Source organism: Mesocricetus auratus, unplaced genomic scaffold, assembly GCF_017639785.1.
Source record: "Mesocricetus auratus isolate SY011 unplaced genomic scaffold, BCM_Maur_2.0 Super-Scaffold_100022, whole genome shotgun sequence".
NCBI classification, from domain to species: Eukaryota; Metazoa; Chordata; class Mammalia; order Rodentia; family Cricetidae; genus Mesocricetus; species Mesocricetus auratus.
Window position 1 is genome coordinate 24,933,824 of NW_024429203.1, and position 68,903 is coordinate 25,002,726.

At 47.3% G+C, this 68,903-nt stretch overlaps 4 protein-coding genes and 1 pseudogene across 12 annotated transcripts; 4 read left to right on the forward strand and 1 right to left on the reverse strand.

Moving 5' to 3' along the window:
- The first annotated feature begins 10,678 nt into the window (after positions 1–10,678).
- On the forward strand, positions 10,679–13,789 carry Apoa5 (apolipoprotein A5). 4 transcript variants are annotated; one of them, XM_040730211.1, is made up of 4 exons: positions 10,679–10,957; positions 11,420–11,476; positions 11,561–11,660; positions 12,143–13,789. In XM_040730211.1, exons 2-4 carry the CDS (start codon positions 11,428–11,430, stop codon positions 13,092–13,094), a joined length of 1,101 nt encoding a protein of 366 aa, XP_040586145.1. In that variant the 5' UTR covers positions 10,679–10,957; positions 11,420–11,427; the 3' UTR covers positions 13,095–13,789. The 4 variants fall into 4 exon arrangements, with proteins under 4 accessions (XP_040586145.1, XP_040586146.1, XP_040586148.1 ...); XM_040730212.1 differs by having other exon boundaries at positions 10,679–10,824; XM_040730213.1 differs by lacking the exon at positions 10,679–10,957 and having other exon boundaries at positions 11,033–11,476.
- A 2,089-nt stretch (positions 13,790–15,878) lies between these two features.
- Positions 15,879–24,532, forward strand: Zpr1 (ZPR1 zinc finger). The gene is made up of 14 exons (XM_005069476.4): positions 15,879–16,096; positions 16,214–16,375; positions 16,793–16,883; positions 17,124–17,194; positions 17,825–17,911; positions 18,192–18,314; positions 18,638–18,685; positions 18,816–18,882; positions 19,218–19,288; positions 20,255–20,344; positions 20,895–21,005; positions 22,192–22,278; positions 22,437–22,502; positions 23,997–24,532. Exons 1-14 carry the CDS (start codon positions 15,926–15,928, stop codon positions 24,129–24,131), a joined length of 1,380 nt encoding a protein of 459 aa, XP_005069533.1. The 5' UTR covers positions 15,879–15,925; the 3' UTR covers positions 24,132–24,532.
- Positions 24,533–25,517: 985 nt separating this feature from the next.
- On the forward strand, positions 25,518–26,656 carry LOC110340759 (annotated as a pseudogene).
- A 416-nt stretch (positions 26,657–27,072) lies between these two features.
- Positions 27,073–42,507, forward strand: Bud13 (BUD13 homolog). 3 transcript variants are annotated; one of them, XM_040730032.1, is made up of 11 exons: positions 27,073–27,246; positions 29,257–29,347; positions 31,078–31,162; positions 33,571–34,146; positions 34,228–34,491; positions 35,946–36,163; positions 37,038–37,140; positions 37,619–37,757; positions 37,931–38,115; positions 38,339–38,420; positions 42,167–42,507. In XM_040730032.1, the coding sequence occupies exons 1-11, from the start codon at positions 27,104–27,106 to the stop codon at positions 42,258–42,260; spliced, it is 1,980 nt and encodes a 659-aa protein (XP_040585966.1). In that variant the 5' UTR covers positions 27,073–27,103; the 3' UTR covers positions 42,261–42,507. The 3 variants fall into 3 exon arrangements, with proteins under 3 accessions (XP_040585966.1, XP_040585967.1, XP_040585965.1); XM_040730033.1 differs by having other exon boundaries at positions 34,258–34,491; XM_040730031.1 differs by having other exon boundaries at positions 33,571–34,491.
- Positions 42,508–54,580: 12,073 nt separating this feature from the next.
- On the reverse strand, positions 54,581–65,834 carry LOC101831837. 4 transcript variants are annotated; one of them, XM_040730268.1, is made up of 10 exons: positions 65,626–65,833; positions 60,798–60,875; positions 59,700–59,788; positions 59,023–59,108; positions 58,444–58,681; positions 57,811–57,952; positions 56,764–56,908; positions 56,198–56,371; positions 55,425–55,565; positions 54,581–55,299 (listed from the first exon to the last, which is right to left on the reverse strand). In XM_040730268.1, exons 2-10 carry the CDS (start codon positions 60,827–60,829, stop codon positions 55,234–55,236), a joined length of 1,113 nt encoding a protein of 370 aa, XP_040586202.1. In that variant the 5' UTR covers positions 60,830–60,875; positions 65,626–65,833; the 3' UTR covers positions 54,581–55,233. The 4 variants fall into 4 exon arrangements, with proteins under 4 accessions (XP_040586202.1, XP_040586203.1, XP_040586204.1 ...); XM_040730269.1 differs by having other exon boundaries at positions 58,444–58,678; positions 65,626–65,831; XM_040730270.1 differs by lacking the exon at positions 60,798–60,875 and having other exon boundaries at positions 65,626–65,834.
- Positions 65,835–68,903: the final 3,069 nt, after the last annotated feature.

The following is a 68,903-nucleotide window of genomic DNA, read 5'->3' on the forward strand; positions in this document are numbered from 1 at the left end:
ACATGGAGAAATTAAATAACTAAGGCCAAAGATCTGAGGAGTTGCAGCATTCTAACCTGCTCTGGGGTCTCGATCTACGTAATCTGGCTGCGGTTCATGGCTGACTTTTGCCAGTTCACTCTGCATTTTCTATCAGTTGTGGCATTTCTCTGCTTCTTATATTCACCAGCATGCTGTTCTCTTACAGCATTTGTGCCCGTTAGTCAGACTTTTATTATTTTTGAAATACAGTGATATATCCCAGGTTGGACTTAAATTCACTATCTAGCTGAGGAAGATCTAGAAATCCTGCCTCTACTTCCCAAGTTTGAGGACTACAGATGTGCACCAGCATGCCCATTTTGGGACTCAAATCCAAGGGCAAGCACTCGACAGCTGAGCTACATCTGTTAGTGAACTTCTGTTTTGGTTGGTGTTGGTTTAATCTTTGCGTGTCTGTGTGTGCACATATGTGTGTGTTCAAGCATGTGAGTGAGGGTGCACTTGTGTACATGTGGAAGTCAGAGAACAGCCTTCTTGCCCACCTTGTCTAGCTGCTTGCTGCTGAGGACTCCAGGCTAGCTGGCCAGTGGACTTCCGGGGACTCTCCAGTCTCTGCCTCACATCTCATTGTAGCCGTGCTGGGGTTACAGACGTGAGCTGCTGATGCAGGTTTACGACATTTCCGGGCATCCGAACTCGGGTCTTCATGTTTATCCATCTGAGTCATCTACCCAGCTGGCTTGCTTTCTCATTGCTCTGACAAAACACCCAGGAACAGTCTTGGGAAGGGAGGATTGATTTTGGATCCTGTTTCCAGAGATCTCAGTGTATGGTCAGCTGGCTCCATGTCTCTGGGCCTGGGATTAAAAAGAGTGTTATGGAGGAAGGGCAGCTGCTTACCTCAGGGCAGCCAAGACGGAGAAAGACAGTGATGGGGATATAGGACAAGGTGTACCCTTAACAGGCACACCCCAGTGACCTACTTCCCACAACTAGATCTCACATTCCAAAGATTACAACCCACCGAGGATTGATCCATTGGTTAGGACCTAGTCACTTCCCAGAAGCCCCACCTCTGCAACCTCTGTACATTGACTGGGAACAGAGCCTGCAACACATGAGTTTGGGAAAAGCATTTCACATCCGAGTTGTGACACCCACTCCTGACTTCCCAAAGGCCCACATCCACCTCATAAGGTAAAATGTATTTAGCTTACTTCCTCCCCCTCCTCCTCCTCCTCCTCCTCTTCCTCCTCTTGTTTGTTATTGAAACATGATTACTACTCTGTGTAGCCTTGGCTGTCCTGGAACTCACTCTGTAGACCAGGCTGTCCTTGAACTCAGAGATCCACCTGCTTCTGCCTCCCAGGTGCTGGGATTAAAGGAGTGCGCCACTACCACCCAGCAGCATATTTCTTATAGTCCCCAAATTCCCACCACTTCAGGCATTACTCAAAAGTCCAAGTCCAGGATGTCCCTTATACCCATAGCAAACAACTAGCAATGAGCACCTATAGGAATAAAAAAACAAAACAAAATCAAGTCATGTAGCTCCATGTGATGGTACGAGATAAACAGCCCTGTTCCAAAGGGAATAATGTAGACATAAAAAGGGGGCCTGGAGCTGGCTGTGGTGGTGCTCTCCTTTATTCCCAGCACTTGGAGGCAGAGGCAGACAAGACAGCTTCTGTGAGTTTGAGGCCAACCTAGCCTACAAAGCAAGTTCCAGGACAGTCAGGGCTGTTACACAGAGAACCCCTGTCTCAAAAAAGGGGGGGTCAAAGCAAGACCCAAACCCAGCAGGAGAATAGTGAATTCTGTACCTCCATGTCTGTACTCGGGGCATGTGGCGGTGTGATGTGAGGTTTGGGCAGTCCCACCCTGTGGCCTGGGATATGGCATCTCTGACTTCCCGGGGTGTCCACAACAGCATAGGTTTCATGGTTACTGCTTCACCCACTGCCCTCCAAGGGGGCTACAAGATTCAGGAGGATTGTCTCCTCCGTGAACCTCCAGATCCTGACCCTTGAGGCCTTGAAGTCTGTGTGGAGGAAGCCTTGGTGACCCCATAACTCTCCCATTCTGTGTGTTGCAAAACTATCATCTCATGGATGACTCCAAGGTCTGCCAAAAGCTCTAGTGGTAGCCAGGCCCACTTGGACCATGAGTGCAATGGACTCTGGGTGTCTGGGTGACTGACTGTGAGGGGGATAATTTCCTTGGCAGTCCTGTGTGAGTTGAGTTCCCTGGGGGATCCCAGCTCAAAAAAAACCTGTCTTCAACAGAGTTTATGCCTTTATATTCATGAGATACTTGGGGTAGGGTCCGGCCAATCCAGAGATGCGCTTGTGGTTTCTCTATTTTCTTTTTTGAGGACAGAGATCCACCTACCTCTGCCTCCTGAGTGCTGGGATTGAAGGTATATGTCACCATTCCTGGTCATGCTTCTCTCTCTCTCTCTCTCTCTCTCTCTCTCTCTCTCTCTCTATTTCTCTTTGTGACAGGCTCTCACTATGTAGCCCTGGCTGTCCTGGAGCTTACTGTGTAGACCAGACTGGCCTCAAACTCACAGAGATTTACCTTCCTCTGCTTCCCCAGTGCTGAGATTAAAGACATGCGCCTCTGTACCTGGCTTTGCTTGGCTCTTTTTAAATGGCACTGATCTGTCCAGCACCACACCTTCATTCTCCCCACTTTTAAATAAGCTCCTTGTCTAGCCAGAATTCAAATTTCCCATTCTTTCCACTTCTGTTGAGAGTCTCAGTATAAATCTGGCTAAAAGCCTGCATGCTGGGCTGTCTCCAAGCTTCTTGTTTCAGATTAATTGGACCATCCCCTTAAACTTGTTTTCACATTGTGTGACCCAAATTAGGCAAGTTCAGTACCAGAATGTGACACAAGTGGCCTCTGGACCAACCTCAGTGGCATCCTAGTTCCCACCTGCAACCCCAGGACTTTGTACAGTCTGTGCATCCCCCAAGGAGCTCTGTTTACACCCCCCCTAAGATTTTTCTGGCTTGTTTCTCCAAACTGTTCAAAGCTCTTCCTATAAGCAAAGGCGTCTGAGCCACATGGTCAGGAGGGGTCACAGCAAGGGTCTTTCCTTTGTTCCTCTTTGGGAACAGTTTTGTGTATTTTTAAATTGTGGGGTTTTTTTTAAACAAAATGCACATCATTTAAGGAGTCAGGTAGTTCTACACCCGCATTCATGCACACGCCCCACATTTCCACACTCATGCACCCTATACTCACCATGCACACATTCACACTCATATCACGTCACACACTTTTTTGTTTCTTTTCTTCTTCCTGCCTCTTAAGTCACAGTTCTTTAAAAAAAAAAACCAGCATATTCAGTGTTTACATTACCATAATTATGTGCACGCTCTTACAGCTTATTAGGCTGTAGCTTGGAGAGTGTGTGATATGTGTGCACATTTACATGAGTTGACAGTTTGTGTGTGTGTGTGTGTGTGTGTGTTTAGGTGCGTGCAGGCCAGAGGTTGGTAGGTATCAACCATATCTCACTTGATAGCTGTGGACTTTCTTTGCTGTAGCAGGTCTCTTGCTGAATTTGGAGTTTGCTGATTCACCAAGTCTAGTTAGCTAGCTTGTTCCCAGGATCCCTTCTTCTCCTCTTGAGGGCTGGGATTACAGGTATACTCTTACAGCTTTTACATGAGTTCTGAGAATCTGAACTCCAGTTCGCATGCCTGCATAGAATGCTCTTTATCCACCAAGTCATCATCCAACCCCTGAACTATTAATTTTTGTTGTCATTTGGAGACAGTCGCACTGTGTAGACCAGTTGTCCTGGAAGTCATAGAGATCCATCTGCCTCTGCTTCCTGAGTGTGGGAATTAAAGGCATGTGCCACACTCCTGGCCAGAATGATTTTTTAATGCTAATTTCCCCTTTTATGCCATTATTAATTGGATTTTGCTGGGGTTTGTTTGGCTTTTCTGAGATTTAATACTTCACTCATAATTCCCACACAGTTATATAACTCTGGAGTGTAGAGAAGCAAGTGAGGGAGCAGGTGCGAGTCCGGGGTGGGAGATAAACAACTTCGCCCGGCATCTGGACTTTCCCTTGATGCATTTAAGAAACCTTCAAGGAACCCTTTGCACTGGTACCCAAAGAGGAAAGCAGGCAGATTCCCTTGTCATCAGGAAACAGTGGGCTTTGTTACAATTCTGACCCAGGTTCAAAATGATGAAAGGTAAATTTGACAGCATAAAAATTAAACAATATTGGGCAGTAGTGACGCATGCCTTTTATCCCAGCACATGAGAGGCAGAGGCGGGTGAATCTCTGTGAGTTTGAGGCCAGCCTGGTCTACAGAGTGAGTTTCAGGACAACCAGGACTACACAGAGAAACCTAGTCTTGAAAAACCAAACCAAGCCAAAACAAACTAGAACAAAAAATTAGACAATGTTCTGTATAACAAACCAAAAACATAATAAGCAAAGTCAAGTGAGTTGCCTCAGTGGGGAAGGTTCTTCCTGGCAAGCCTGACGAGCTAAGTTCATCCCTCAGGACCCGCATGGTGGAAGGAGAGGACTGACTCTCCCAAATTATTCTCTAATGTCCACACTATGTCATGTACACACACACACACACACACACACACACACACACACACACACACACGATAAATAGAGAAAAAAGAGAAAAACTAAAAGGTAAATTTGCAATTTAAACCATTGTGGTGGTTATTCTTGTTTGTCAATTTGACTACATCTGGAATTGACTAACCCAATTGGCTGGGTTCATTTGTGAGGAATTCTTATTAATTAAATAATTTGAGGTGGGGAGACATAGTCTGGGCCACACCTTCTGGTGGCAGCCTATGTAAAGGACTTGGAAGAAGGGGGCTTTTGCTCTTTGCCTGCTTGCCCTTGATGGCAAATCCATCCCTTTCCTGGCATTAGAGCCTACTTCTTCAGGATTCTGGAGGATAGCAGAGACCAACTGAGACACCCAGCTACTGGATTCTTGGCCTTTCCATTGGTAGACAGTCATTGTTAGATATCACACACAGCCTGTAGTAAATCCCACATATACTCAGTCTATCGGTTCTGTTCCTCTAAAGAACCCCGACCGATACAATCACTAATAAGAGACAGATCATCATTATGCAAGTGTTGCAAATAGAAAAAGACAAGATTTCCAGTAGGAAATAAGGGTAAGATAAAAGCAAAGCAGTCACAGAAAGGTCAGATAACCATTGAGATAGGAACATATGCCCACTTTGCCCATAGTGAAGGAAATTACAGAAGTACATGAAGATAGATTTTCTCATGAGTCAGATTGTCAGGCATGCTTTTGTTTTCATTTTAAATTTTGTTATTACATTCATTTAGTGTGTGTGTGTGTTTATGTGTGTGTATGTGTGGTGTGTCGTGTGTAATGGGTATGTATGTATGTATGTGTATGTATGTGTGGTGTGTGTGTTTATGTGTGTGTATGTGTTGGGTGTATGTGTGGTTGTGTGTATATATGTGTATATGTGTATATGTGTAGTGTGTGTGGTGTGGTGTGTGTGTGTATAAGTGTGTATGTGTGGTTATGCATATATGTGTGGTTGTATATATACATATGTGTATGTGTGGTGTATGTGTGTGTGATGTGTATGTATGTATATATGTATGTGTGGTGTATGCTGTGTGGTGTATGTGATGTGTATGCATGTATGTGTGTGTGTGTGGTGCATGTTTGTGTGTGTACACGTGATCGGGGACATGTCAGGGACAACTTTTAGGGGTTGGTTTTCTTCTTCCACAGTGTGGGTCCTGAGGGTCAAATTCAGGTAGCTGGGTTCAGCAGAAGCAGGAGCACCTTTACCCACAGAGACAGCTTGCCAGCCCAGTTTTGGTTTTTTTATTGTTTATTGTCTTTTTGAGGCAGAGTCTCACATAGCCCAGACCTCACACTGGTTTTGTAGTTGAGGATGACCTGAATTTCTAATCCTCCTGCCTCAGCCTCTCCAGAGCTGGGATTACAGCCATGTGCTGCCTCTCCAGGCACTGTCATACATGTTTGGCAAAAACAAAACAAACAAAAGATACTTTTATGCACTGTTTGTAACTACACAAAACAGAACAATTCCTTTAGTGAGAAGTATCAAACAATATAACACATTTATGCTTGATCCAACAATCCCACTTCTGGGCAACTATCCAAAATTAACATCTCCAAAAATGAGTGAAACAATATACACCGAAAAGCACTCATCGTGGTATTGTACGTAATATACCCCTCATTGTGGTATATTACGTCACTATAATGTGGACTTGAAAGCAATATACTCCCAGAAGCCCATGTGTTGATGGCTTGGTCCCTGTTCATGTTATGTTTCTCCCACTATGAGCAAGTGTAGATTGCCTTACCACAGGGTAAAGCAATCACTACTAGATTGTTTTTTGCTTGGAAAGGTATTTTATTTCTTTTTGTCTTTTAATTTTTTTTTCAGTTATAAGCCAGGTGTGGTGGCACATGCCTTTAATCCCCGTACTTGGAAGGCAGAGGCAGGCAGATCTCTATGAATTCATGGATAGCCTGGTCTACACAGTGAGCTCCAGGACATCCAGGACTGTGTAGAGAGACCCTGTCTCACCTCCTAAATTAAAAAAAAATATTATTTTATTCTATGCCTAGGGTTGTTTGCCTGCATGTATATGCGGCAGATGCCTGGGGGCTGTAGTTACAGACAGTTGTGAGCTACAGTGTGGGTGCTGGATATTGAAGCTGGACCCGTCTGGAAGAGCAGTGTTCTTAACCACTGAGACATCCCTTCAGCTCTACCTTTTGTCTCTAATAGGAGACAGAGTCATCATCTAGTATCCCAAGATCCTTGGTAGCTGGTGAATTTGGGATATGGAAAGGTATGCGTAGGTTGGCAAGGTGGCTCAGCAGGTAAAGGCATTTGCTGTTGAGCCCAAGGACCTGAGTTTGATCCCACATATGGAAAGGGAGAACCAACTTCTGTAAATTTTTAGCATCTGCAGCATGGCATGCAAACTCTGACATACACACCCCCAACCCCTCTCCCTCTCAAAATTTTTCTTACAAAGGTGTTTGCATGGAAGCCTCACTTGCATTCTCAAACCTGTCTCTGTGTTCCCCTTAGAAACAGGAAAGCAAGAAGATGCCATGATGTGCCTCCCAGTGTGGTGTGATGTGAAGTCCCCACCTCCCCCGACAATATTCCTACCTGAAACACTTCACACATAACTTGATCTGGGAAGATTGAGGCTAGGGGACTGTGAGTTCCAGAATGGTTAGGGCTACATACAGAGACCTTGTCTCAGAAACAATCCGATGGAGAGAAGCAGAGAAAGGCTGAGACTGATATTTGACTATAGTATAAGATAGGGAATTCTCTTACGTGATAATGGTGTCATGGGTTTACAGAAAGCTCCCTCCTTGGTTTTTAACAATCTGAGAACAATAGCTGTGGAGAAAATTAAATGCTGTCTATAACCAATGGTTAAGCATACACACAAAATTTTAAATGGGGAATGTAAGCCTGACAATTAACCATCATCAAACCAAGGCTTTGTGCATATGAAGCATACACTCTACCAACTGAAACACATCCAGCCATATAACTTTAATATATAAAGCTTTCATTTGTGTATAAGAACCTGGCTTCCTCTAATACCTTGTCTTTGTCTCTTTTTCTTTCTTTCTTTCTTTTTTGAAACAGGATTTCTCTGACTGTCCTGGAACTCCTTTCATAGACTAGACTGGCCTTGAACTTCAGAGATCTGCCTGCCTCTGCCTCCTGAGTGCTGGGATTAAAGATGTAGCCACCACCATCTGTCACACCTTCTCTTCTATAGATGAGGCATCCAGAAAACAAACCTCTAGTTGTCTGTTGCCCCAGAGGAGGGACAGGGACCTAGTAGTTAGAGACAGCTGTTTCTCCAACATTTTTTGAGCCAGTTGCTGCATTTTTTGTGCCATTGCCACCTATACTTCAGAAGAGTCTGTTCCGGCCGGGCGTTGGTGGCACACACCTTTAATCCCAGCACTCGGGAGGCAGAGGCAGGCGGATCTCTGTGAGTTTGAGGTCAGGTTGGACCGACAGCCTCCAAAACAATACAGAGAAACCCTGTCTCGTAAAAACCAAAAAAAAAAAAAATGTAGAAGAGTCTGTTCCTGCTGTCTCTAAACTTTGGGAGGAATTTGAATAGGCAAAACTTGACTTTCTGGATTGCTGCTTCAAAATCCATCATTTCAGGTGTTCCAGTAACTCCTGCTTGACTGTCTAGAAGTTTTACAGTTTCCAAAATGTTTTTTGTCTCCTTTTCTATCCTCTTGTGGATTTATGCATTTTTAACAAGAGCTTTCTAATGACATTTTATTGGGTTTTCAGGAAACAGTTTGCAGTGAGTGCATGCAATCAATCCGTCATCCTTTACTAGAGGTCAACCCGATGCTCTTTAGTCTCTTTTCCCCATCTCCCAGTTTGAAAGTTATTCTTTCTTTCTACTCGTATAATGGATTTTCTTTAAAAGTTTAATAATGTTGCCTGGCATAAAAAGTGAGAGATGATCAATACTCTCATCCTCTCTCTGGATAATGCAAGACTGGAGAATGCCTTAGTTTTGACCTGTCCTTTCCTATTTTTTACATTACTTTGGTCTAATATTTTAGTTCCCCACTGTTCGAAGTAGTCCATCCCATCCTCATTTTAGTAACCCTGCTTTTGTGATATGTACTGATCCCTGTACTAAGAATATTGTAGTGAATTAGACATACTAAATTACAAATGAATATACCTTGTTGCATAGGATGACATGAAACTGGCAATATTTGATAATTTTTAGTCATAAAAACACATCACAAAAGGAATACACACATACCTCCAACCATCCTAAGCATGTCCACACTAAAGTCATGAGTTGCTGGTGAACAAGGCAGCGTGGCTGTATGCCTTGCCTTTACCCTTCCTATCTGTGTAGGTTCAGACAGAAAGGCAGAAGCTACACCATGTGTTTCAAGCATGAAAGTCTTCAGTGCAGAGATGAAGCACTGGAACACTTAGGGGTTAGAGAGATGGCTCAGCAGGTCAGAGCATTTGCTGCTCTTGCTGAGGACCTGGGTTCGGGACTCAGCTCCTCCAGTGGGCAGCATGGAACTGCCTTTAACTCCAGTTCCAGGGTATCTAATACCCTCTTTTGGCCTCCTGTGGCATCTCCCCCACCCCACAGACATAGATAATAAAAAAAACTCTTAAAAATTTCAAGACTAGCTGATACAGTAAAGTAGAACTGGACTGGAAGTTTATAAAAGACATTATAATACAGGCTAAAGCATGCCTGTTAGGGGAAAGAGAAGTATTCAGAAAAAAAGGAAGACACACTTAAGTGTGGGTTTGGACTCCTCAAGAGAGAGGCATGGCTCATTGTTTTTACAGTAGTCATATACAGGATTTTGGTGAGGTTCAAAGTTACTGTCTTATCACTGGGTAGTTCCTGAGGGGTACCTGATAGTATTGCAACCAATGACTTAAGAAGTCTAGCCCATGGGGATACAGGAAGGTAGGATGCCTTTATAGTGAATGGTGTTGCTTGAGGTTTTCAGGTAGTGTCTGGGGGAAGCAATGAGGCCCTGCTCAAGACTCCATATTCGCATCTATTGTAACATGAAGCATCTAGGTGTGAAAGGAACACCAGCTATGTCCGCAGCCTTTACAGCAAATGCTAATTGTGCAGGTATTCCTGCTTCTCAGCTGAGGGGCTTCACTCAGACTCTGGAACGAGTCCTGTCCCTCTCATGTCCTTTCAATGTCCCCGTCTCAGAACTGCACACTCGGAAGTGCTGGAGAGCAATCTCTGGTCTTCATGCCTGCTGTGTGAGTCCTCTATCAACCGACTTACATCCCTTCTTCAGTGGCTGGAGTGCTGGGCTGTGGAGACTTCTGCAGCTTCTTCTTTTCTTTAGTTTAGTTTTTTGAGATAGGACCTTGCATTGCAGCCCAGGCTGGCCTCCCCAGTTCTGTGATTATAGGCATGCTTCCCAGTGCCTGCTACAGGGGCCTGAGAAGTAAGGAGCTCAGGGAATGGCCAACGCTTTGTGTGGGGAGAAGGGGCATGGGCTGAACTGGGTGGCAGTGGAGGATGGAGGGAAGAGTGGAACTGTGACTGAATGCACTCAGGGAGAGAAACCCCTGGGGCTGTGGCGCTGTGTGGGTGGAGGCAGGGGACTAATAGAAGGGTTAACAGTAAGGATGAAGCGCTCAGGTATGTGTGTGCAAGAGAGTGGAGGAAGTTTGTCATAAGAGAAACAAATCTGTGCTTCTAGGCTTCCCCTCCTCAGAAGCACAGAGGGGTGGCGCCCAGCCTTCCCTGTGGGGGAGAATCCTTCCTCTGTGGATTCTGAGGCCCAAAGTCTCTGACCCAGGTGCAGCTCACCCACCCACCTGCGGCTGGATCTGGCTCCTCCTGCTCCATCCAGGGTTATTTTCCAGATGGAGAGACAGGAGGGTCTGTAGCCTTATAAATGCTGGCTCTTCCCTGGCTGTCACAGTGGCCATGGTGGAGCAGGTAGGGCCTGCCCCAGTTCTAGTAAATCCTGAACACTATTCCTCTGTCTGGCTGTCTAGGGCAGAGTGCCCTGAGGAGTTGAGTAAGAAAGGCCCTCAGTAGATAAACAAGTAGTGCTTATTAGCAGGCCAGTCAACAAGCAAGTGGGGAGGCTGGAGATCCCAGGATTTGGGGCATGAGTTCGCCCACTCTTACTGAAGGCTCCAGGAAGCTACTTCCCTACTGGGAAAGCCTCCTGAGGCTGGGGAGCTTATTAACCCTCAGAGTGCCAGGAGAAGGGGAAAGGTGAGTGCTAGGAGCCAGCTGGGGTCATCCTTTGAACCTCCACGTGGTGTTTGCTCAGAGCAATTGTTGTCAGAGTCCCAGGTTCCTGGAGTATAAAGCAGAATGTCTGCTCTCTGTGCCCAGAACTGAGCAGGTGAGCCTGCGTGGTAGAACCACGGTGGGGGTGGCGTGGGTGGTGGTGGTGGCTGCCATTGGAGGAAGGAGCTGCTGCTATGGGTTAACACAGTGCCTGCCTCCTGCATGTTGGCTATGCCAGCTTCTTGGCCACAAAATGGGACTGGGGGCAGGAAGACAGATACACAAGGGAGCTAGATTGCCTGGAGGTGGGTAGGCAATCTCTGTAGTGCAGTCTGAGTTCCAGGCTCCCTTCTTTGTGACTGAGGTAAGGAGCAACCCACTTCTGTTGTCTCCTCTCCCAGCCCCATGCCCCCAAATACCTAGTTAAGTTCTCTGGAGCCTTCAACATGATGTGACCTACACACGAGGGAAGGGTTATCAGGACTTGGGGCAGGTAGCCCCTAGAGCAAGGTTCCCAGATCTAGGCCCTTCCTTTGCCTCTGCTCCTGATCAAGCCTCTGCCTACCTTCCTTCTCAGAGTACATCATGGTAAGCATGGCTGCTGTCATCACTTGGGCCCTGGCCCTCCTCTCAGGTGGGTCTTCCATCTGGCTTTAGTGTGGGATTGGGGTGGAGGTTGGCCTGAGGGGCCTGGCCTTTTAATTATCTTTCTCTGCAGTGTTGGCAACCACTCAGGCGCGGAAGGGCTTCTGGGACTACTTCAGCCAGAGCAGCGGGGACAAAGGCATGATGGGTCAGCAGCAGAAGCTGGCACAGGAGTGAGTGGCCTGGGCTAGGGTGTGGTGAGGGTATGAGGCAGGCCTGCTGTGGGATGGTTCCTTGGCTCTGGGGTTCACAGGGGAACTGAGGGAGTCAGCTATGCTTGCACTGCCAAGCATAATCCAAGCCATCTTGGTCACCCTCTGCCTAAGTCTTTCTTGCCCTGCTGCCCTCTTTCCCACTGAAGTGTGGCATCTGAGATTAGCAGGCCATAGAACGACAGGATGGTGTGGATCTTGACGTGTGTGACACCTTCTTGGATGGTGTCACAGGGCTGGATTGAATTACCTACACAATGCCATGTTTGTGCTCTCTTTGTAAGGATGTAGTAGGCTGGGATTAGGACTAAAGACCCTGGCTCTCCAGCCACTCCTCCTGTCCTGGTTTCTACAGAGTATTCCTGTCCCATGGCTCTGGGGCAAGGGAGATGTTCAGGGTTAGCAATCTAATGGCCTGGTTCTCTATCTTTCTCCTTCTCCAGGAGCATGAAAAATAGCTTCGAGCAAGACCTCTACAATATGAACAATTTCCTAGAAAAGCTAAGCCCCTCGAGTGGTCCAGGAAAAGAGCCTCCCCAGCTGGCACAGGATCCAGAAGGCATGAGGAAGCAGCTGCAGCACGAGCTGGAGGAGGTGAGAGCTCGCCTGGAGCCCTACATGGCTGCAAAGCACGAGCTGGTAGGCTGGAACTTGGAGGGCTTGAGGCAGCAGCTGAAGCCCTACACGGTGGAGCTGATGGAGCAGGTGGGCCTGAGTGTGCAGGAACTGCAAGAGCAGTTGCGTCTGGTGGGAGAAGACACCAAGGCCCAGCTGCTGGGGGGCATGGACGAGGCGCTGAGCTTGCTGCAGGAAATGCAAAGACGAGTGAAGCACCACACAGACCAGGTCAAAAAACTCTTCCACCCTTACGCAGAGCGCTTGGTGACTGGCATTGGGCACCATGTGCAGGAGCTGCACCGCAGTGTTGCTCCTCACGCGGCCGCCAGCCCCGCGCGACTCAGTCGCTGTGTGCAGACCCTGTCCCACAAACTCACACTTAAGGCAAAGGACCTGCACACCAGCATCCAGCGCAACCTGGACCAGCTGCGCGAGGGGCTCAGCGCTTTCGTCGGTGCCAGGGTAGATGGGGAAGAAGATGGAGCCTCCCCAGACCCCCAGGCTCTCTCTGAGGAGGTTCGCCAGAGACTTCAGGCTTTTCGTCACGACACCTTCATACAGATCGCTGCATTCACCCGCGCCATTGACCAGGAGACAGAAGAAGTCCAGCAGCAGTTAGCACCACCCCCGCCTGGCCACAGCGCCTTTGCTCCTGAGTTGGGACACTCAGACAGTAACAAGGCCCTGAACAGACTGCAGAGCCGATTGGATGATCTGTGGGAAGATATTAGCTATAGCCTTCATGACCAGGGCCATAGCCAGATGGGAGAGCCCTGAGGGTCTACTCACTCAGGTTCACTCCCCAGCTCATTGTCTGGGGATCCCTGAACCCTGAGCCTCTAGCAAGGCCTATTGGGCAGAGGGTGGAGGGTCCTACACTGTATAGGTGAGGCCACCAAATGGTGCTGCCCTAACCTAGCCAGCCTCCTCAACTCCCCCACTCAGGTGCATTACACTCACCAGGTTTTGCAAACCCAGCTTCTGGTGCTCATTTGGGAATCCTCACAAGTTGCAGCATTGGGGGTGAAGGGAGTGGGGAGACTGTGCGTGTGGGAGACTGTCTGCAAGCCAGTACATGACAGTGCTGGAAGCCTGTGCCACTACAACCTGGAGTTTGGCTGCCAGACGGTCACTGTTACAGCTGGTCCACAGAGAGGAGCTCTTGTCTCCCCAGGGCTGCCGTGAGAGCTTTTGTCGAAGCAGAGCAGGAGAATGTGATGGAGAGAGTATATCACGGTGTGTGTAGATCCTCACCAGCGTTGTTGCTGGTGGGTCAGTGATGCGATGGGACAGAGCCCCTATTTTCTTAGACAACTCTGCACCCACACAGGAAACTGAGCCCTCAGCACTAAGGGCTTCTAAAACCCTGCAGGGGGGCATACTGTGTGCCCTCCCCATCTTCAGTGCCCACATCCTGACTCTCAGGGTGAAACTGACTTTTGGTTCAAATGAAATAGATGCTCATGATGGAAGAAGTCTGGTGTGACTCTCATTGGACCATGTGTGAGAGCAATTGCCTTCCCACCACCCCTAGGACACACCCACCATCCACTCTTACTCCTTGTTTGCCGTTTCTTCCATTGTCCCTTTGCCATTCCTGGTCTGTCAGAGGGGCCCACCCTGGGTGAGTGACACTTGGGGGATGGAGCAGGCTGGCTTACAGGCCCTATCCCTGGACCAGTCTTGTTCCACAGTCTGCTCATCACAGGATAGTGCGCATGTGCAGCCTGTCACTGGACAAGCATGCCCTGGTTACCCGAGGGTTCTGTCACCCTTGTTCCTGGTGTTTCAGATTCCTCATGGCTTCTTGACCCTCTTCTGGAGATCCAAAAACTAACTCCCCACTTCTCTCTCTGCCTCTCCGATACAAGATCTCACTAGGTAGTCTTTGCTGGCCTGGAACTCACTATCAGCCTGAAATTCATAGACATCTGCCTGCCCCTGCCTCCCAAGTGCCACTGTGCTTCGAGACCCCCAAATTCCTAACTCCCCTCCTTCATGTCCACACTCACTCAGATATCAGAGACCAAACGGGACCAGTGAAACTGGAGGAGGTGGGGAAAGAGGAAAACATAAAAGTTTCTTTCTTGCTATACTTCTCTGCCCTGCCCTGCCTAGGATTCTTGACACCTCTCCACCACAGACCCTATGTGGAGCTGGGCGCCATGCGATCACACGCTTGTCATCACTGATGTTGTAATGTAGCCAGTTTCCGCCATGGAACTGGGCTGTGGTCAAAGACATGGAAGGAAAGTGCTAGGAAGGAAACGTGAGAGAAACAGATAAGGCAGGGACTATTGTTAGGAAATGGAGAGAGGAACCGGTGAATGCAGTGGGCATGAGAGGTAGTAAAAACAATGGCTGTGCATTAGAATTAGGGACGATGCTTATGAGAACAGAAACAGGGAGCTGGGGGAGCAGAGAGGGAAAGCGGGGAGAAGAAGCTGAGCAGCCTGGATGGGGGACTCAAGCGAAGTCTGTGTTGGGAAAAGGGTCCAGTCAAAGAAACACACCCTGAGCAGAGCCGAAGGAAACACACTTTGGCCCTGCAACCAAAAACAAAGAAATGCACCCTGACCCTGAAACCAGTGCCAAAGGAACACACTTTGTCCCTGGAATCAGAGCCAGTGAAAGAAATGCACCTTGACCCTAAAATTAGAGCCAAAAGGCTAAAAAGGACCAGAGAAAGAAACACACTTTGGCTCTGAAACCAGAGCCAGATCTGAACCCGAACCTGTGCAGAAAACCAACCAATCTCTGAGCACAAGACCTAGCCAATCTGAGTTCAGGGACTGAAATCTGACCAATCTCCACCCTGCAAATCTCCTTTCCTGGAAAAACTCCACCCCTAAGAAGTCCTATATAAACCCTGGGCCTGTTCAGCTGTCCTCTTCCACCCTGGCAGAGGCAGTCACTCTCCTGGGTTCTTCCCTCCCCCCAAAAAATCTCTCGAGTGAGGTTTGGGTGAGGCCTTCCTTTCCCGGAATGGAGCGGAGGAGAGAAGTAACAACTTTTGCCAGAGTAGAGCAGAGCAGGGCTGTAACACTTTGCAGGTGAAACCTTCACCTAGAAAAGCGCAGTTGTTACACTCTAAGGGACTGGAGCCGAACTGTAAGGAGCTGTTACACCGGGGAAGCCTTTCCCTGGGGCAGGGCTGTAATCCGCTACGTTTACTGTGACCTGGGTATTCCTTGGCTCCTGATTGCCAGAATACCTTTCTATTCGAGCCGTAACACTCAGTATTCTGTGCCAGAATCCATCCCCATCCAGTCTGAGCCCTGCGGCAATGCTTTCTCTGGCTCATTATGAAGTAAACAGAGTTTGGAGGGCACAGTCTAGAAGATTCCCAGGCAAACTGGAATCCTGTCCTCAGGCATTCTTACATAGACTTAGGGACCAACGGTTACGCTCTCTGTGTGTTGGAGCCACAACCAGGGACCCAAACACTAACTTGGCTACGAACGGCGGTACTCCAGTACATTCCGCATGATTCCGGAACCGGAAGTCTGTGGTCTCTTTAAGAAGGGGCGGGAACAACGGCTGGAGGAAGTGAGGCCACCGGAGCCCCGGAAGGCGGAAGCTGCTCACCTGAACCGCGCGTGGGGGCAATGTCTGCCAGCGGGGCTGTGCAGCCCGGCCCCCCGGGGGCTGCTGTTGGGCCTTCGCCCTCCGCGGCTGGGTCGCCAGCCACGGGGCCCCTGTTCCGACCCCTTAGCGCCGAGGATGAGGAGCAGCAGCCCACCGAGATCGAGTCCCTGTGCATGAACTGTTACCGGAACGTGAGTCAGGGGCGCGGAGTCTGAGGACCACCCAGCCGGGCACCCAGAGGCAGCCCTGACCTACGCGGGACAAATGAGTTCCATTCATTCTTCCCCTCGCTGCTTCTGCTTCCTTAGGGCACGACGCGCCTTCTGCTCACCAAGATCCCCTTCTTTAGAGAAATAATCGTGAGCTCCTTTTTCTGCGAGCACTGCGGTTGGAACAACACGGAGATCCAGTCAGCAGGCAGGATCCAGGACCAGGGAGTGCGCTACACTTTGACCGTTAGGGGCCAAGAGGTAAGTGTAGTCCAGACGAGGTACTAGCCCACGGTTTCAGAGAGAGCATCTTGGAGGCCAGAGGCAACACAACAGCTCTGGTCCTGGCCATCGGGCCCCCAGTAAATCCTCGTGGCCAAGTCTTTCGTGCCCTCTTTTGACAGTGGATTTGGTGGTGCCGCCCTCTGCTCGGCAGCTCTGTGGCTAAAGTGCTTTGAGTTGTGAGAGAGATGGAATGAGGGAGCAGGACTTTATGGGCAGTGCTCTCACCTGGGCTTTCTGGCGGCTCACGCCATATGTACTGACCTGAAGTAGTTTGGACTCCTCAGAATGGAAGGAGGGAAGACGAAACAGCTTGGTTGGCATTTGATAGAGAATCCGGGCCGGATATTTCCCAGAGAGAAATGTTTTGCTAGAACGTTTTTCCTTTCTGTCCAGGATATGAACAGAGAAGTGGTGAAGACAGACTCGGCCACCACAAGGATCCCCGAGCTGGATTTTGAAATTCCAGCCTTCAGCCAGAAGGGAGGTAAGTCTTAGGCCAAAGCTATCACACTTAATCGTAGTGGATTTTCATGCTTAAACGTGGGTAGGAAGTTGTGGCAAAACCCGAGAGGAAGCGAGGTTGGGAGTCCCCGGAAGACCATGGTGATCTTATTCTAGAACTTCACAGATGAGGGAAGCAGGGCCTGCAGAGTTCGGGTAAAGTTCGGAGGGTCATGCAGGCATGTGGTAGCCAGCTAGCACTCACTTGTGTTTCATTCACAAGCTCTGACCACGGTTGAAGGACTGATCAGCCGTGCCATCTCTGGCCTGGAACAGGACCAGCCCACGCGACGGGTGAGTGGGACTTTTCTCAAATTGCAGCAAGAAGGAGTTATTGTTTGTGTTCTGATAGAGTCAGCCTCCCATGTAGCTGAACTGTGTTTCACCACATGTGGGGGAACTTTTTGACAAAGCACATAAAGGGGCTATTTCTCCATGTACTCAGGCTTCACCTTGGACAATATAACATTACCTTGGAGGAGCCTTTCAGTTATCTGCAGCCTGCTGGGTATTTTATATCTATATTTACTGTTACAGACATAATGCAATCGTGCATGTAGTCATCTGTCTCCCTAACTTGCTAGAGAGGCATAACAAGATTTTGAATTTTTAGAGGAATTTATTTTTAATTATGGGCTATGTGCCTGTGTATGGGTATGTGTATGTGATGGCAGATGCCTTTGTAGGCCGGAAGCAGCGGATCCCAGTGGAGCTAAATGGTAGAATAAGTGAGAGAATAAGCCCAGCCTCCTACAGCAGCACCACTCATAAACTTCAGATTTGTTGTTGTGTCTCACTGTGAGATTTGGGCCCCTGTGCTGCCACGCTAAGGCTGGTGTCATGCTCATCGACGTGTTAGAGGTGAGAGAGGGCTGCAGCATGAGGTGTCCTACCAGGTTGGTGTTTCTGTTCTGTTCGTGGCAGGTAATGGAACATGCCGTAGCCGAAAGAATTGATGAGTTCATTGGCAAACTGAAGGACCTGAAGCGAATGGCTTCCCCGTTCACTCTGGTAAGTAACAAGTGACTGCACTGTTTCCAATGTGAGGAGGGAGGGGAAAGACCATTGAGACTGACAGATCCTATGAAACCAGGACTTGAGAAGTGGAGGCAAGAGGATTGAGTTCAGGGTCCTGGACTACATAGCAAGTTCTAGGCCAGGCCGGGCTATAGTGAAGCCCAACCTCAAAATACGAAACAACAGAAAACTGACTATGATTTTCCTGCTGTGGTCTAGTGGTAGATGGAGGTTATGTATGGTTTGTTTTCCTTTCTCCTCACTTATCTGTCAGATCATTGATGATCCCTCGGGAAACAGCTTTGTTGAAAACCCACATGCTCCCCAGAAAGATGATGCCTTGGTGATCACACACTACAGCCGGACCCCACAGCAAGCTGAGATGCTGGGGCTCCAGGTGAGTGGACTGAAGGCGTCAGGGGAATGCTCTGGTGCTGGCCTGCGTGCTGGGTTGCTGGAAGTCACTTTGCTGTTGTCACCACCTCGTGCACGCTGTCTCAGCTGGTTCGTGCCTCTCAGGTGGCAGACTTGGTGTGAACTTCATGAGACAGGTGGCAGTCACAGGGTCTGTCTTGATTCCTGTCCTTCCCCTTGATTGAGGGATCTGCTTTGGTTTCTCTGTCCTGTGTGTTGGTGCCTTCTCTTCCTCTTGGTGCAGGGTGGGTGTTGAGGAGGCTGAGGTCTGCCTGTCACCTTGTGCTCTGCGTTCTGTTCTTCTAGGCAGAAGCAGCAGAAGAGAAGTCAGAAGAGGAAGATCTCAGAAATGAAGTGAGTTGTGTTGACTCCTTTTGAAGACATAGCAGACTCATGGCAGCCAGTGTCTCTCACTGTCACAACTAACTGAATGTCTTTTGCTTGCATGGGTGGGAATAAGTCTGTGCCCCAAATTGTGTTCCAGGTGCTCCAGTTCAACACCAACTGCCCAGAGTGCAATGCCCCAGCTCAGACCAACATGAAGCTAGTCCGTATCCTTCAAGCAATTGGGTTGCTCTTCAGCTGACTCAGGCATGAACATTATATTAAAGATGGGAGCCTTCCCTTCAGGGAAAGCCAGTGCTTTATCCTCTGTGATGAGGAAGAACCTTTGATGAGACTACATTCCTTGGCTTCTGTGTGTGGTCTAAGCCAGGTCTTTAAATGTTTGTGAACACAGGGTCTGGAGTTAAGTTGTCTCGTGATGTGTTTACTGCAGTCTTGGGTCCAGCATCTGCTCTGTGGGATTTGGGTTTTCTTTTCCTTAGAAGAGGGGCGGGTCTTGCTCTCCAGGAAGCAGACAGACTTCTTTAACGCCATCTTCCAGAAATCCCCCACTTTAAAGAGGTTATCATCATGGCTACCAACTGTGAGAATTGTGGGCATCGGACTAATGAGGTGGGTGGGCTCTCTTGTTGGGGAAGAAGATGGGTACAAGGGAAGTGTCTTTGTGGTTACAAGCCTACCTTCTAGATGTACTTCAGGATGGGTGTGGGTGTAGTTGGTCTTTGGGGGGGCTTAGTGTGGGGAGGAGCCCCTGAGGGAGCTGAGAATTATCCTAGAGAGGAAAAGTTGGAAGTACCATGGATTATAAGATGGATGAAGAGTTTACCCTGTGGAAGAGACTTTGACTACTCAGAGGGGTGGGAGTTAGGGGATTGCAGCTCTGAGCGAAGAACTCAAGACAGCTGTCTGGAGTTGATTTGATAGCTGCTGTGGAGGGTTGTAACCCTCATTCCTCAAATATATTGAGCATAAGCTGATTAAACTTACAGGGGGTGGGGTAGGGGGGGGCAGTGGACAGCAAACCTGGGGCTTCGTGCATACTAGACAAGTGTGCTATTACAGAGCTACATCCCAGCCCGTTAGATTCTATTTATTTATTTATTTATTTATTTATTTATTTTTTACGAGACAGGGTGTCTCTGGGTTTCTCTGTATTGTTTTGGAGGCTGTCAGTCCAGCCTGGCCTTGAACTCACAGAGATCCACCTGCCTCTGCCTCCCAAGTGCTGGGATTAAAGGCGTGGGCCACCACCGCCCGGCTAATTCTTAAACTATTACATTGACTGCAGTAGATAGGGACTGAAATGCTTAGAAGTCTTTTTCAACTCCTAATAGTCAGGTTTTTTATTTTAAGGTACATTCAGTGTACTTGGCAATTTGGGCTAAATTTGGCATGCTACCAGGGCTGGGTAGTGTTCCTTCAGCCTCTTGGTGGTTTTGGTTTCGGTCACTGCTGCCCTTGCTGGATTAGAAGACTGCCATTGGGAGTTGTTAGTGTGAGCCCACATAGAGCTGAAGTCTCTCTGGCACTGGGAGAAGGAGTCTTCTCTGCTGTTGCTCCTGACCACCCTTTCTGCAGGTGAAGTCCGGAGGAGCGGTAGAGCCCTTGGGTACCAAGATCACCCTTCACATCACAGATCCCTCAGACATGACCAGAGACCTCCTCAAGGTAAAAGCCTGCTTGGAAAATAGCTGTGCTATAGCTGCTTCTGTCTAGGGGAAATTATAATTTTAGTGTCCAAGAACACAAGGAACCCCGTGAATCCCTGGGCTTGAGTGATCCTGAGTAGGGTTCCTCTGTGATTGGGACTACAGATTCAGAGGATGACTCATAATCTTTCTGAGCAATAATTTGGCTGGTTTTTAGTTTTCATTGACTATATGGGCTCTTCTCTGTCTCTAATGATAAGGTACCTGGTAGCTTGTAGCTGTGACTCAGAGTTTCAGTTTATTATGCTAGTGCCATGTTGGTTCAGATGGGGGAGTGAGTCCCTGGCTTTTACCTAGGTAGTCAGAGAAAACGAGCATGATGACTTTGTCCTCTGTCACTGGTTTATTAATTTTCAGGAGGCCTCTGGTTGGCTTTCTTTGTTCTCTCTGAATATCTGTCCATCTGTCTGGTGCTATGGGTGGAACCTGGGGCCTCTGGAATCCTAGACAAGGGTTCCTGTATGAAGCCATCCTCTGATTTAAACCTTAATTTGACTATTGTCTTATAGTCTGAAACGTGTAGTGTGGAAATCCCAGAGCTGGAGTTTGAACTGGGAATGGGTGTCCTTGGGGGCAAGTTCACCACTCTGGAAGGGCTTCTGAAAGACATCCGAGAACTGGTAAGTCTGGGGTGTGGTGTACAGCTCTCCTAGTGTCATCGGGTATGATGACAGATGCCCGTAGTTTCAGAGCTTGAGAAGCTGGGGCAGAAAGACTGCAGATTTGAGGCCAGCCTGGAGTTTGATCTAAAACACCCCTATCTCCCCCCACCAAAAAAAAAAAAAAAAAAGAACCAAATCTTATTTTGTTGCTTATAACTGGGTCTTTCTTTGCCTTAAAGGTGGTTCAAGAGATTTTAGTATTGTCGGGTATAGTGGTGCACGCTTTTAATTCCAGCACTCGTGGGAGGCAGAGGCAGGCAGATCTCTGAGTTTCAGGCCAGCCTGGTCTACAGAGCAAGTTCCAGGACAGCCAGGGCTACACAAAGAAACCCTATCTTGAAAAACAAAGAAAAGGAGGGAGAGAGAGATATTTAAGTATTGATTATGAAGAGAGGGTAGTTACAGGAAATTTTGAATGGAAATTCTCAAGGCTAACTGGGATAGTATAGTTATTTTGTGATTTTGAGTAAGTCATTTATCTTACTGCAAATTAGGAGAAAGAGGGTCTTTATGGTATTTAAACTCTATAACATATGGATGTGTGGTGGCTTAGCATATTCAGTGAACCCACTGTATTCAACCACAGATAGAAAAATTCAGGAAACAATTATATCTGTAGTGAATATGTCCAGAGTTTTGTCAGTATTTCCTAAACAGTAGTGCATAATTGTAGTAGGTAATATGTGTTTGTTCATATCTCTCTCTCTTTCCTTCATTCCTTCCTTCCTTCTTTCCTTTTTCTTTCTTTTCTTCCTTCCTTTCTGTTTGCTAGCCCCTGTAGTTGAGGCTAGCCTTGAGTTCCTACCTCTGCCTTCCACGTGCTGGGGTTACAGGCTTTTGTGCCTGGCTTCTCTTTGTAAATTGTACTCTGCATTTCTTCTCTAGACTGAGATTAGATACCGTAAGATCCCTTATAGATTTCATTTTATATTGCCAGTAACCTGCTTGGCGAAGCAATCTCATAAAACACCCTTCCCCCTGTCCTGTTCTCTGTCGCCTGCTCCCCTCACCTAACTCAGCAAGGCAGCATGGGAGGTGGAGACCAGCCTACTCTGGGCACTCACTGCTCTCCACACCTGCTTTATACTTAGCCTAATAACCCATACAGTTGGTGTTGTAGTAACTCAGCTATCACGGGCTACAGGTAACCAAGAACCCATTCACGCTGGGCGATAGCTCAAATCCTGACCAATCGGAGAAACTGCAGGAGTTTAGCCAGAAGTTGGACCAGGTAAGAGGATGTGGCCATTTTTGTACATCCTATTTTCCCTATTCTTTAAATTTTTGAGAACTCCACCTTGTAAACTTCTTTGGCTCTTGTCTGGGAACTATAGCCTCTTCCTTTCCAGATCAATGTAAGAGTTACCTGCTATGTCCTCTCTCTTGTAGATCACCGAGGGCAAGATGAAGGCCCACTTTATTATGGACGACCCAGCAGGAAACAGCTACCTGCAGGTACAGTAGGCCTTCCACCTCGTTCTGATTTTCATAGAATATGCATGGTAGCCCTTGACAAGGAAAGACTGGCTTCTACGTGGACTGCTTCGGCTGGAATTTGGGGAAGGACTTGGAAGATAGGAAGAATGGGGAAGGTGGGAGGGATTTTAAGTGTGTGTAATGAAAGGTAAATAGGTCAGACCTAGTGCAGGTCTGTAATCTGAGCTGCTCAGGAGGCTATAAAAAGTGAAAGTTCAAGACCAGCCTGTGAAATTTAGTGAGACTGTCTCAAGATTAAAAAAGGAGCTCAGAGTAAGTGCCTATGGTTGGAGAGATGACTCAGTAGTTAAGAACATTGACTGCTCTTCCAAAGGACCCAGGTTCAATTCTCAGTACCCACATGGAGGCTCACAACTGTCTGTAACTCCAGTTCCAGGGGATCCAATCCCCTCCCACAGATATAACAAGAATCCATAGAAAAAAATCAAAGTAAATAAATCATTAAAAACAGAGACGAGTGGGAGCTGGAGAGATGGCTCAGCAGGTAAGAGCGCTGGCTGCTCTTCCAGAGGACTCGTGTTCAGTTCCCAGCACCCACATAACATCTCACCACTGTCTGTAACTCCAAGATCACACAACTGTGCAATAAAACAAAACAACAACAAAAACAAAACAGAAAGAGTGAAATGATTGCCTGCCCAACTAGCATGCTCAAAACCCCAAGTTTAAAAGTAAGAAAGTAATTTCTCTTCTTCCTGTGCCTGGCTCTTACTCTTTCCTCAGCTCTGAGGTTTCCATTCTGTGTCTCTGACTGAAGTAAGGGGCAATAGAGTCCTGTCTAGAGGTCAGGACAGGAATGCTGAGAGGTGTTAAACTGACTGGGCAAGCATCTGTTAATTGATATAACTTTAGCAATATTTTGTTGTTTGTGGTGTTTGAACCCAGGGCCTCATCCTTACTTTAATATTAATTTCAATATTAATGAGTACTGATGGAGCTGGCAAAACTGGTCTGAGTTATTATCAAGACTTTTACTGTATCCTGTCTTCCTCCCTTCCTCCCTCCCTCTCTCCCTCTCTTTCCCCCTACCCTCTTTCTCTTTTGGAAACAAGACCTTGTTATGTGGCCTGACTGGCTTTAAACCTGTAATCTTTCTGCCTGTCTCCAGAGAGCCATCATTACAAGCAATCACCATCTTTGGCTACATTTATTTTTATAAAAATGTCCATATATAAAACTACCTAGAACTGGGGATGTAGGTCATTGATTGAACACTTGTATACCATGTACAGAGTCCTGGATTTGATACTAGCAATGTGTGTGTGTGGGGGGGGTTGTATGTATGTATGTATGTATGTATGTATGTATGTATGTATGTATGTATAAACTATGTGGCATGGTTACTAGAGGCCCTACAAATTCCCTGGAGTTCTTAGAAAGCTGAGAGTCAGTTGCACCTGTGGGAGGGGACAGTGGATGCAGAGCACTGATTGTCTGCCCTTGGCCTTGCAGAATGTGTATGCCCCTGAAGATGATCCGGAGATGAAGGTAGAGCGGTACAAGCGTTCCTTTGACCAAAATGAGGAGCTGGGGCTCAATGACATGAAGACGGAGGGCTATGAGGCAGGCCTGGCTCCACAGCGGTAGCAGTGCACAGCTCACAGGCCAGCTTCAGTGCCACCAGCACCACAGGCTTATTTATGACTGTCGGAAAACGATGAGCGTCCAAGCCCCTGCCTATGGTGACGAGAATATCGCTTGAGCTAGAGATCTAAACACGTGAGATGAGCAGCTGGCGACGCAGCTGCAGACCTGTGCTCCTTGACCTTCTTTCGGAGGTTTTAAGTCTGTCTGAGAAGAACCCTAGAAACACCGTGTAGTCTATCATCACCTTATATCTGTCAGCTCTCTGCCCTCCTGTGCTGCAGCTCTTAAGTACAAGTTACAGCTGTCTTTGGGCTTTCCTACCTCTCAGCAGGAAAGAACTGGGGAAGGTGGGTATGTCCACAGGTGGAGAAACTTACATTAAAGTGGTGGCTTTTAAACGACACCTGCCTCTGCAGTCACTGTGTCCTTGCCGGTTATCTTGCTGTTAGAATCCAGCTACCCCTGGGTAGTGGTGGTACACATGCCTTTATTCCCAGCAATTGGGAGGCAAAGGCAGGCCTGGTCTATAGAGCTAGTTCCAGGACAGCTAGGGCTGTTACACAGAGAAATTTGGTCTCAAAAAAAGAATCCAGCTGCCTTAGCTAGTCATGAAGACTAAGGCCAGTTTGGGCCATGTAGTGAGATTCTGTCCTCAAAAAAGGAAAAGAGGAAGAAAAAAATTAGCTCCCAAACAAGTCTTTCTTCAGGTGGTGCTGTCATGGGGCAGCCAGAGGCAGCATTTCATTCATTCCAACAGACCATGCTTGTCTACTCTGAGCCAGGACGACCTGCATGGATCCATCCATTTCATGGAGCTTAAAGTCTAACTAGGGAAGCCAGGAGTGGTGTCATCCACCTTTAATCCCAGCAGATGCAAGCTGTGAGTTCTAGGACAGCCAGGGCTACATGGAGAAACCCTGTCTCAAAAAAACAAAAAGTCTAGAGGGGGAATTGACAATGACAGATGAGGGAAAGAACATCAGAGTAAAATGGGAAGGGACGTTCATAGTTTTTGTGTTTGGGTTTTTTTGTTGTTGTTGTTGTTTTTTGAGACAGGGTTTCTCTGTAGCTTTGGAGACTGTCCTGGCACTCGCTTTGTAGACCAGGTTAGCCTTGAACTCACAGAGATTGCTTGCCTCTGCCTCCCAAGTGCTGGGATTAAAGGCATGTGCCACCAATGCCCGGAAGTGAGTGGTTTTTTTAATTAAGAGTCTGAAGTCCAGGTTAGCAAATGACTCAAACTTCAAAGTTTGTGTGTGTGTGTGTGTCTGTGTTCTCGTGTGCCCATGTAATATGTGTGCATGTGTGTAATGATCTATGTATATGTATATATCTGTGGGCACATATGTAATGATTTGTGTATTCGTGTGTATGTGTGAGCACGTATGTAATATGTGTATGCGTGTATGCAATGTGTGTGCATGTATGTAATGTATGCATGTGGAGGCTAGAGGAGGTCATTGGCTGTCCTGTATCACTCCCTACCTTTAATCCTGACACTCAGGCAGATCTCTGAGTTTCAGGCCAGCCAGGGCTATACAGAGAAACCCTGTCACAAAACAAACCCAAACTGAATAACGTCCTGCACTGTATTTGGCTGGCCTCTGCTAGAAAAATCGGAATTTGTGAGTATGAGAATGAGTTTGCTTCTATATTTGTCCAAAGTTATCACCTATAAGAAGGCTAACAAAGCTGAAGGCTTGGCCATGCTGGTATGTAGTCCAGCTACTTGGGATGCTGAGGCAGAAGGCTAACAAATTCAAGATCAGCCTGGGCAGCTTAGCAAGGTCATGTCCTCAAAATTCAGAAAGGGGTGGGGGAAGTAGTTCTGCTATAGAACTCTTGCTTATGTGCAAGGCCCTGAGTTCAATCCCCAGTGCTGGATGGAAGAAGAAACAGAATTGTGAGGGTCAAGAGAAGAATCACAAAACACCTAACCCTCTATAGGAGAAATAGAGAATCTTCCTAGCTTTCCTTTCTTTGCCACACTGACAATAAATCCATGTCATTTTAACTGGGAAGATTGTATACTATTTTCTTGAGAGACAATACCAAATGTGAAAAGGTCAATACAGGTTGGATGAAACTAATCCACTTTTCATAGTCACAATATTGGGGGTGGCATTTGTTTGACTTGCCCTAAATGGTACTTGAAGCCTGTTCCAGCAGACTGTCTACCAAAAGGTATTTATACCGATAAAAATAACTGAAATAGTTCTACCAGTGGTTTATTGTGCAGGGCAAAAGAGCTGGAGGTCATGAGTAGGTACACCAGCCGGGTCAACCCAGCTGTCTTCCCACACCGGATTGTGGTACTTCACTTCCTGGTTCTTCGTCTACAAGGTCACCTCCACCAAGTACACACAAGTATTGGTGGCCTAACTCTTCGTGGGTTTTGGAATCCTCCTCCTGCTCTGGGTTGGCATCTATGTATGAGTCCTCAAGGGTTACCCACCAGGCAGCTTCGGCAAGTCCCTGCTTTTGTAAATTAATTTTTTTCTTTACCATTGTTACCTGTGTCCCATCTGCTGTTTACAATAAAGGTGGATATGTGACAAAAAAACAAAAGGCTGAAACGAATTTGCTGGACCCTTCTAAGCATTTGGCACAGCATCCGTTATTAAATGCTGTTCAATAACTTGCCCCCCGTGGTAGTTATGACCGGTCCCATATTCAAACCGCTCTGATCTCCTGAGTTTTGGTTCTTCCCCACTCTGGGGCAGAAGTCGTCAGGGCAGGATCTAGTTAAGTCAGCCTGAGGGGGTTCACGGCCTCGTCGTCACAGGAAAGCAGACCAGGCCCTAAGATGCATGCGTGCACCTCCCTTGCCCACACCGAACCTGTAACTATCAACCCCTGTAGTTCCATACATGCCACTCCTAGGGCTTCCGCTTCTGGCTCCACCCCCATCCGTTTCCCGTAGAAGAATTTTGTCCCCCACGCCGAGCCGTTGCTCCGCCCTCGCCGCTGCCATGGCGGCAGCTCCGCCGGTCTCCAAGGCTGAGTATCTGAAGCGTTACTTGTCTGGGTCAGATGCCGGCCCAGAAGGAGGTCCAGAGTCGGTTCGGAAGCGGCGCAAAAAGCGGCCGAAGCCGGGAGGTGCCGGTGGCAAGGGGTGAGTGGACTGGTGGGGCGTCGCGCTGCCCCTTTGCGCCCTCGGCTGCTGCTCTTCCTCCTCCCCGCCCGCGCGGCGCTCCGAGCGCTGCCGACCCCGGCCCGAGCCCAGGCCTGGCTCTGCTGCTCCCGAGCCGGCTCGTCGCTGCCACCAGCAGCTCAGACCTCGTCCTCTGAGCAGTGCCTTCCATGCGTCAGAGCCAGCTAGAACTTTCCTCACTGTTTTCCCGCCTTTACTATAGTCTTGTATCGTCCCTCAAACAGATTGAAAAGTCGTGGCCCGTGAGTAGTAGAACTAATTCAAAGCCTCAGTGCTTGAATTTTTTTTTTTAATTTTAGGATTCAGAAATCTGTTTCTGGGGCCTTCAAAGTATCAGGAACTGATCTGGCACCAAAGACCCAACTCCTGTTATTCTTGCCTACCACTAACGTGAACGACTAATATGGGTACAGTTCCTATCATGTGCCTGGCCTCTCTCTAAAAACTTTGAGCATATAACTTTCAGTACATTGTGGTGAGGTAGACATTGTTTTAAATAACCTGCTTTCCAGGTTCGAAAGAGATGTACTGAGACAGATTTTGGATGACATGTCCTGTAGTGACTTGGAAAGGTTGGGATAGGAGATCCAACATCAGCCCACAGAGAAAAAGGAAATGATGTATAGACTGTTGAGCAGAGACCCTAAGTTTAGCAGCTTGCTAAGAAGGTACTATTTTGGATACAAGGTCGAGAAACTCTGGAAGCTAATCCCATTCTTACACCCTGCCCTAGGTCTGCTGCTTGCTAGGAGCTTAGCAGCTTAGAGAAGGTGCTAGATAGAATATATAGTGTGGCTCACACCCCTCTATGTGGAAGCATCGTGAGCTGACAGTGTTATTCTCACATCTCTGCTGAGAAAAATTTGTGGCCCATTGAAGTGGGTAGACTAATTCCCTCTTTGCCCAAATTTACCTTCATTTGGAACTTCAGCATGACACCTATGTTTGTGGTGTTACCAGTTGAGCCTATATATCTCTTTGCAGCATAGTTCAACTGTGTGAATCACTTCTGTTGGGTGTCATCATTCCTTCGGTAGTTGGTAGACTGGTTCCTCAAGTCCACAAGAACCTAAGTTCCTCCACACAATGATACAGTATTTGTGGAGAAACTATTCCCATCCTCTTTAAATCGTCTCTAGGTTACTTACAAAGCCCACTGCAACTTAGATGGTGTACTGGCAGGTCAACTTGACACAAGCTAGGATCATCAGAGGAAGGAGCCTCAGCTGAGGAAATGTCTCCATGAGATCCAAGCTGTTGGGCATTTTCTCAGTGAAATGAGGGAGGGCCCAGCCCATGGTGGGTGGTGCAGTCTCTGGGCTGATGGTCCTGGGTTCTATAAGAAAGTAGGCTGAGCAAGCCGTGGGGAACAAGCCAGTAAGCAGCACCTGTCATGGCCTCTGCATCAGCTCCTGTCTCCAGGTTCCTGCCCTGTTTGAGTGCCTGTCTTGACTTCCTTCAGTGATGAACAGCAATGTGAAAGTGTAAAGCCACTTGGGAGGCAGAGGCAGGTAGATCTCTGAGTTCGAGCGAGTTCCAGGATAGCCAGGGCTGTTATACAGAGAAAACCTGTCTCCAGAAACCAAAGCCAAACAAAAAGATGGACAACGATGGAGTGAACTGAAGTAGGAGTCCATGTCCACAAAGACTGAGCCGTACTTCTGAGCTTTAAAAGCCAATAGGTGAGAAGGCTCAATGCTCACCAACAAGCCTGACAACCTGAGTTCAGGCCTCTGAACCCACATGGTGCAGGGAGAGAACTGACTCCTGCAAGTTGTCCTCTGACTTCCATATGTATTCTGTGGCACACTTGCGCACACACTCGTACACACACGTGTACACACACGTGTACACACACCGTCACACATATACACACACAGGATAAATAAATGCAAAAATCTATAGGTAAGTATACGTAGGCGTGTATCCCAGAATGAGTTCTTTTTTGAGCCTTTTATTGTTCCCATCTAGAATGCGGATTGTTGATGATGATGTGGGCTGGGCAGCTATCTCTACCACTAAGCCGGAAAAGGAAGAGGAAGAAGATGGAGACTTGCCGGTGGTATGTATCTTTTGGAGTCTTGTCAGGACTTTGGAATGATCCAAGCGTGTCAGCCGTGACTCCCTCGTGTGGGTAGAGCTGTAGGGGAAAGCTGAGCAAGGGAAGAGGTGGCATGCAAAGAACTGTGCAGCACTGTTTTCATCCACGGTGCTTACACAAATGCTTTCCAAAGCAGTGACTTGACTGCGGTGGTGTTTCAGCATAAATGGTTTTGAATTTCCGTCATCCAGGCTAGCACTGTTTGGGTATGATAGTCTTATGATGGGCAGTGGAAATGAATTACGTGATCACAAGGAGAAACCAACAATTCTCTGCATGTAAGAATGGCTGAGACTTAGTCTATTTAGTACCAAGCACTGCTAAGTGAGCACAAAGGATCTCATTCAATCTTCAGAGCAGTCCTTCGAGTCCTGCTTTTAGAAATAAGGGCGATGAGCCAGGAGGTGGTGGTGCACACCTTTAATCCAGCGCTCGGGGGCAGAGGCAGGAGGTCCAACCTCATCACTTTCATTAACTACCCACTTATATTATTAAATTCTGCTACCACCTCAACTCTATTATAGCTTACTACTTATGTAGCTCTTAACTATTAAAATACCCACCACCAAGCTCTCAACACCCCCAGTTAGACCCCCAAGTCTCAGGGTATTCCTCCATAACCCTAGCAGTTGTATACCCAAAATGTAGTCTACAGAGTGAGTTCTAGGACATCCAGGGCTACAGAGAGACCCTGTTTTAAAAAACAAACAAAAAGAAAGGAAAGGCAATGAGACTTGAGATACTTTGCCAAAGGTCACACCAAGGCTAAGTGAGGGTCTCAGGTCATCTCACACTGAAGCCATGCTTTCAGTGCCCTGGGATAGAGCTGAGCGTCGACTACATGAGGAATGATGGTGGGACTTGGGGAGCAGAAGCTCTACAGAGGAATAATGACTGGTTATTTCACTTCTCTGAGGCACTGTTTGCTGGTCAGTGGTCAGGATTATGGTGAGGATTGAATACGATAATTGTGAAATAGTGCCTTGCACAGCTGTTCTCTGTAACAACAATTTATTTATGCCAACCTCTTAGACGGTCTCTCGGTTGGAAAGGAATCAGAGGTCAGAGTTAGGATGGAGGAAAAGAAGTTATATCAGGGTAGATGTGGGTCCAGTAAAACTAAGAAAGTTCTAGCACTCTTATTGTGGTCTGACTTGAAAGGTGAACTCTCCATCAGGGAGAATTCTGTGAGTGATCATGATCATTGATTAGGAAGTTTGGAGGTTGTCCTTGAACATTCTGTAATTTGGTGTATGGCCAGTTGGATTCAGGACCTATCATTGTTACTACTCACAGGGAAGGTTTCATAAAGGCCAAAATCTGTGATTAGTGACTGGTAAGTTAGGAAGGCAGCGTTTTCACTGTGCATGAATAATAGTGTAAAGGAATTGAGCTTTTCTCTTACAAGTGGATGTTGTGTGCCAACATGATTACTAAAAAGGCTTGTAATGATTTTATCTTTGGAGGGAGATTACGAGTCAGAGAAAGGTCTGCAGTTAAGTCATCAAAGTGACAGTGTTCATGGGACAAGAATAACTGAGCATTGCTGCATGTTTCCTTATGGCTACAAGGGTATGTGGACACTGTGTGCATTAGGAACAGGACTGGGTATGGTTCCAGGTTCTTGAGACAAGTACTCCTTGGCCGGATTCTGCTTTTTGTTTCCTTACTGTAGTGTCCTACTCCTGTAGGTGGCTGAGTTTGTGGATGAGCGTCCAGAAGAAGTAAAGCAGATGGAGGCCTTTCGTTCCAGTGCCAAATGGAGGCTTCTGGGAGGTGAGTATCAACAGCAGATAAATGTAAACGTCTTGTTTATAAGGTAGGTCCCTATAAACCTTCTTGCTTTACAGTAGTGGCTCTCAACCTATGGGTCATGACCCCTTTGGGGGCTGCCTATCAGATATTATTATATTATATTGCTATTATGTTATTTCATATTACAAATTACATTATAGATATTTACAAAATTGCAGTTGTGAAGTAGCAAGAAATAATGTTATGGTTGGGGTCACCACAGCAAAAGGAACTGTATTAAAGGGTCACAGCATTAGGGAGGTTGAGAACCACTGCTCTAGAGACATGCACAGTTTGTTTCATTGTCGGTGATTGTGAAAAATATGGTGGGAAAAAGGTGTCGAGGCTTTGGAGGAGGATGTGGGCTTAGAGGCTGACTTGTCAGAATGACTGTTTAGAAGCCTTTTAGACCGGTTCCTCCGTTTTCCACAACAGGGAGCAGTTGGTAGATAGCAGGACCTTGGGAGGAGTTTATAAAGAAACAGGAAGAGCACGGAGGTCCAGGCTTCCCACTGTTCTGGAATGAAGCAGCTCACACGAGTTAGGGCCCAGAGTTGTGTCCTTTTGGTTTATGGCCGTTTTCTGGCTTTTCATAAACAAGGCTCTCCCGTCTCCCGTTCCCCACTTCTGTTGCTTTTCTTTTAAACTTTTGAGACAGGGCCTCACAGTCCAGGCCACTATGCTTGGGTCTTACTTCTTGAGACCTGTTTAACTACAGAGTATTCCTGGTGCTTGCTCAGTTCTTGCACACAGGTAATGAAAGAATTGGCTTCTATATGGGATTTGTCTTCCTGTGTTAGCCTCTGTGCCATTAGGCTAACTACCCTGCAGCTCTGATGGAAAAGACTGCACTCCAGAAATGCCACTGTGGACTGCACAGTGATTATTTATTTCCTCAGTTTCAGTGCATTACCTTGTCACTTAGCTTCATGAGTGAAATTTTTATTCTCGTGACTACTTTATCAGAATTGTTTTTAGTCTGACTCATTATTTTGTGCCTTATGGTTGTTTTCCTGTCTTTTGCATTACTTGTCAGAGAGAGAGAGAGAGAGAGAGAGAGAGAGAGAGAGAGCATGTCTAAGAAGTCTCTCAAATGCACATGCGCAAACACACAGTCCTTTTTCTTCTGCCTTATTCTTACTACCCTGCCTCAGTTTGTTACTAGGGATATCCAATCTGACATCCTACCCTTCCTCCGTTTCTGTACATGGGATTGATTGATTGGCCTCGGGCATTAGATTCGTTGTCCATTTCCTCACTGGCATCAGTCTAGTCAGATAGGCTGTTCCCCAAAGTGAAGGAGAGTTGATTTGGTTTGAATTATCTGTTTAATAAGAATTCATCAGGTCCTGCCCACCTTTCATTTTTATTTGGGCCATGGAACTCTGATGGCTAGAAATAGAGAGGAGGAACTGGAATCTAGAAATGCTCCAGTTGCCGGGATATTTATCTGCATTGCCTCGGAAAGTCTAGGCTCTTTTTTTTTTCTTTTCCCTGAGACAGGGTTTCTCTGTGGCTTTGGAGCCTGTCCTGGAACTTGCTCTGTAGACCAGGCTGGTCTCAAACTCACAGAGACCCGCTTGCCTCTGCCTCCCAAGTGCTGGGATTAAAGACATGGGCCACCACTGCCCGGCTTAAAAGTCTAGACTCTTAAACAGCATGTTTCCCCTCGGTTTCATATTTCTAAAGATTGCCCATGGACTGTGGAGCCCACACAGGTTTGGCTCTTAGAGAGTTACCTCACCACCCGTTGGCAGTATAACTTTGGCAGATTGCTTGATTCTCTGTGTCAGTGACTTTGTCTATAAAGGGGGACTGGTGATGTTTATATCCCAGACTTGTAAGAATTAAGGGATTTGTATAAAGCATTGCTACACAGTAGATAGCAATTATGTTTGATTTTTCTTTTTTTCTGTTGATTTCCCTCCTTAAAGGGGGAATGTAATGACATGGATTAAATACTTAGTACATTTCATTTTGATATGTGCAGGTTTAGTCACTGTGCCTTTTGGAAAAGGAGTGAGTAAACCTGTAAATGATCTATGCTGCATAGCAACAGGAATCATTGGGAAATGAATTGGATTGCGAGTGAAGTAACTGGGTTGGAACATGTCTCCTCTTAGTAATGGTGACCTTGGGGAATTCCCAGAACCTTTTTTTTCATGTCTATTAGACAAGATCACCTGCCTTGCTTACTGTAGGTCTTGGAAGGCAAATGAGAGGAGTTACTCTTTAGGTTGTCTGTGAGTGCTGGTTTGCTGCCCCTAAGCACAAGAGCCAGGTAGACCTTTTCAAGTAATTCAGAGATGTGTGTTTCTGGGGCATGTTTTTAAACTGAGTGAGATGTGAACGGAGGGCTGGGGGATCTGACTGTTTGCTTTTGTGTTTAGACCATAGTGAAGATGGACATTTCCATCATGATGACCAAGATCCATCTCCTCCTAGGAGGGCTCGTCGTGACACTCCAGATCCATCTCCTCCCAGGAGGGCCCGCCATGATACCCCAGATCCATCTCCTCCCAGGAGGGCCCGCCATGATACCCCAGATCCATCTCCTCCCAGGAGGGCCCGCCATGATACCCCAGATCCATCTCCTCCCAGGAGGGCCCGCCATGATACCCCGGATCCATCTCCTCCCAGGAGATCCCATCATGATACCCCAGATCCATCTCCTCCCAGGAGGACCCGCCATGATACACCAGATCCGTCTCCTCCCAGGAGATCCCGTCATGATACCCCAGATCCATCTCCTCCCAGGAGATCCCGTCATGATACCCCAGATCCATCTCCTCCCAGGAGATCCCGTCATGATACCCCAGATCCATCTCCCCCAAGGAGATCCCGTCATGATACCCCAGATCCATCTCCCCCAAGGAGATCCCGTCATGACTCAGACACATCTCCCAGAAGGGTCCGCCATGACTCAGATGCTTCTCCCCCCAGGAAGTCTCATCGTAATTCTTCAGGTATATCTCCTAGGAGAGGTCATCATGGTTCCTCAGGTATCTCTTCCCCAAAAAGGGCTCATAACCACTCCCCTGACACAGCCCAAAATAGGAGGACTGTTGATGCTTCAGACCCACAGCATCTCAGGAGGACCCGTCATGACTCCCCTGATTTGGAACTGCCCAGAACCAAAAGCAGTAAAGCTGCAGAAAGATCCTGTAGCAAGACTGTACACCAGAGGGGCCAGGGACCCTCTCACCCATCAGTCTCCAAGAACAGCAAGTACAGACATGACTCTGACCTTTCTCCACGGAGACGGCAAGCGAAAGCTCATGTTGGAGCTAAGAAGCAGCTTGACTCTAAAGGTGAGCACATAGCTGTGTGTAAGAGGAGCTTTGTCCCTGTGAGTATGAGAATGAGTTTCTTTGGAAACGTTTCTAAACAAGAGAGGCTAGGCTTAGAGTTGAAAATTTACAGGGTAGGGAGGCAAGTTTTAATGTGCTTTTGCTTGTCCTTCCTACTCCATAAAAAGGCACTAGGGGGCAGGCGAGGTGTCTTAATGGGTAAAAGCATTTTCTGTACCTGTGCACTGAAAGGAGAAAACTGACTCTGACCTCCACATGTGGGTGCCTGCCCTCACATGCACACACTCAGTAATAACAAACTAAAATGAAAAATCCTATGTGGGTTGCAGGAGCTTCAGAATATACAGAAATGGCTGTGCAAAACATGCATGTTGCATGTGTAATCTTGCTTGCCCCTTCCACTCAACAGTTTTTTCTTGGGTTATAGGTGTCTTGACGTTACTGTGATTTTTTTTTTCTTAACTTCTTTATGTTACATAAATTGATTTAACCATTTCCCTGAGATTGTTTGCTTTGGATTATTTCTAGCTTTGCTCTTAGGATAGTTGACAACCATCCTGTTGGAACAACTATGGATTGTTTCTCATCTTAGATCTCTTGGGGATGTAAGTGATAGGTTCCTAGAAAGCTGAACAGTTGTTTGCTAGGTCAGAGTGTGTGGCCATTGCTATAACCTGGTACCTACTACAGGGTTGCTTTTCAGGAGGTGAACAATGACACGGTAATCTAGAACAGACCTATGCAGAGTTTCTTATTCCTTCATTTGTTCTAGCTACCGTTTTATTTATTTATTTATTTTCGAGACAGGGTTTCTCTGTGGCTTTGGAGGCTGTCCTGGAACTAGCTCTTGTAGATCAGGCTGGCCTCGAACTCACAGAGATCCACCTGTCTCTGCCTCCCAAGTGCTGGGACTAAAGACATGTACCACCACCGCCCAGCTCTGTTTTAATTTTAAAATTAAATTACTTTGTTATTCTTGAGTCTGAGAACATCCAGGCCTTCCTATCTCTGTTGTAAAACAGAGGACTGACTCCAAGCTCTTCTGCTGGTTCTGGACAGATTGGCAGTATAGATGAGTGTGTGAGATCTCACATGCTTTTCAAAGTCACCAGACACTGCCAGCCCAGAAACAGAGCCACTTACTTCTTTGTGCTCCATGTCACCTGTGCTTGTGTTTTGGTTAGTCATGGTTTTTCATAGGATGGCTAAGTAGACACTGTGCCCCAGTTTGGTAAGTTCACATGAACATTTTTTCTGATGGGTTAGTTTCTTCGCCCCCCCTCTCCTCTGTGCGGGGACCAGAACCAGGGCCTGACACACTAAGTCCACTTAACTCCTGAGCCATCACATCCTTAATACATTCTTAACCCCTAGGTTCTCTTAGCCACAGGAGATTTCATGTAAACCCTTCCCTGGAAACAGCAAGCACACTTTGATGGCTCCTTTCTACCTAGGTGTCTGCCAAAAAACATCTGATTCAGATCTCTCTCCTCCACGGCAAAAACAAAATTCAGGACACCAGGATTCTGATTCAGATCTGTCACCACCACGGAATAGACAGAGACACCGGAGCTCTGATTCTGACCTCTCTCCGCCCCGGAGAAGACAGAGGACCAAATCTTCTGATTCTGATCTCTCTCCTCCTCGAAGGAGTCCCCGTCCCGGGAAGAAGGTAGGGATTTCCAGGACTTGTATCTTTATTAGAGTGACTCCTCCCTTCTAGCTTTACAGACACCAAAAAGATTGCCACCAGAGAGTCGGGATGCAGTGCAGCGAGTTAAAAGCACTTCTGGGACTTTCTCTCTGAAGGCAGCATGGCTCTGACTCATCTGAGCTAGACTTGTAAGCAGAGACTTGAGAACGCCTTTTCCATGTGCTTGAAGGTTCTAAGACTTTATAGATACTGCACAAAATGATACTCAAATTGTCTTGGATTATGGATTGCTGTGGATTTCCAGTTTTGGATCAGGAGTGCCAGGCTCATGCCAGATTTCCCAGGAGTCTCCTGCCTTTTATAGCCTTGTAATGCTACAAGTCTCAGTATCTCCAGAAAGCCTCCCTGTTTTTTCTTATTTGTTTTGAGTGACTGGCCTTGAACTTCTGACCTGTTTGCCTCTTCCCACCTGATAGGACAGTCAGGTACCACTTTTTTTCTTTTCTTTTTTTTTTTTTTTTTTTTTTTGGTTTTTCGAGACAGGGTTTCTCTGTGGCTTTGGAGGCTGTCCTGGAACTCGCTCTGTAGACCAGGCTGGCTGGGACCCTGTCTTAAAAAGAGAAAGAAAGTATGCACATTTTTAGCCTCTGTTTTTATGTGATGTGTGTTTGTGTTTCTGTTTACTCTAAAATTTGATAGTATAAAGTGTTAAAGATTTCTCCTCTAGTGTGAGCCTATGGTCAATAATGAGAGTATGAAACTAGAGGTTTTACTTTGGTTATTGCTGATGATCAGACATACATGCAGCTGGCTGCCTCCTGGTTTACTGGTATTGGCTGTTGACTCTTCTCTTGAACAGACTGTACACACATATTCCTCTTCTCTTGAACAGACTGCACACATGTATTCTGGAGCGAAAACTGGGTTGGTAACTGATGTTCAGCGGGAGCAGCAAGAACTCAAGAAACAGGATCAAGACACCACGGCCCTTGGAGGTACAAACGTGAGCGTTCGGGGGCCTCTTTTGGCTCTGGTAGCTGCCTGTCTTTTCTGTTTTTAAGTGTGGCATGTTGTATTTGCTAGCTGAAACTTTTCATTGCTTTTGTTTTTTGTTTTTAAGTTTTTTTTGAGACAGGGTTTCTCTGTGGCTTTGGAGACTGTTCTGGAACTAGCTCCTGTAGATCAGACTGGTCTCAAACTCACAGAGATGTGCCTGCCTCTGCCTCCCAAGTACTGGGAATAAAGGTGTGCGCCACCACTGCCTAGCTCCTGCTCTGGTTTTGGTGCAGTGCTTTAACCTCAGTAGTCCAAGCACTTCTTTCCCTTCCGTGTGCATACGTTGTTAGGAGCCACTGTGGTCCGACTGCAGACTTCTCAACAGCACCAAGATCCCAAGCAGCTGGTTCAAGTGCTAGAGTGTTATTTGATTGTGATGCCTGGTGTTTATCTTAAAAATGTCATTTCCCTTCATAGCTCAGTTTGAATTCGCTGAAACTGTATTTCGAGACAAGTCTGGTAGGAAGAGGAATTTGAAGCTGGAGCGCCTGGAGCAGAGGAGAAAAGCAGAGAAGGACTCAGAGCGAGATGAGCTCTATGCCCAGTGGGGGAAAGGGTTAGTGCACCCCTTAGCACAAAACTGGCATGGGGATGAGCCTGAGGTGCTGAGTTTCCTGAGAGATGGTGGGTTCCATACCGCCAGTTGTGATTCTGGGCTTTTACCATATTAGTTAACCTCTGCACCTACAAAGAGGGAGTTCTCAACCAGGATGCTTCTTTTTTGCCCAGGCTTGCCCAGAGCCGGCAGCAGCAGCAGAATGTAGAGGATGCAATGAAGGAGATGCAGAAGCCTCTGGCCCGCTACATCGATGATGAAGATCTGGATCGGATGTTGAGAGAACAAGAGAGAGAGGGGGACCCGATGGCCAACTTCATCAAGAAGAGCAAGGCTAAGGAGAACAAGCATAAGAAAGGTGAGACTTGGAGTTGCTGGAGCTGGAGATGGTTGAAGAGAGAGTTGTCAGGGGGCTCTACATAGCTTCCAACAGAGGAGGCTGCCCACACAACTGTGATGTCTGTTGAAAGGTTGGGTTCAAGACAATTGGCACTCTCATGAAGAATTTCCTCCCATTGCCATCCAGCTCTGAATCAAATTATGTCAGTAGCTAATTTCTTTTCTCTCACTTCTGTCTTTAGTGAGACCTCGCTACAGTGGTCCTGCACCTCCTCCCAATCGATTCAATATCTGGCCTGGGTACCGCTGGGATGGAGTGGACAGGTAGATGTGATTCCTCTTGTTTTGTTTTCTCTTCTGCCTGACCTTTTTTGTTTGTGTGTGTGTGTGTGTGTGTGTGTGTGTGTGTGTGTGTGTGTGTGTGTGTGTGTGTGTGTGTGTGTGTATTTGTTTGTTTTTTGAGACAGGGTTTCTCTTTGTAGCCTTGGCTGTCCTGGAACTCCATCTGTAGGCTGGCATCAAGCTCACAGAGATCCATCTGCCTCTGCCTTATGAGTACTGGGATTAAAGCTGTGCATGACCACCACCCAGCTTTCTTAATCTTCTATGTTTTTCTTCCCCCTTGCCTTTTGTTTTTGTTTTTGTTTTTGTTTTTGTTTTTGTTTTTGAGAATGTCTCACCACATAACCAGGCTGACCTCCAGCTCATGCACCACCTCTTCAAACATTGACCATGTTTAGTGTTTTCTAAGGGTCAGAGGACAGGATATATAGAGATCCGCCTGCCTCTGCCTCTCGAGTGCTGGGATTAAAGGTGCATGCCACCACCACCTGGCTAAAATAAATATATTTTAAAAGCACTTTTTCACTATATAAAATAGTAAAGCCACTATATGCTAATATAATTACTTTTTAAAATTTTTTACTTATTTATTATATATGGTATTCTGCCTGCATTGCATGTATGTCTGAACACTAGAGAAGAGGAGGACACCAGATCTCATTATAGATGGTTGTGAGCCACCATGTGGTTGCTGGGAATTGAACTCAGGACCTTTGGAAGAACATCCAGCGCTCTTACCCTTTGAGCCATCTCTCCGGCCCAATTACTCTTACTTTTAATGAAAACTAATTATTTTCTAAACAAACCAGAAGGATGGAATTGATTTAACTTTTTTGCAAATGTGCTGACACCTGAGTTCTGCATTTGTCTGTTGTGGTGTGTTGAGCTTGTAGTGCAGGAAGAGAGTGCACCACCACAGCACCAGCAGAAAAGGGAGGCGCGACAGGAAGAACAAACTAGCTCCTTCAAGGCTGTTACGTGAGTCTGAAACATGTAAAGAATTTCTGATACTTTGCATTAAAATTTATGGTCTTTGTGGCTTTTTTTCTCTCCCTCTTGAGACAAGGTCTCTCTGTAGCCCTGACACTCAACTGACTCTCTTGTTATAGACCAGGTTGGCCTTGAACTCATGGAGATCTGCATGCCAAGTTCTGGGATTAAAGGCATGTGCCACCACGTTTGCATAATTTATGGTCTCCTCCCAATACTACCACCCACCCCTCTTAAGTTTATTTTTGTGTGTGGTTGTTTTGCCTGCATGTGTGTCTGTGCAGGAAGAATGCTTGGCAACTAGAAGAGGACGCCCTGAGCTTGGAATTACAGAACAGTGCTGGGACAAGAGCAGCCAGTGCTCTCAGAGTCATCTCTCCAGCCTATAATCTTTTTATACTTTGCATCTTACCCTTGCGCAGTATTATTTCATATAGCAGTCATCTGTAACATGTAGATTTGCAGAGTTTTACAGACCTTCCAAATGTTGACATATTTTCATTATGCACCATCATATTGAGATGATGGTGGTATATTGAGAAAGTTCTGAAATACATAATGGATTTGTTTAGAATATTTTCTCATTCTTTTGATTCTACCTTGTGACTATTGCACTTGATATACATTCTGCATATACTTGGTATGATGGTGCTTTATAAAATCTGCTAGGCTAAGGTGTCAATAGAGTTTCCAAAGCCCATGTCCTAATATCTTAGTTGTTTTCTGTCAGTTGTAAGTGTTTTGTCTCAGCTGGTTTGCCTCTAGAGTTCCCATTTGATGGCTTGCCTGTCTCCACTGAAATGTCCCATCTGCTCACCCATTTAGAGACAGCTTTCTCTTTTTTTGGAAAATCTATCTAAATGATGCTTTGAAGTCCTTTCTGCTGATTGCAACATTCAATTCACAGGATTCCCTCCCTCCCTCCCTCCCTCCCTCCCTCCCTCCCTCCCTCCCTCCCTCCCTCCACTTTTGGGATAGGATCTCATCCTGTAGGTCAGTGTGGTTTAGAACTGGCTGTGTAGCACAGGCTGGCCTGAGTTCAAGTTCCTCCTGCCGTAGCCTCCTGCCTGTTGAATTTGCATGCTTGTGACACCATAACTGGCTAACAATTTTTTTAAGTATGTGTTATTTTCCTGTTGGTTTATTTGGTAGATCCTTTGTGAGTGATACACTGTAGAGATTTGGGTTCTGTTACATTTTTGTGTTGATTTTTATCTGTTGATATAGTCTATTGAACTGTCTCCCCTGCAGTGGACACTTAACACCTCTCACATTGCCTCTGGTTGCTGCACAGGCTGGGCTGGTAGGTTGTCCTGTGTGCATGCATATAATGATTCACCAAAGCTCAGTGTGTCATGGTTCCAGATTTGTAGTCTGACTCAGGCTAGTGTGTCCAGTGTCATGGTGGAGTCTTCTGCCCATGCATAGTGAGATGCCTCAGACCCAGCTGACGCCTACAGAGCATATTCCTCTACCCCTGCTCCCCTCCTGTGCGCTCCAGCCCATGGGGTAGCATCCTCATTTGTCTGGCCCCTTGATTACTAACTGGTGAGGCATGCTGACCCCCTCCTTTGGCTGTGACTAGCCAGCGAAAACCCTACTGATTTTGCCTCTCATGTGGTCCCTGTTGCCATCCTTGGGATCACAGCCTTCATCTGTTGCACCGGCCACTATAGTAACTTTCTTGCTACACATCTCCAGAGGAGTCTCTTGAAATGCAGTTTTAACCCATCTTCCCCTGATGAAATCCTCCACCCTACCATGTCCTAAGCTCAGGCCTCTGCCTGTCTTTCCATTGTTAACTCATGGCCACTTCCTTTGTCACACTGTAGGCTCCTCTCTAGTGAGCTCTGTCCAGACCAGGGCTCTTGTTTCTGTGCATGTGCATCTATTGCTTTCAGACATAGCTTGGGGCCATTCCCACAAAGTGGCTTGCTCAGTCCTTCCTGATCCTTTTACTACCCCTACCCCCCCCCCCCCCACACACACACTCCCATCTGTCTGTGCCACCTGTCTGAGTTTGTCAGGACAGGTACTATGTCACTCAGCTGTGACTTTCATAGCACTCACATCTGGTGAGAACTCAGCCATGGTTAATGGATGGTTAAATTATGGAGCCTGTGGACATCAGCCGAGAGTGAGTTGAGTCTTTGTTTTTATACTGTGTATTGGGCTCAGGCCTGGCACATGCTAGTCAGGGGCTCTATCTCTACTACTAAGTTACATTCCCAGCCTTCATTTTACTATTTTTTTCCAGACAGGGTTTCTCTGTGTAACCCTGGCTGTCCTGGCACTTGCTCTGTAGACCAGACTGGCCTCAAACTCATAGAGATCCGCCTGCCTCTGCCTCCTGAGTGTTGGGATTAAAGACATTCATCATCATGCCCATCTATTTACTATTTTTTTGTGGCAAGGCTTCATAAAGTTATTCAGGCTGACCTTGAACTAACTCTAGCCCATGCAGGCCTTGAACTTACGATCTTCTTCCTCAACCTTTGGAATATCTGGGATTTCAGGCCTAGTTGTTTGGATCCTTTGTCGAGAATAGTGGAGGTTTGACGTAGTCATCTGAGAGTGGGAGATGAGTCTGAACAGGGACTGAGAAGGGGTTAATTTGTATGTCTTGTTGTTTGATTTCATTGCATATGGTTTAGATGGTTTCCCTGCATAACTTCCCTTTCCACTCTAAAATAAACATTCAGGGTTTTGGCTGACTAGAATTTCTCTTTTGATTGCAGATCCAATGGCTTTGAACAGAAGCGCTTTGCTAGGCTCGCCAGCAAGAAAGCTGTGGAGGAGCTTGCCTACAAGTGGAGTGTTGAGGACATGTAATTCCCGAGGCTCTGTGGTGGTGGCAGCAAAGGCAGCCAGGCTTCCGGCTCTGATGGGTGACTGCTAATAGACAGACCCGCAGCTGGCTCTCACTTCTCACCTTTGGACTTGGCACTGACCTTGGCTGCGTCCATGGTGTCTGTGGCTGGCTTTGGCAGGACACAGTGACCTCTTTATCCCAGGGTTTGTTCTTAGCCAGTGCTTTCCTTTTTATTTTTAAAAATAAACACATATTTATTTTTTGTAATCATTTTCTAGTTGGGTATTCTGCTTGGGAAAGAATTCCAGCAAATATTGAACTTCTTGGGGTCTTGGGAGTATTAGTGATTGTTGTTTTTATTAATTTAGCAAATATAACCATTCTTCTGTGCAAATCAGGATTTAGGGTTAAATCAGGTTCAGGAATGCTGGAACATGGTGTGTGATAAGGCAGTGAGGGTTACATGTTAGTGGGAAACGTGGCTACTGAGGCTCAGAAACAGCTGTTTATATGCACAAAAATGAAATGGGATCCATGTCAATCGATCATAAAGTAATTAAGGACTCAGATGAAGTGTAGTGCAATGAAACTAGATCATGGCTCAGTTGGGGATCCTGGGTTTGTGACCCCAACAAATAATAAAATGTGGTAGGAGCAAGTGATGGGCTGTACTCCAGTGTGAAGTCATAGTCAACCCCAGCTATGACTACTTTGACTGCTACGCAACGCAGGGTTCTCCTTGCTGCAAAGCTGGCCGTGTCGGAATTAAAAATGCCTTCAGAGCCCGAGAACACGTGGTGGTCTGTAACGTGATGAGGGACTGGATTCATGAAGGATTGAGTGGATGACAACTCCACAAATCAGGAAGGAAGAGACAACTGTGAAAACAGGAGAAAATAGATAGTATGGAGAGCTAGTAAGTGTGTTGCCTCACTCCCAGTTAACTGAGTGCACATTACACCATTTTCTACTCTACATTTTCTGCAGCTACTCATTAGTGTGGCAAATGAAACCTCAGTGTCAGCTGGTGCCGCCTGAGGGATGCAGATGGGCAGCACGTACGGACGTAAGACTGGAAGCAGAGCTGTGTGGTCTTGGAAGGGTGGGCAGTGGTGCTGTGCTGCTGGAAGCTGACTCTGGTGGCCTGTGAGCCGCTTAACTGCTCTGTACCTTCTGTGAAATAGAAGAGTGCCTACCTCATGGGTTTCTGTGAGTTTAAAACTGCTGGGCAGACAGTGAATGTCACAGAATTCTTAGCTGTTAGGATCATGGTCTTTATTAGCATCAAGTGTGGTAGCCAGCCTTCAGGGTGGCTCTTTTGGTCCCTGCTCTCTGGTATTCAAGCCCTTGGGTAGTCTTCTTCCAGAGTATATAGGGCTAGCTTGTTTCACCAATAGGAAGTGTTAGAACCATGTGACTTCTGAAAGTTCATGAAAGATGTGGATGCACTGCCTTCTCGGATGGCTTGGTGTGGATACTTGAGCAGCCCTGCAGGGGCCATGTGGAGACAGAGGCCTTCCCCAGGCCAGCAGCAAGTGGAAGCCCCCTGAGAGACTGTAGGTGCAGCCCTCACGTGTAACTTGACCAGAGCCTGCAAGGCAGGGCTGCTAGCTCTAGCTTGGGGACTCAAGCTGTGATAATAGATGTTTAGTGTTTTCTTAGAAACAAAATGGAGCTAAATCACACGGTGTGTGGTCCTTTCCGTGTAGCATTGTGTGTTAACACACCGTGGAGCTGTGCAGACCTCAGCTGTCCAGTACTTGAATCTTCAGGTGCTGTTACCCTGTGGGCACCGGAAGCTTGTGTCCGTTCCTGGTCACTCATCACTTCCCCGGCTACCTCTGCCCTGGACGACTCCTGGCTTGCTTCTCACCTCCTAGGGTTTGCTGCTTTGACATTGCTGTAATTTGAGTGCAACTGCCATCTAACATGGGACCTCTGTGTCTGGCCTCTTTATGTCACTATCTTTAAGCTCTAGCTGTGTTGTGACAGCCATTTTTCCCTTTTTGACTGATTTTTTGTTTTTGTTTTGGTTTTTTTGAGACGGGGTTTCTCTGGAGCTTTGCAGACCAGGCTGGTCTCGAACTCACAGAGATCTCCTATTTTTGCCTCCTAAGTGCCGGGATTAAAGGCGTGTGCCACCACTGCCACCACCACCCAGCTTGACCGAATATTTCTGTGTGTGTTTATCACATACATTGTAATGATGATTTGATGGTTACAAGATGTTACCACTTTTGATTGTTATAAATATTGCTGCTATGAATAATCAAAATACAAGAATTTGGGTGGGTGATTTTTCCTAGAGACTTAGGAGTGAGATCATTAAGTCATGGAACTCCATGTTTTAACATGCCGAGGAACTTCCAGATTTCTTCCCAAGAGTATATGGGAGGTCTGATTTCTCTGTGTCCCTGTCTGTACTTCCTGTTTGTGTTACAGCTGCCCTGGTGGGTGGAAGGTGATAAATCTGTGATTTTGATTTTCATAATGGCTAATGATTTTGAGTGTCTTTATATATCTTTATGTTTATTAAGGGACTTTGCCTATTTTCATGTATATATGAGGACCCTGTATATGTATATGCACATGCAAATCATGTGTATATGTATATGCACTGCCTTAGGGTATCTGTTGCTCTGAAGAGACATTATGACCATGACAACTCTTACAAGGGAAAACATTTCATTGAGGTGGCTTACATTTTCAGAGGTTTATCATCATAGTGGGACATGGTGGCATGGACGCAGACATGGTGCTGGAGAAGGAGCTGAGAGTTCTACATCTTGATCCACAGGCAACAAACAGGAAGTAAGCTGACACAGAGCATAGCTTGAGCATAGGAAGATCTCAAAGCCCACCCCCATAGTGACACACTTCCTCTAACAAGGCCATATCTCCTGTTGGTGCCACTCCCTTGGGGGGCATTTATTTTCAAACTACCACATGTACACACTTTTTTTTTTTTTTTTTTGAGATGGTCTCACTATATAGCTCTGACTGTCCTGGCATTTCCTATGTAGACCAGTCTGGCCTTGAACTCATGCCTGCCTTGCCTTCTGAGTGCTGGGATTAAGGGTGTGTCACCACTCTTGGCTTGTACATCTTTTCATGTAAAGAATTATTTCTGGAGTGTTGGGAGTATGACTCAGTGGTAGAATGTTAACCTAGCTTGTGCCATGTGTCAGCCCTGTATTCAATACCCCTCACTACAGTAATAAAGTAGATTTCATATTTTGGTAACCAGTCTCTCACCAGATACATGATTCTCATCTGTGAGTTATTGTTAGGAAGTGCTACAACCCCTGAGGAAAGTAATTTGCATGGGGGAGGGAGCAAACATTAATTTGCTGTACAGCACTGGGTATGTATGCAGAGCAATGTGGCTGGTGACTGTAATCTAGCACTGTGAGATGGATGGAGGGAGACCAGGATCACAGGCTAGCCTGGACCATAGGAGACCCTCATGCACACACATGAGAGTAGTTGTCATTCCTGGCTATGTCCTTCAAAGGAACTTGTGTGAACTAGTTATGTATAGTTTGGGATCAGTATGTGTAGCAGGAATCAAGAAGTAATGTAGGTACCCATTCCTTATATGCTGGAATACTGTTTATTTATTTGGTTGTTTGGTTGGTATGGAGGCCAGTGAGATGGTCCAGTGAGTAATAGTACTTGCTATAAAGCCTGACAACCTGAGCTTGTTCCCTGGGACCCACATGGTGGGAAGAACCTCCATACACTCACATGTGTACCTGCTTACAAACACAAAAAATGCAACTTGAGGAAGAGCATTGAAGGCAGCCTGGGGTGGCCAGCAGTGCCCATCCACCCACCCTATGACTGGCCCACTACAAGGAGCAAGTATGTGATGGAGAGAGGAGAGAGAAAAAGAAACAGCGGAAACAACGTCATCATCTGGGTCTGTGGCTCTACTTCAGTGGGTCATGTGGATGTCCATGGTCTAGGCTGCCACCTGAATCCGCGTTGATGTTCAGTGCCTTGCTGAGCTAGCCCCTCCCCTCGCCAACCACAGCACTTGGGAAAGCTGCCCCTTCACCTCCCTGATCATTGTGTGGCAGTGTAGGCAGTGGCATTGGGGGTGGGGGAGAAGCCAGTGGAGACCCAGACTGACTAACTCAGCTACTTTCAGGGCCTTGAGTTGACCCACCCAACACCTACCCCATCTAACAGCTGCTGGATTCTGTGAGGGGCCTGGTCCTGGGGAACCATAGCTACAGGATCTCCACGACTTGGGTCAATATCAGAATATCTGAGAGGAGTCTTGGTGAAGATCCAATATTGATGGTGTACCAGAAGCCAGAGGCCTTGAACCAAGCCAACGACTCATTGCAATGAACATTCATTTACAAGTAAAGCTGTTTGGCCAAAAGGGTGTATATACTGTGTGACACACCACAGCTCCCAATGCCACTATGGTGAAGAAATATGTGATGGGAAGGCAGGAAAGATGAAGGAGCGGAGTGATGTAAGTACAGCAGAACTGGAGGCATGAAAGCTGTGCTTGGTTTGAGAGAAGGCAGCAATTGATACAGGGACAGGTTGTTGCCTAGAGGGTGGGTGGCTTGATGAGTTTTGTTGTTGTGGAAGATTTTCTTTGACACTGACACTCCAAAACTGCCCATAAAGTTAAACCTTGAATCAGAGCAGAGGACAGAGTCAACATTCAGCTGGCCAGAAATAGTCATAGAGGTTTTGGAGGTCTGAGATAGGCAGGCACAGAAAGGAGGGAGGGGGTTAGAAAGATGTGTGAGCTTTTTAATCTGGAAGCATGGAAAGGCAGGGTCAGCTGATCATTTCTTTGTCATTCTTTGGATCTATCAGAGATCTGCTGCATATGACATTTGAAATGTTTACATTTTCTGCAGTGACCTGTGACCATTCCTGGAAGTTACCTTTGAGGTCTCTAAGATGATGGGGACCCTGCAACAGCAAATTCACCTGGATTGTGGTAATGCTACTAAGCTGACAAACACCACCCAATGATCAGCTTTGAACTACAAACTGCTCAGGACAAGTTCGAAGCAATTAGCCAAGATTGTCTAGCCTCTATGTAACATGAAAAATAAAACACCCAGAGACTGATATTGGGGTTCAAGCTTCAAGCCGAAGATCAGAAAAGCAAAGCAGCCGGCCACTAGGTCTTACTCTACCTCAGGCTGAAAGGGCTGTCCTGTCTTCAGCGTGGCTGGAGCCTAAATCTCTCATGAGACCCTTTGTTTCTTCCTTTTATACCTCCCTAGTACTGGGATTAAAGGCGTGTTGTCCCAAGTGCCGAGATCACCTTTATGTGAGCTGTTTCTCTTTAGGACTGGATCAGTTTCATGTAGCTCAGTGTGGCCTTGAACTAACAGAGATTCATCTGCTTGTCTCTTGAGTCCTGGGATTAAAGATGTGTGCCACCTCTACCTGCCTCTATGGCTGGCTAGTATGGCTGCTGGGATTAAAGGTGTGTATCACCATTGCCTGGCTGTATGGCTTGTGGCTAGCTTTGCTTTCTGTACCCCCAGGCAAGCTTTAATAAATCATAAATAATAATATATCACCACACTCATAGACTACTCCAGTGTGGGACTTCAGGTAAATCCTGCACTTTCCTTTCACACTGGGACTGGACAACAGCTGGCTCTCCCAGGATATGACCATTATCTGTTGGGGAAGTCTTATGTCAATAAAGCACTGTTGAGCCAATAGGGAACCAAGATAGGAGGGACTAGGAGTCCAGGAGGACTCCGGGAAGGAGAAACACAGGAGATTCGAGATGTAACCGCCATGGCGTAGGAAGCCCGGAACTATTCTCCGGTAAGAAACATACTTAGATTAACAATTATGGGGTAATTACTTAAGTCAGAGCTAGCCAGTAAGAAACAAACAAAGGCCAACAGCTTCATAATTAATACAGAGTCTTGTGTGTTATTTGGGGACTACAACATGGCAGAGCCCAGGTGACTGGCGGGTGATAAATCAAAGCGGCTGGCAAGGAAAAGCTCTTTACAGAATTATCTCAGTTTTCTCAGAGTCTCCTGAAGATGCCATTTCCCACAGACATCAGGAAGTAATTTTAAGAACACAATGTCCACATTCCCAAGAAGTGGGGTGGGTGGCTTTTGGTTGTTTGGTGGATTATGGATGGTTTGGGGGTTGATTGCGAGTTGTTACTGGTGATGGTCAGGGAAAAAACTAAGCAAAGGAAGTTAGATTCAGGGATCTCTTTCTGAAAAGAAAATAGGGGAGATATAGGAATAATAGGATGAAAGAATAGATTACTGAATCTACTTTTAACCAATAATCAACTATTAATCTCAGATATTTTACACTGGTATGGATTTTTATATGTTGATACAAATTTAAGGTTATTTTTATTAGAACGTACTGTATATATGTTTCTATTCTTGTTTAAGGTGCTGTACCTATGCAACTCATTTAAATATGTAATGTAATGTTCTAGTCCTTGAAAGCTATTTAGGATAATAAGAAATACAGGTTAGTCATCTATAACAATAAAATTTGTGGCCATGTTAGGTATGTTGTCAAGGTGAAACATATTTTAGGTAGATGGTTGGTCTTCAAACACTTCAGAGACCTATAGAATATGGTATTCAGGATGTTTTAATAACCTAAGACTTTTCATGACAGTGAGACAGGTCTTCTCCTAGCAACACCAATTTACTTTTCTTAAAAGGGGGAGGGGGGATGATGTGCATGGAAGAACCTCCATGTGGCATTTGCTTTTATTGTGGCAAAGCCAGCCACTGGGCAAGAAGCTGCCTTGCCTCAGCTGCTGACAGTGTGCTGTCCAGACTGAACAAGCACAAAAGAAAGCAACTGCTGAGCTTTGCCAAGACTAGTATTCAAATGTCTCGCTTCACAGAAAAATCTGTCAGATAGTTCAGGCCTGTATTGCAGAGGAAACTTGGGTGACTGTCCAGGCAGCCAGCTGTCTTTGTCCTCTGTATAATTTGAGAAGTTGTTTGCTCTGCACTTCCTAATTACTCAGGCAATGTTGTATCCTTCTTGTGTCTCTGATGGGGTTAAAGAATAGATATAGTTTTACAATTTTCCTTGTTATCAAATTCAGAGGAAAAAATCTATAAAAGAGATGTAAGGTTTATAATGTTAAGAAATATAAAAGCTTATGTATTTATCTAAGAAAATGTTTTAAGGTCTAAAAAGTTATTTTTAGGAGGGTTATACAAGTTATGATAGAAAGCAAATTAGGTACAAAACTTTGGACTCACCAATGTAGGATAGATAATGGAGTATTTTCTCTGAATTTGCAAAATGCAAATGTACTGGACATTGTGAATGTAATTTTTACTTGATAATTGTTTTTATTGTACAGTTTTACTTGGTTAAGTTTAAGCCTTCCCTTTTTATTTAGACAATACCTGATAATTGTTCTTATTATATACAGTATTACTGTGTTAGGGTTAAAACCTTTTCTTTTTATTTAGACAAAAAGGGGGAAATGTTACAGGAGATTTATTCTCACTGATACTCCAAGACTGCCAATAAAGTTAAACCTTGAATTAGAGAGTAAAGTCAATGTTCAGCTGACCAGAATTAGCCACAGAGGTTTTGGAGGACTGAGATAGGAGGACACAGGAAGTAGTAGGGAAGGGAAAGGTAGTGATCTCTTCGATTTGCAAATGTGGAGGGGCCAGGTCAGCTGATTGTTCCTCTGTTGTTGTTTGGATTTATGAGTTCTTACCTCAATATCTGACTTCTGAGCTTTATTTAATAATATAACAATACAAATGAGTGCTTCATTTTGTTTTTTAATTTTAATTTTTTATTATCTTTCAGGGATAGGTTACAAGGTTGGAGTATAGATATGGAAGGACTGGGAAATGAGTGGGATTGGGGTACATGGTGTGAAGTTCCCAAAGATTCAATAAAAAGATTATTTTAAAAAAAACATTGAAGACAGAAGCTGGGCATGGTGACGTGTTTGTAATCCAGAATTTGGGAGATGAAGGCAGGAAGATCAAGAGTTCAAAGCCAGTTTCAGTACCCTGTCATTAAAAAAAAAGTTAGCACTACCTCCAGGGAATGAGTGAGGGCCCTTCCCCAAGCCTGGCCCTGACAGGAAGTTAGTTCAGGCTTCACACAGCAGCTGTGCTGTCCTCAGGGGTTCTGTCTCTTGTGAAGAAGATTTACCTGTAAATTCCCATAGCCAGCAGTCTCCTGGCACCCCAATATTCAGGAGGCTGAGGCAGGAGGGTTGGGAAGGAGACTGAGGTCATGCTTGGCCTCATAGTGAGCCGGAGGCCATCCTGGGCTACATAAGAGTTAGTCTCAAAAGAAAGAAAGAAAGGAAAAGAAGAAAGGAAGGAAAAAGAAGAAAGAGAGAAAGAGAGAAAAAAGAAAAGAAGAGAAAAGAAAGAAAGAAAGGAATTGATTAAATATATAATCCACATTTGTGAATGGAAAACTCTATAAGTTAGAGTGTGGCCACGGGGGCCAGAAGCCACTGTTTTTCTTCTCTAAGCCTCTCTTGCTCATCTGGTCCTCTGAAAAGCTGAGGAGTAAGGGATGTAGCTCAGTTGGTAGAGTGCCGTGTCCAGTCCCCAGCACCATATAAACCAGAGACTTTACAAGCCTGGAATCCCATCGCTTGGGAGGTGTAGGCAGGAGGACCTGAGGTCCATGGTTTCCTTGGGCTTGGAGGTCAGTCTGGGGCTACATGAAACCCTGTCTTAAACAATAAGCAAAACAAAACCAGTCAAAACGGGTCATTAATAGAGAAGCTGGTGAGTCTAAATAAAGTCTACAGTCTAGTTTATAGAAATTGCCAGTGTTAGCCGGGCTTTGGTGGTGCACGCCTTTAATCCCAGCACTCGGGGGGCAGAGGCAGGCGGATCTCTGTGAGTTCGGGGCCAGCCTGGTCTACAAGAGCTAGTTCCATGACAGCCTCCAAAGCCACAGAGAAACCCTGTCTTGAAAAACCAAAAAAAAAATTGCCAGCGTTCCATCTCCACATGCACACCTCCACATGCACACCTCCATATAGACACCTCCACATGCACACCTCCACATAGACACCTCCACATGCACACCTCCACATGCACACCTCCACATAGACACCTCCATATGGACACCTCCACATGCACACCTCCACATAGACACCTCCACATGCACACCTCCACAAGCACACTTCCACATGCACACCTCCACATGCACACCTCCATATAGACACCTCCACATGCACACATCCATATGCACACCTCCACAAGCACACCTCTACATGCACACCTCCACATAGACACCTCCATATGGACACCTCCACATGCACACATCCATATGCACACCTCCACATAGACACTTCCACATGCACACCTCCACATGGACACCTCCATATAGACACCTCCATATAGACACCTCCACATGCACACCTCCACATGCACACCTCCATATAGACACCTCCACATGCACACCTCCACATAGACACCTCCACATGCACACCTCCACATGCACACCTCCACATAGACACCTCCATATGGACACCTCCACATGCACACCTCCACATAGACACCTCCACATGCACACCTCCACAAGCACACTTCCACATGCACACCTCCACATGCACACCTCCATATAGACACCTCCACATGCACACATCCATATGCACACCTCCACAAGCACACCTCTACATGCACACCTCTACATGCACACCTCCACATGCACACCTCCACATGCACACCTCCACATAGACACCTCCATATGGACACCTCCACATGCACACCTCCACATAGACACCTCCACATAGACACCTCCACATGCACACCTCCACATAGACACCTCCATATAGACACCTCCATATAGACACCTCCACATGCACACCTCCACATGCACACCTCCATATAGACACCTCCACATGCACACCTCCACATGCACACCTCCACATAGACACCTCCACATGCACACCTCCACATAGACACCTCCACATGCACACCTCCACAAGCACACTTCCACATGCACACCTCCACATGCACACATCCATATGCACACCTCCATATAGACACCTCCACATGCACACCTCCACATGCACACCTCCACATAGACACCTCCATATAGACACCTCCATATGCACACCTCCACATAGACACCTCCACATGCACACCTCCACATGCACACCTCCACATGCACACCTCCACATGCACACCTCCACATAGACACCTCCACATGCACACCTCCATATAGACACCTCCACATAGACACCTCCACATAGACACCTCCACATAGACACCTCCATATAGACACCTCCACATAGACACCTCCACATAGACACCTCCACATAGACACCTCCATATAGACACCTCCACATGCACACCTCCACATGCACACCTCCATATAGACACCTCCACATGCACACCTCCACATGCACACCTCCACATAGACACCTCCACATGCACACCTCCACATAGACACCTCCACATGCACACCTCCACAAGCACACTTCCACATGCACACCTCCACATGCACACCTCCATATAGACACCTCCACATGCACACATCCATATGCACACCTCCATATAGACACCTCCACATGCACACCTCCACATGCACACCTCCACATAGACACCTCCATATAGACACCTCCATATGCACACCTCCACATAGACACCTCCACATGCACACCTCCACATGCACACCTCCACATGCACACCTCCACATAGACACCTCCACATGCACACCTCCACATAGACACCTCCATATAGACACCTCCACATAGACACCTCCACATAGACACCTCCACATAGACACCTCCACATAGACACCTCCACATAGACACCTCCATATAGACACCTCCACATGCACACCTCCACATGCACACCTCCATATAGACACCTCCACATGCACACCTCCATATAGACACCTCCATATAGACACTTCCACATACACATCTCCACATTCATACCTCCACATGCACACCTCCACATGTGCACCTTCACATGTGCACCTCCACATGTGCACCTCCATATACACACCATGACATGCATCCACTTGCCCACACACAAAAAGGAAATAAAAATATAATTTAAAAAATTGTTTTGAAAGCCTTTAAGATGCCTTCAAGAAATCCAGGCTCTAGACATGGACTTCTGAGCCTCTCCTTCAGGAGGCCGAGCCAGCTCCTTGCCTTGGATCCAGGTGGCTGTGAGCACATTGAAGTCCTAACCCATCCCAATCCTCACAGCCCTTCCATTCATGGGTCTTCTCAACATACTGATTCATGTTTTAACTGCAGTTCTAAGGGTCTCAGTTTCTCAGGGACAAAAGGCCCAGATGCTTTAGAAATCATTTTCCCCTCACCACAGAGGAGTTTTCAAGCAGAGGCTGAAGTGTAGGAAGAGAATAAAGATTCTGCTCCAGGTAGGCTCTGACTTAGTCGATCTTAATTAAGATGTAGAGGGTTTCTGTGCCTTTCTCCCTAGCCCGTAGCCTGCCTAGCTTGCAGCTGGCTGTCATTCCCCAGGCTGATCACGAGAGGGCAGTGTGGCATACCTTTTCTCATGTCCTGGTTTGTATACACTCCAAAATATTGAGTGTGGTGGTGCACTCTTTAATCCTAGCACTTGGAAGATAGAAGCAGGTGGATCTCTGTGAGTTCGAGGCCAGTCTAGTTTACATAGTGAGTTCCAGGACAGCCAGGGGTATGTAGAGTGACCCTGTCTCAATTAAAAAAAAAGTGTGTCTTGAGCAGTTCCAAGGATAAGGAGGCTTACCTCCTATACCTTGACTTCCCAGCACACCTAATATCATATTTTCAAGATAGTCATCTAGTAGCTAGATTTTGATCAGAATCTTTCTTGAGTTTGGGGGATCGTTCTGTACCTGGAAGACATTTTGAAATCTTTATTGTTATTGTGTGGTACAATACATTTGCATGCATATGGTGCGTGTGTGTGTGTGTGTGTGTGTGTGTGTGTGTGTGTGTGTTTCCAGGTATGGTATGAACATGCCATACATACGCGTGCAGAGCAGAGGACAACTTTTGGATGTCAGGCTTCATCCTCCGACATGAGTTCCAGGGATTAAACTCAGATCATCAGCCTTGTTCAGCAAAGCACTCCTACCCTCTGAGACATCCCCCCCCCCTTAATAAAATTCAGAACCTTTGTCCTCTACTGCATTCTCCTCTACTCTTAGTCTAAGACCTAGTTTTTTTATTTAATTTTGTTTTGTTTGAGACAGGCTTTCACTATGTAGCCCAGGCTGGCCTTAAAATCATAGCAATCCTCCTGCCTCAGACTCCCAAACACTGGAATGAGTGTGTGCCACCCCCACACTGATTTAATCAATGAGCCATGCAGGATACCATGGAGTCGTACGTGTTAAAAGGGTAACTCTTACAGTGTGTGCAGTCTCCCTCTGTTTAGATAGGAAAAGCAGAAGCAGCCACTCAGGTGGCTTGGACAGAGTGTAATTCATCAGTGGCATTTTCTCGAGAAGCCTGGACACTGCCATTACCTCATTGGTTAGAGAAATTACTGACCTTTCCTCTCAGATCTTTTGGAACACGCTTCCCCTTCTCGGACATACAGAACAGTGTTCCTTCCCAAAGAAATGACTCGCTCTTGCCGGGCTAGCATCACAAGACATCACACGGATGGCAGTAAGAAAGGCCTCAGTGGGTCTGAAAGCCCCATCTACCGTGAGGAAGGTGTTTTAGAGATTTGGGGGGTTTTGTTTCTTTTCTTTCTATCTTCTTTTTTAGACAGTGTCTCATGTAGCCCAGGCTATCCTCAAACTCATTAAGTAGTATAGGGGGTCCTCTGCCTTCGCCTCCAAAGTGCTGTGATTACGGTTGTGTGTCATCATGCCTGGGATTTTTTTTTTTTTGTCTGTGTGACAGGGTCTCACACTACAGCCCAAGCTGGCTTGAAAATTTACAGCAATCTTGCAATCTTGTCTCAACTGAGTGCTGGGAAACAGGCACGGCTTCCATGGTGTTTTCACAGAAGTTATTCAGGCAGTCTCTTTTTCCACGTGTTCTCTTTTTGAGGCCAAAAATCTGGAGCTGACCTGGGAAAGCTGGCAGAGAGATTATGGATTCAAACTGGAGCCAAGTCACATTGGTCCCCGTGACTGACACTGGCCTTAGTTGCCAATGCAGACTAAGGTACTGTGCCTGGGAATGACTGGTCCCACCCTCGTACCTGACTGATTTTCCCCTGCTCAGTTGAAAGGGCTTTTGTCTCCTGTCTGACGCCATTGGTTTTGGGCATATACAACTTCACTCTTTTAGTAAACAAGGGCATGTAGGGGAGCCTGGTGTTGACTTGATCCTTAAGTGACACCTGTGAACCCAGAGCATGGGGAGGGGACGGAGCAGTCAGCTGACAAAGGAATCAATCCTGTCCTCTGCATATGACAATCTGAGCCATTTGTCAGTTTAGGAATCACAAGGAGTATGCTTTTGTTCTGCCTCCAGTACAAATGGAATCTCCAGGGGTTGGAGAGATGGCTCAGTGGTTAAGAGCACTGACTGCTTTTGTGAAGGACATGAGTTTGGTTCCCAGAACCCAAGTTGAGTAGCTTATATAACCACCTGTAACTCTAACTCCAGGGGACCAGAAATCTATGTACATACACACACCCAAACACAGACATACACACATGCATATAATAATAATGATGATGGTGATAAGAGATACAAAAAATGAATCATAGTGCTTAGTAAGCAGGATTGGGAAATATTCTTGTTCCAAATCTCTCTCAAGGCAAATGAGATACTAGCTCAGAGAGTAAAGTCACCCACTATGAAGCCTGGTGGTGAGGCTGGAGAGATGGCTCAGTGGTTAAGGGCACTGGCTGCCCACTCACAAATGTCTGTAACTCCAGTTCTGGGAGATCTGATGCCCTCTTCTGGACTCCACAGATGAACATGGCAAAACAAAACCAAGTTTTGTTTCGTTTTTTAAGTTCCTACCAGGGGTTTTTCATTGCTTCCATAGTGCGCTTGGGGCTGAACCCTCCAGTCCTGGAAGAAGTACTTGTTGGTCAGTTCTGTTTGGAATTTGGCCTGGAAGATTCCAGGTGTGTATGGGGGCCACTTAGTCTTGACTCTTCTCGGCAGGAGCTTGAGAGGTGGCAGATGGGACACCTGGGAAAGAGTGACAGCTTTAACTGTTTCGTGCTTCTGTTGCCTGGCAGCATGGAGTATAGAGTAGGGAAGGCCATATTTCAGAATTTCCCAAGATATTTAAAGTGGCGTTAGGCTCTATTGTTCTCTGTTCCCTTAAGGAAGGATTAGGACCTTCTCCCCACCTCCCCAAACAGGATATTATGTATCTTGAGCAAACCAATATGTATCGAAGGATGACCTTGACCTTCCGACCCTCCTTCCAAGTGCTGAGACTATGGACACGCACCACTGCACCCAGCTTATAAGGTGCTGGACATCAAACCTGGACTCCACGCCTGTTAAGGAAGCACTCTGCCAGCTGAGCCACACCCCTGCCCTGCTACCTCTTGACGGAAGCTTGGGCACTTTACCCTGGATGCTGTGGCTTCCTCATACTTGGCAGTACTCTTTGTCCCCACAATGGCTATCCCCTGCCTTGTCTGGCTCAGCTCCTGGTGTGCACGGGTCATGGGCCCGCCGGGTACCATTTCCCTTGACACTCGCTGTGTGGATTGGCTGCATGGGGAACAAAAGATTCTACTGGTAGTGACCTCTCCCTCAGAGCCGCCCCAGGTGACCCAAACAGAAGGGGCCCTGTGGCATGGGCTTGCCTCCTTGCCTTTCATTTGTGGGGTTGCCTACATGAAACAATATATTTTTGGGTACCTTCAAAGGGAAATTTCTTTATTGCTTCTCTGGGAAGGAAAATTTAAATTTGTTTTATCTGTTTCTTTCTCGGATCCCTCAGTTATCATGCTGTGTCTTAGCAGAGAAGACAAGACACCTGCTGCCACAGGATAGGACCACAGGGAGCCTACTAGAAACCTCCTAGGGGCTGCAGCTTAGAGAAGGGGGTTCGGTGAAAAGAGAGCTTTGTTTGCTGGCGGAGTATATAGCTTTTTGTGTCACTAGGCTGATTCATGGGTCACTTCGAGGAGTACGTCGTCTCTTCAACCTAGAGCTGTGGGACATTTGTAAAGCACAAGGTAGTGAGTGTCTTTGGGTTCAAGCTGGGCTTCCTAACTGGGTAGAGGTGAGCTATAGGGCTGTCTGGGCCAGAAAAGGGCAAGACAAAAATACTTTGTATTCCCATGAGACTGGCAAGCCTGGATCTTCCCAGTGCACAGGGGACGGGGCTGACCCTGAATTAGGACCCCTGCTCCCATGCCAGTTTGTCCTTGCCCAAATCTCAGGTGAAGCAAAAGTCAAGTCAAAGCTGAGCTAGAGGAAAGTCAAAGATTCCTGAGAACGAGCCCTTTGCTCTACGGCTTGACAGCTTGACAGCTGTTTCTCTGGGGTGACAAATGGTGGACTTTTACTGTTATCCAGCCCTTGGGAAGAGGCCCCTTCTTGCCCTTCTCGCACCCACAGAGCCCTGCCTCCTGCGGGCAAGCTTGCTCTCCGTTCTGGCTACTCACAAGATCCCCTGACTGTTCTTGTCTAGATCAGGTGGGAGGACTTGACGCCACACTAGGCCTTGGGCGTTGTTCTGATCCTGGCTGACGAACTCCACATGGTTCAGATGTCCTCTTGGTGCTGTTCTTTTGCCCTGAATGTGACCTGGAAGTATTATGTGTGGAGCTGAGGATGGCCTTGAACTTCTGACCTCTGGCTTCTACCTCTCAAGTGTTGAGGTTATGGATATGCATCACCATGCCTGCTTTATGCCGCAATGGAGCTCAAACCCAGCGCTTCATGCATGCTAGACAGTCTGTGGACTACATCTCAGCCTCAACCCATCCCTTTGTTTTGAAAGTGTGGCCTGCAGTGCCGTCATCAGGCCTAGCCAAAGGAGGAAGGAGGGAAGGCTGCCATGAGGTAGGCAGCATTGCATACCCCGGAGTGATCCTGGCTGACCTCGTAGCCAGACAATGCCTGAAGGGCTACTGAAGAACCAAGCCTCCTCCCTGTACTGTATTCCACCCCTGGGGCCTGTCAGGGGGCAGGAATGCTCCTGGATAGGGCTAAACAAGGTGTCCTGGGACAGAAGGTTCAGATTTTGCTTTACACTAATGTCATCCTCCACTCCACGCTCCCTACTTAACTCTCACCTAAATGGGAGGGTTTCTGTCCCTGGTATGTCCCATCCTCCATCTTCCAGGCCTTGAACCATTCTCTGTGGGGTTTACTGACCAGGCTCCATCCAGGCTTGATGTACTGACTGTGTCCACTTAACCTCTCTTTCTGGAATACAGCCTCAAGTGGCTGCAGGCGGTATTTAACATCTGTTGGGGTTATTTCCTCCTCTTCCAGCTTCAGGAGAACGTCCTTGAGTTGCTGTTGCTTCTGCTGGGAGGTTCACTTGGTCAGAGGAGTCATTGTGGGGGATAAGTAGGGGAAGTGTGTGTGTGTGTGTGTGTGTGTGTGTGTGTGTGTGTGTGTGTGTTGGTGGTGGTGTCAGTCTCCTAGAGTAAACACTTCCCAGTGTACACTAGAAAATTACTTGTCTAAACTACAATGTCCTTGCAAAATCAGCAAAAAACAGACCCGTTTATGGGCTCCAGAGGAGATCTGAACTAAGGACTTGACAATGTGCTTGGCATGTAGTAAGTGTGTAGCAGTTTCCTAAGTGGTTACAATCTTTCTAGACAGTGCTGCACTGGTGACTTGATTGGAGTCCTCAAGTTTACCTGAACACCAGGGATACTGTCTTGTTGGCTAGAACTGGAAGAGTTGTCAAGCAAGTAGGATCTTTTGTTCCCAGGAGAGAGAATGTCTAGAGTAGGGAAAAGAACCAAGGACCATCTTAGCCCTCCTACCTATATATAGGTAGATGTCAGCTACCCATCGCTCACCAAGGGAAGAGGAAGGCATGGGTGTTGTGTTCTGATGGGGCCCAATGTTATTTATTTGAGACTGGAGCAGGGTGAGAACTTGAGGGGAAGAGTTGGAGTAGAATGGGGATGACTATGCATTTAGGGACACATGGCAAAGGCAGCTTCCTTCCTTCCTTCCTTCCTTTCTTCCTCCCTCCCTCCTTCCCTTCCTCCCTCCCTTCCCTTTTTCATTTTCTTTTGAGAGAACCTTACGCAGCTCAGGTTAGACAAGAATTCCCTACATAGTTAAAGACAGCCTTAAGTTCCTGATCTTCCTGCTTCGGTCTCCCAAGTGATGGGCTTACAGGCATGCACCCCACACCCTGTTTATTCAGCAAATGTAGCCCAGTGCCTAGTGCTCTCTAGGAACTCCCTTTAAAAACTCAGCTACATCCCAAGCTGCAAAAGCAGTTGTTCATAAACATTCCAGGGCTGTTTGGGTTCTTTCTTTTGGCTTTGAATGTTGTGGCTGTTGAGAATGGGTGGCTTACAGTAAGGATGGCTGACAGTGAACTCCTGGAGAGTCAAGGGAGACTCCCTTTCAATGGGTGTGGGGCAGGCACGGTGGTGTCCATGTCTCCTAAGGGGTAGAGAAAAGAGAACAGTGTTTAGAAACATAATAACTAGGGGGAGCCACATCAGGGATTCTGTTCCTTGCTTTCATCAAAGTTGCACGTCTACACTCCGGGACCTTGACAAGGCCATTCTAGCTCCACAGGGACAGGAAGGAAAGATGGGTCTCTGGGCTGATTTTTGTCGTCAGGTATCAGACAAGTGGCAGGTCAGGTGTCGGAGGTCCAAGGGAGACCGGGAGAGGGCAGACAGCTTTTAGCTGGTAAAGAAGGACATTTTTAACTGGCGGGTGTCAAGTGGAGTAGGCAGAGAGGGGGAGTGGGAGAGTATCTGGCAGACCGAGACGGATGCTTTAGGCTTTTATCTGCCAGGATGTGGGCAGCTGCAGTTGTTATAGGTGCCTAGTAATGAGAGGCCTGTGGGGACAGAACAAAACCTGTGTCCTTCTCTGCCAGCATTAAAGGGAGGGAAGGAATTTTGGGAATAAAGAACGGTTGAAGAGGTGGATTCCAGGTAGAGAGATGGCCAGAGGACAGCCATCCGCAGTCACAGAGCATACATGATGACTCTCCTCTGTTCCCCAGCTCCTGAGTGACACACAGGCATTGGCTCTGAGGTTAGTGTCTTAGGATGTCATGGACCTTCTCTATGGGAAGTCCACTGGCTTAGGGAGAGGAGCAGGAGGCAGCTGCATCCCCCATAATAGCCTGTTACCACCAGCACCTAGGGGAATGGGTGACGGTGGAAATAATCAGGCCGTTACTAACCTCAAGTCCAACTGTGAGTCTCTCTCTGTTGAAGAATTATGCATGCGTGTATGTGTATGTGACTGTCCAGGGTGCATAGGTGGGTGTGAGCATGTGTGTATGTGTTGTGAAATATGCATGCATGTGTGTGATTGTCCTGTGTGTGTGTGTGTGTATGAGAGAGAGAGAGAGAGAGCGCGCATTTAATCTCTGACCCCTCAGATGACTTTCCAGTCCTTATTTCCAGTGCAGCCCACCCTGCACACCCACCAGCAGTCCTGAGACAGAGGGCTGAGCTGCATCCTGCCTGCTGGGTGGCTTTGCCAGTGGCTGACTCCTTTTCAGAACCTGCAACCACAAAGAAGGAGCCTTGAAGCTGGAAGATGACTTGCCAGACTCCTTTTCACTCAGCCTTCCCCATCCATTAAATCTAAAGCATTGCTTCTTTTCTAGCTTCAAGTGTCCCCTCTGGTGCATGGGATCACAATGTTAGTAACACTGATGGTAGATGCAGAGTTGGAGAGGGCCTGCAGCCTCACACTGACCCCAGTGCCTGCATCTGTGCAGCGCCACCCGCCAACATCTGAACACCTGCCACTCTGTCAGCCCTCTTGGGACAGATGTGTATTTCATTCCGGAGCAACACTAGCCATTTTCAGTTGTCTTTCCCCGGGGCTTCATCATTTGTCTGAATTATCCACCCCAGGGCTTATGAAAATGGGCTAACTCTTATTTAGTTGAATTTTCCAGTTGAGCTAATGCTTTTGTGACTCCTTTGTGAGCCAGCGTGGCTACAAGCTCAGAGTATGTTCTGTGTAACCTCCCACTGTGACAGTTTAATCGGTATTTTCAAATTTTCAATTTTATTTATCATTATTGTGCATGTGGGGGGATGTAGAACACGCATGTCAAGGCGCATGTGTGGAGGCCACAGGACAGCCGTGTTGCATCGGTTTTCTCCATCATGTGGACCCCAGGAATAGTCAGTCTTTGCAACAAATGCCTGGCTTATATTGCCTGTCCCCCCACCTTTTTCTTTCTTTTGAAACAGGGTTTCTCTGTGTGACAGCCTTAGCTGTCCTGGAACTAGCTCTGTAGACCAGGCTAGCCTCAGCGCACAGAGATCCGCCTGCCTCTGCCTCCCCAGTGCTGGGATTAAAGGCGTGCACCAACTATCACCTGCTCCTCCTGCTCCTAATCAGTGTTTTTAAAGCAAAATTTTATGGTGTGCACTTGAGGATGTGTGTGTGTGTGTGTGTGTGTGTGTGTGTGTGTGTGTGTAAGCATATGTACGGTCAGAGGAAAACTTACAAGAATCAGTTCTATGCCTCCATCTTGTGGATACCAGGCATCAACAGGGACCTTCACCTGGTCTTGAATTTGCTATTTAGTCAAGGATGACCTAGAACCCCTCATCCTCTTGCTTCTAACCCAAGTGCTAAGGTTCTAGGCAGGCACCACTGTGCCCAGCCAGCACTCAGCTTCTGAGTCACAGTTTGGAAAGTTTCCTTGTGAATTAAGAGAAAGTGTGACAAAGACCATTCAAGCAGCCACCTGGGGTAACAGGCAATACCCTGCGTACCAGGGCTACATCACCTAGTTCTACTCAAGACATTAATCTTCCCGGAACAGGATTTGCTTTCTGATGGAGTCTTTCCAGAGCTTCATGGAACTCCGAAGACAACATTTATCCTATTTGGGGGTTGTGAGGTCCTTGGGTTCATAACCAGCTGAGTGGGAACTCCAGGGGGCTGGGGAGGGGGCGGGGAGGAGACCTGAGTGAATTCAGAGCTTTGCCCTCCAGCTCCTTAGAGGTGATCTGGTTAGCTAGGCTAACTGATGGTCCTGTGTGCCGTGGGTCACATAACTGTCGAGTTAGCACATTGAACTTTCCAATCAGATATTTATGGAGTGGCTTTGCCAGGCCCAGAGGCAGGGAGGCTATGAGGCTGTGGCTTTTCCTGAGAGCAGGGAGAGAGAAGCATGACTGTTGACATGGTCCAGGTCAGGACTGTCATGTGGACAACAGATTCTGGATGAAGCCTGATGTGTACAGGACACATCCAGTGTCCTTCCTTCTAGAGCCATCACAGCCTCCCGACTCCCCCCCGGGTACCTCCTCCCGACTCCCCCCCATACCTCTTCCCGACTCCCCCACCTCCTCCTGACTCCCCCTGTGTACCTCCTCCCGACTCCCCCACCTCCTCCTGACTCCCCCCGGGGACCTCCTCCCAAGTCCCCCACCTCTTCCTGACTCCCCCCCCTACCTCCTCCGACTCCCCCACCTCCTCCTGACTCCCCCCCCCCGTACCTCTTCTCCACTCCCCCACCTCTTCCTGACTCCCCCCACCTCCTCCAACTCCCCCACCTCCTCCTGACTACCCCAGGGTACCTCCTCCCGATTCCCCCCCCCCGTACCTCCTCCTGACTCCCCCCCCCCTGTACCTCCTCCGACTCCCCCACCTCCTCCTGACTACCCCCTGGACTGCACACCGTGGCTGAGCATCACCTTCAGGCCTCTACTTTCCCCATCCCTCCTCCCTCTCCTTGGCATCCTGCTCAAATGTCATTTCCTTCCTGGAGAGTCCCCTGGTCCCTCGCTGCTGACACAGTGGCAGCAGGAGCTCACTCTTATGATGAGCTATACTCCTGACTCTAGTAGAGGTCTCTGTAGTACTGTGAACCTCATGTTTTCCTCTGCCTGCTGGACTTAAGAGTTTATTAAAGACAGAGGCCACAATCTCCAGCAGCCAGCACAAAGCCTGGCCTGAACAAGACATTTAATAAATATTTGTTGAATTCAGCTGGAGGCTAGGGTAAGATTTCTTTGTAGGTAAGAACCGGGCAAGAGCAAGCTTGCAACCTGGGTGTGGTGGCCTATGCTTGTAATCTCTGCACTTGTGGAGGTGGAGGCAGGAGGATCATTAGGAGTTCGAGGCCAGCTGGGGCTAACATTGTGAATTTGAGACCAACCTTTTATACAAAGCAAGACCCCTTCTCAAAACCAACCAACCAACCAACCAACAAGTATGAATTTACAGACTTAGTAGCTGGTTTGTGAATGAAATGCAAATGTGGCCTTTGAAGCCATCAAATCTTCTGGGGATTTGGAGATATTATTATTATTATCGGTTTTTTTCAAGACAGGGTTTCTCTGTATTGTTTTGAAGCCTGTCCTGGAACTCGCTCTGTAGACCAGGCTGGCCTCGAACTCACAGATAGTGCTGAGATTAAAGGTGTGCTGCATCCCCTAGTTACATGCAGGTTGTGCCTTTTGGGACTTGCCCTAGTCTGGCCACTGGGGAAAGGGACTCAGAAGATGGTAACCATACAGGAAACCTGTCTGAGACAGCCCGGGTTCGCACTTCTCTATCTGATAGAGCTCTATAAAATAGTAGTTGTGGCCGTGTTCCTCAAATACCGAGGTCCCAGATGTCGTGGATATTGTTCATTATCATGCTGCTAATTTGCATGATTTTTTTCTGAATGACGGAACATGGAGACATTCCCCCAAATCACACCGGTCTATACTTCTGTACTCAGAATCCCTGACTGAGGTGGATGAAGGGAAAAGGGTTCCCTAGGAGCCTTGTGTCACCCAGGTGCTGGTGCAAGACAGAGGGTTCCGGGAAACGTGCTGCCTTGAAGCTACAGGCGCCTGGCCTCTCTTCCACCGTCCCTCTCCTGGGGAGGGAAGGCGCAGGCTTATGAAATGTCTAGCCATTTTGTAGTTTAGCCTGAGGACTCATCTGGGGGAAAGTGGACCAAGAAAATTAAAGGAGAACCAGAAGCCAGGAGGCTGGCTCAGGCAGTCCCTTCAAAAGGCTGATACGGGCTGCTCCACGTTGCCATCTGCTGGACACATGCAGCAATAGCATGTCACACCCTTGGGCACTTCCTACCCTCTGGGACTGCATCAGTCTCGTTCCTTCTACCTTTTCTTTCTGCTCTTCTTCAAGCCCCCCTCCCTCCTACTCAATAGCATCTGATTTCCTGCTTGTGGTGGGGCTGTCAAGAAGCCTTAGTACTGGCCCAAGACAGAGGGCTCTGGACAGTTTACGGGGCGGAGATCTTAATGCTCCACCTATCTCTCTGGGTTCTTGAAGACTTTCTGGGCCCTGGAACTTGGCTGTGCTTGAAGGCTACTGAGTCATGTGTGAACCCGGATACTTCTGAGAGTGAGCGCGCTGCATTAGTAATTATGCTGAGCCGACAGGTGTCAATAGGACCACCTCAAGCATAGCGGGATGGAGGGCTCCTGTCCTATTCATGTAGGCGCGGTTGTGGAAGGCAAAGGTGGCCAGCAGAGGCTGCTGTGGCACTAGCTATGGGCCTTGCCACCACTCTGAAAGTTCCTGTCATTCCAGGGGGGAGGATTCGGAAACCGGGCTCTGCTGATTAGAGTTGACTGTACACAGGTCTGGCTTTCTCTGAGGGCTGATGTACCCGAGTGGTGTCCTGGCTTACCTGTGCCTGCTTCCCCTATTCTGTGCGGGGCTAAGAGACTGAGTACTTCACCTGGTTTGGCCGGGGACACAGCTCATAGCCCCAGGCCTGGCTTCTCGCAGCTTCTCTGTCAATCCTGGAGTGGGCTGTGCCTTTCCTAACTCCTGAAGGTTCTTATTGCTATCCCTCTAGGTAGACACTAGGCATGTGGGATCCTAGCTTGACAAGCTCTGAGGCCAGCACCTTCCTGGAACTAGGAGGAACTAGTAGGAGGGACAGTGTACTCAGGGACCTCCTGAGCCAAAGGGGGATCCTAAGCAGGCTGCCCTCTCTGCCACCTGACCCTCTGACTGCAGGCAGGGGCTTCAGGGCCACTTAGAGGAGAAGGGTGTCACTAAATTGCCAGCTCTCTTTCTTCTTGCCTAGCTCCCATTCTGGCAAGACCCTCTTCTTCCCTCCGGGGGGCTTGGGGAGGGAGGCGGTTCCCTCTCTTGGTCCCTATGTGCAGAGTTAAAACCCTTGTTTGGTGTGGAGGACAAAGCTTGGTGGTTGAGTTGGGGTGTGGCTTCCAGCCCCTTGGCTGTGATGGATGGCCTGGCTTCGTACTGTTTGCCCAGAAACTCTCATGGAACCACTCTCCACCCCGACTCACCTGTACGGACAGGCCAGCATTGGCTTTTGCAGATCTCCAGCACACCATAGTAAAAAGGGAGGTGTTTTAAACAGGCCGAGGGGAGAGCTGCTCTGCTCAAGTAGAGAATTCTGGAGCAGTAATGGGTATCCTGGGTAGCCATAGGGATCACCATGGCAACATGAGAGGCAATCCAGCAGTTCCAAAGGGAGGCAGTGGTGAAGCAGGCCCTCCTCCAGGCTGAGGCTGAATTCCTGGCATGGTTAGAAGAAGGACTTAGGATCACAAAGAGATCTGTAGACCTGCAGCTGACTCTGACTTAGGGGACATGTGGCCCGCCTGCTGCTCCCTGTCTGTGGAAATCCCTCACTCCCTGTCACTCATCCTCGAGGCAGCCAACTTGGGCAGAGGACCTGTTGGTGTGTGGAGAGGGGGGAGAAGAAGCAGAGTCAGCCACGGAGAATCGTCTTGCACGCTGAAAGAAGCACAGTAAGTGGGTTGTAGGCTGCTTCTGTACCGCCAGGACACGGAACCATCAAAGTTAACCTGGACTAACCAGGGATCAATGACTGGCCTATAATGTCCTCTCTAATGTTCCCTTACAAAACGCAGTCTATTTGGAAAAAGAAAATAAATGAAAGCACTTTGCTTGATCTCTGGTGCCGCTGAGACTGTATGACCCTCCTCCCTCCCGGCTGCCGGCCCCTACTCACTCCTCCCTCATTACCTCTGCTCAATTAGCCATGGCTGGGTTAACCCCTTCAGCGTCACGTTTGGGTAAGGGTGGCTGCTTCTTGCCTTCTCCGCAGGCCCGGATCCCAGCATGGTTCTCAGGGGCAGAGAATGGGCCAAGTCCAGCGCCTGCCAACCTCCTCCGTACCCTCCCTCTAGCTGCCAAATCAGACTTTGATTAGCGTGTGGAGGGGAAGAAAGCAGGAAAATAGAATATTAAAATCTTAATTCAATTTAAAACACTGTCATTCACAGGCATGCCAAACAGTGAGATGACTAATTATTATGCAAATGAGGCAGATAGAAAAGTGATTAATAATTGCACAAATTAAAAATTATTGTAAACATCCTGTGACGAGCGATAAGTCCGATGGAGAGGCGAGGGCGGTGGGCCGGGGAGGCCATGGAGGAGCCGGCTCCTGCATCCGTTTTTCCTCATTAGGGGGATTTAATTAGCACCTAGTGAAGGTGCTTGTGCTGCCAGGGTTGGGGAGGATGTGGTCAGCACCCCAGATGTCTGCTGGATCCTCATTACCTCTCCAGTTCCTCCTCACTGCCCTGGGGTCCATCCACACTGGAGCCAGTTGAGCAGGAAGAGGAAGAAAGACCAGCCACCATGAAGGGCCGACACTGTGCAAAGCAAGTCTGCTGCTCTCCTCTAGTTTTGACCACCTATCTCCTGACTTTTACACCCTCTGGGCTGGATCAGGAGTAAAAGTTAAGATGCTCCCTGACTTAGGAATGGTGGGGATATCCTAGTCCACCTAGTAGGGATTCCCTGTGAAGAAACACAGGGCATCCCCAAGTGTGTGTGTGTGTGTGTGTGTGTGTGTGTGTGTGTGTGTGTGTACATGTGAACACAAGTATGCATGTGTGTGGAAGCTGGAAGACAATCTTGGTGTTGCCTCAGAAAAGTCGTCCACCCTCTTTGAGACAGCGTCTCTCATTGGCCTGAAACTCACCAGTTACGCTAGACAGACTGGCCAGTCAAGCCCAAGGACTCTCCTTCTCGGTCTCTCTTGCACTGGGATTACACTCAGAGCACCGAGTGCTTAGTGCTTTCGGATTCTGGGCTTTGAACTCAGATCCTTGTGTTTACAAGACAAGCTCTTTACTGGCTAAGCCATCCCACCAGTCCAGCTGATATATTCTTATAAAAAAACGCTTACCTACCAGCCACTGCTTCCTTCTGCCTTGGTCTGGCACCCTGACCTCTGGCACATGTGGGTAGGACTGTATGAATGGCTGCTGACATCACACGGCTATCTCTGTTCTCCCCTCTAGAGCCTGGGCGTTAGAGAAATGGTCCTTGGTGTCCAGAGAAGCCACAGGCTAGGCCTGGAGCCGTGGGGGCTGTAAGTGTTTAACTGAAGCTGCTAGCCTTCAGAGTTTTCCTCCTCCAGGCCCCATTACTGACCACTGCTCCCTGCTGGCTGGACTCATCCTGGGTTCTCATTGTTCTGTTTTGCATCTTCCTGGGTTCTTCTGATGGGACGTGGGGTAGTCTCTGTGTGAGCTTGGCTGAGTTACCTCACCTCTTTGGTTCTGTTCCTTTCTTACAAGAGTTGGACTAGGGAGATAACCCAGTGATTTGCCTAGCCTGGGCAAGGCCCTTGGTTCAATCTGAAGCATCACAGATAAATAAATAAAATGGGAAAGATTCTACAATTCCATGGGCTATTTTTCGCTTCCCTTCCCTCATTTTCATCCATCTGTTTGCTATGCATACTACATTTCTCTGTACTAAGTGCTAGGGGTGCGCACTGTAGATGGTGTCCAGGACTTTGAGAGCACGTGCTAAGGCCCAGGGGTGAGAGAATAAAAGAAGTTGGGAGAGGGTCACAAGGCTGGAGAAGGCCTCACTGGGGAGTAACAGGATTGACACTTCATTCTGGAAAATTCTGATATGTTGAGGGACCTGAGAAGAAAAGAAAGGACTTAATGTTGTTGAAAGGAGTGATTAAAAATGTTTTAGAAGCCGGGTGTTGGTGGCGCACGCCTTTAATCCCAGCACTCGGGAGGCAGAGGCAGTCGGATCTCTATGAGTTCGAGGCCAGCCTGGTCTACAAAGAGAAGCCCTGTCTCGAAAAGCAAAACAAACAAACAAACAAACAAACAAAAACACCAAAACAAAACAAAAAAAGTTTTAGAAAGCTCACATCAGCCTCTGTGAAGATGGGTGGAGTTGGAGGTGAGGTCCCCAACTCCACCCATCATAACATCTTCAAGGAAGCCATCATAACATCTGCAAGGAAGACACAAAGGGTGACCATCAAAGGAGAGATGACAGGAAGGAAGGTGGGCTCTGGCATCTCAGTGATGTGTATGTGAGGGTATAGGGTGACACTGGAGGTGACAGTCATGGAAAAGGAGCGATGATACCCGATAAGTGTCCAGGATGCTAGATTACCTTGGCAGCTTAGGGTGAGCAAGATCTCACTCTCATACTCTCTCTATGCTCCAACTACTCCTCAGCTGGGGAGGGGCCAAAAGAGGTGAAGGGGGAAGAGATATAAACCCTGACCACAGTGTCTTTCTGGTTGCAGTGAACTGGGACTAAAAATTCA

What these genes read in the sequence shown, in the direction of transcription:
- Apoa5 (XM_040730211.1), top strand. Translation starts at nt 11,428, where the DNA reads ATGGTAAGCATGGCTGCTGTCATCACTTGGGCCCTGGCCCTCCTCTCA. An exon ending in GGCCCTGGCCCTCCTCTCAG is followed by an intron (nt 11,477 to 11,560) that starts GTGGGTCTTCCA and finishes CTTTCTCTGCAG; the next exon opens with TGTTGGCAACCACTCAGGCG. An exon ending in CAGCAGAAGCTGGCACAGGA is followed by an intron (nt 11,661 to 12,142) that starts GTGAGTGGCCTG and finishes CTCCTTCTCCAG; the next exon opens with GAGCATGAAAAATAGCTTCG.
- Zpr1 (XM_005069476.4), top strand. Translation starts at nt 15,926, where the DNA reads ATGTCTGCCAGCGGGGCTGTGCAGCCCGGCCCCCCGGGGGCTGCTGTT. An exon ending in CTGAGATGCTGGGGCTCCAG is followed by an intron (nt 18,315 to 18,637) that starts GTGAGTGGACTG and finishes CTGTTCTTCTAG; the next exon opens with GCAGAAGCAGCAGAAGAGAA. An exon ending in CAGGAAACAGCTACCTGCAG is followed by an intron (nt 22,503 to 23,996) that starts GTACAGTAGGCC and finishes TTGGCCTTGCAG; the next exon opens with AATGTGTATGCCCCTGAAGA.
- Bud13 (XM_040730031.1), top strand. Translation starts at nt 27,104, where the DNA reads ATGGCGGCAGCTCCGCCGGTCTCCAAGGCTGAGTATCTGAAGCGTTAC. An exon ending in GTCCCCGTCCCGGGAAGAAG is followed by an intron (nt 36,164 to 37,037) that starts GTAGGGATTTCC and finishes TCTCTTGAACAG; the next exon opens with ACTGCACACATGTATTCTGG. An exon ending in AGACACCACGGCCCTTGGAG is followed by an intron (nt 37,141 to 37,618) that starts GTACAAACGTGA and finishes TTCCCTTCATAG; the next exon opens with CTCAGTTTGAATTCGCTGAA.
- LOC101831837 (XM_040730268.1), bottom strand. Translation starts at nt 60,829, where the DNA reads ATGCAGCTCAGCCCTCTGTCTCAGGACTGCTG. An exon ending in AAGAACAGTCAGGGGATCTT is followed by an intron (nt 56,909 to 57,810) that starts GTGAGTAGCCAG and finishes TTCCCCATGCAG; the next exon opens with CCAATCCACACAGCGAGTGT. An exon ending in GAAGCAATGAAAAACCCCTG is followed by an intron (nt 55,566 to 56,197) that starts GTAGGAACTTAA and finishes CTGGGTTCACAG; the next exon opens with GTGTCACTTAAGGATCAAGT.